The sequence below is a fragment of the Phaseolus vulgaris genome, chromosome 5 (assembly GCF_051622355.1).
Source record: "Phaseolus vulgaris cultivar YP4 chromosome 5, ASM5162235v1, whole genome shotgun sequence".
NCBI lineage: Eukaryota > Viridiplantae > Streptophyta > Magnoliopsida > Fabales > Fabaceae > Phaseolus > Phaseolus vulgaris.
The window spans coordinates 41,507,835-41,572,016 of NC_143502.1; the positions used below are offsets into that span (position 1 = coordinate 41,507,835).

The 64,182-nt window shown below is 30.6% G+C and overlaps 11 protein-coding genes across 22 annotated transcripts; 5 read left to right on the forward strand and 6 right to left on the reverse strand.

The window, feature by feature from the left end:
• Positions 1 to 6,306: 6,306 nt before the first annotated feature.
• Positions 6,307 to 8,257, reverse strand: LOC137835831 (transcription factor MYB53-like). Its single transcript, XM_090301981.1, has 3 exons — positions 7,824 to 8,257; positions 7,500 to 7,629; positions 6,307 to 7,355 (listed from the first exon to the last, which is right to left on the reverse strand). Exons 1-3 carry the CDS (start codon positions 7,954 to 7,956, stop codon positions 6,608 to 6,610), a joined length of 1,011 nt encoding a protein of 336 aa, XP_090158107.1. The 5' UTR covers positions 7,957 to 8,257; the 3' UTR covers positions 6,307 to 6,607.
• A 1,760-nt stretch (positions 8,258 to 10,017) lies between these two features.
• Positions 10,018 to 12,513, reverse strand: LOC137835832 (protein IQ-DOMAIN 6). Of its 2 annotated transcripts, none has more exons than XM_068644541.2 (5): positions 12,245 to 12,513; positions 11,944 to 12,150; positions 11,223 to 11,450; positions 11,020 to 11,133; positions 10,018 to 10,907 (listed from the first exon to the last, which is right to left on the reverse strand). In XM_068644541.2, the coding sequence occupies exons 1-5, from the start codon at positions 12,314 to 12,316 to the stop codon at positions 10,293 to 10,295; spliced, it is 1,236 nt and encodes a 411-aa protein (XP_068500642.2). In that variant the 5' UTR covers positions 12,317 to 12,513; the 3' UTR covers positions 10,018 to 10,292. The 2 variants fall into 2 exon arrangements, with proteins under 2 accessions (XP_068500642.2, XP_068500643.2); XM_068644542.2 differs by having other exon boundaries at positions 10,018 to 10,904; positions 12,245 to 12,505.
• A 2,756-nt stretch (positions 12,514 to 15,269) lies between these two features.
• LOC137835833 (IQ domain-containing protein IQM1) lies at positions 15,270 to 20,163 on the reverse strand. 8 transcript variants are annotated; one of them, XR_011085159.2, is made up of 12 exons: positions 20,066 to 20,160; positions 19,907 to 19,967; positions 19,053 to 19,141; positions 18,194 to 18,569; positions 17,776 to 17,887; positions 17,459 to 17,524; positions 17,233 to 17,321; positions 17,060 to 17,147; positions 16,394 to 16,624; positions 16,110 to 16,211; positions 15,506 to 16,011; positions 15,270 to 15,372 (listed from the first exon to the last, which is right to left on the reverse strand). XR_011085159.2 is itself a non-coding variant. In XM_090302697.1 (11 exons), exons 4-11 carry the CDS (start codon positions 18,553 to 18,555, stop codon positions 15,634 to 15,636), a joined length of 1,428 nt encoding a protein of 475 aa, XP_090158823.1. In that variant the 5' UTR covers positions 18,556 to 18,577; positions 19,053 to 19,141; positions 19,907 to 19,967; positions 20,066 to 20,146; the 3' UTR covers positions 15,270 to 15,633. The 8 variants fall into 8 exon arrangements, 6 of the variants coding, with proteins under 6 accessions (XP_090158823.1, XP_068500646.2, XP_068500647.2 ...); XR_011085158.2 differs by having other exon boundaries at positions 18,194 to 18,577; positions 19,907 to 20,160; XM_090302697.1 differs by having other exon boundaries at positions 15,270 to 16,011; positions 18,194 to 18,577; positions 20,066 to 20,146.
• A 2,578-nt stretch (positions 20,164 to 22,741) lies between these two features.
• Positions 22,742 to 24,095, forward strand: LOC137835840 (EPIDERMAL PATTERNING FACTOR-like protein 6). Its single transcript, XM_068644555.2, has 3 exons — positions 22,742 to 23,144; positions 23,412 to 23,470; positions 23,689 to 24,095. The coding sequence occupies exons 1-3, from the start codon at positions 23,039 to 23,041 to the stop codon at positions 23,923 to 23,925; spliced, it is 402 nt and encodes a 133-aa protein (XP_068500656.2). The 5' UTR covers positions 22,742 to 23,038; the 3' UTR covers positions 23,926 to 24,095.
• A 377-nt stretch (positions 24,096 to 24,472) lies between these two features.
• On the forward strand, positions 24,473 to 27,103 carry LOC137834421 (coatomer subunit zeta-2). Its single transcript, XM_090302965.1, has 7 exons — positions 24,473 to 24,484; positions 24,668 to 24,817; positions 25,212 to 25,371; positions 26,067 to 26,214; positions 26,316 to 26,393; positions 26,476 to 26,560; positions 26,831 to 27,103. The coding sequence occupies exons 1-7, from the start codon at positions 24,473 to 24,475 to the stop codon at positions 26,888 to 26,890; spliced, it is 693 nt and encodes a 230-aa protein (XP_090159091.1). The 3' UTR covers positions 26,891 to 27,103.
• Positions 27,104 to 27,900: 797 nt separating this feature from the next.
• On the reverse strand, positions 27,901 to 31,432 carry LOC137835839 (RNA-binding (RRM/RBD/RNP motifs) family protein). Of its 2 annotated transcripts, none has more exons than XM_068644553.2 (7): positions 31,355 to 31,432; positions 31,089 to 31,244; positions 30,888 to 30,928; positions 29,423 to 29,586; positions 29,234 to 29,336; positions 28,973 to 29,142; positions 27,901 to 28,870 (listed from the first exon to the last, which is right to left on the reverse strand). In XM_068644553.2, the coding sequence occupies exons 2-7, from the start codon at positions 31,205 to 31,207 to the stop codon at positions 28,406 to 28,408; spliced, it is 1,062 nt and encodes a 353-aa protein (XP_068500654.2). In that variant the 5' UTR covers positions 31,208 to 31,244; positions 31,355 to 31,432; the 3' UTR covers positions 27,901 to 28,405. The 2 variants fall into 2 exon arrangements, with proteins under 2 accessions (XP_068500654.2, XP_068500655.2); XM_068644554.2 differs by having other exon boundaries at positions 31,089 to 31,241; positions 31,355 to 31,424.
• Positions 31,433 to 32,392: 960 nt separating this feature from the next.
• On the reverse strand, positions 32,393 to 34,828 carry LOC137835841 (SMAD/FHA domain-containing protein). 2 transcript variants are annotated; one of them, XM_068644557.2, is made up of 3 exons: positions 34,299 to 34,828; positions 33,354 to 33,839; positions 32,393 to 33,011 (listed from the first exon to the last, which is right to left on the reverse strand). In XM_068644557.2, the coding sequence occupies exons 1-2, from the start codon at positions 34,693 to 34,695 to the stop codon at positions 33,361 to 33,363; spliced, it is 876 nt and encodes a 291-aa protein (XP_068500658.2). In that variant the 5' UTR covers positions 34,696 to 34,828; the 3' UTR covers positions 32,393 to 33,011; positions 33,354 to 33,360. The 2 variants fall into 2 exon arrangements, with proteins under 2 accessions (XP_068500658.2, XP_068500657.2); XM_068644556.2 differs by having other exon boundaries at positions 33,354 to 33,860; positions 34,299 to 34,790.
• A 654-nt stretch (positions 34,829 to 35,482) lies between these two features.
• Positions 35,483 to 38,687, forward strand: GLYR2 (glyoxylate reductase 2). Its single transcript, XM_068644558.2, has 12 exons — positions 35,483 to 35,756; positions 35,821 to 35,902; positions 35,984 to 36,049; positions 36,192 to 36,267; positions 36,342 to 36,397; positions 36,713 to 36,797; positions 36,973 to 37,033; positions 37,176 to 37,228; positions 37,322 to 37,392; positions 37,492 to 37,564; positions 38,167 to 38,271; positions 38,358 to 38,687. Exons 1-12 carry the CDS (start codon positions 35,642 to 35,644, stop codon positions 38,511 to 38,513), a joined length of 999 nt encoding a protein of 332 aa, XP_068500659.2. The 5' UTR covers positions 35,483 to 35,641; the 3' UTR covers positions 38,514 to 38,687.
• Positions 38,688 to 44,189: 5,502 nt separating this feature from the next.
• On the forward strand, positions 44,190 to 46,705 carry MEE21 (PIN domain-like family protein). Of its 2 annotated transcripts, none has more exons than XM_090302426.1 (7): positions 44,190 to 44,372; positions 44,591 to 44,783; positions 44,891 to 44,971; positions 45,055 to 45,175; positions 45,641 to 45,913; positions 46,035 to 46,097; positions 46,405 to 46,705. In XM_090302426.1, the coding sequence occupies exons 2-7, from the start codon at positions 44,593 to 44,595 to the stop codon at positions 46,498 to 46,500; spliced, it is 825 nt and encodes a 274-aa protein (XP_090158552.1). In that variant the 5' UTR covers positions 44,190 to 44,372; positions 44,591 to 44,592; the 3' UTR covers positions 46,501 to 46,705. The 2 variants fall into 2 exon arrangements, with proteins under 2 accessions (XP_090158552.1, XP_090158553.1); XM_090302427.1 differs by having other exon boundaries at positions 44,216 to 44,469.
• Positions 46,706 to 49,098: 2,393 nt separating this feature from the next.
• On the forward strand, positions 49,099 to 52,293 carry LOC137834423 (nucleosome assembly protein 1;3-like). The gene is made up of 11 exons (XM_068642478.2): positions 49,099 to 49,208; positions 49,321 to 49,364; positions 49,946 to 50,029; positions 50,461 to 50,553; positions 50,717 to 50,777; positions 50,856 to 50,917; positions 51,009 to 51,193; positions 51,285 to 51,483; positions 51,572 to 51,603; positions 51,865 to 52,004; positions 52,146 to 52,293. Exons 1-10 carry the CDS (start codon positions 49,169 to 49,171, stop codon positions 51,929 to 51,931), a joined length of 867 nt encoding a protein of 288 aa, XP_068498579.2. The 5' UTR covers positions 49,099 to 49,168; the 3' UTR covers positions 51,932 to 52,004; positions 52,146 to 52,293.
• A 2,717-nt stretch (positions 52,294 to 55,010) lies between these two features.
• Positions 55,011 to 57,865, reverse strand: LOC137835845 (beta-fructofuranosidase, cell wall isozyme). Its single transcript, XM_068644562.2, has 7 exons — positions 57,593 to 57,865; positions 57,439 to 57,447; positions 56,417 to 57,285; positions 56,084 to 56,242; positions 55,756 to 55,991; positions 55,555 to 55,645; positions 55,011 to 55,330 (listed from the first exon to the last, which is right to left on the reverse strand). The coding sequence occupies exons 1-7, from the start codon at positions 57,819 to 57,821 to the stop codon at positions 55,151 to 55,153; spliced, it is 1,773 nt and encodes a 590-aa protein (XP_068500663.2). The 5' UTR covers positions 57,822 to 57,865; the 3' UTR covers positions 55,011 to 55,150.
• Positions 57,866 to 64,182: the final 6,317 nt, after the last annotated feature.

The window sequence follows — 64,182 nt, forward strand, 5'->3', positions numbered from 1 at the left end:
TCTTTCTACAAAGTCACATTAATTTTAAATTGTATTATTTCATTAGTTATTCATTATAATAATAAAACGATATATATTTTAATATAATAAAAATGTAAATACATCCGCAAAAGTTTATTTACTTTCGTTTAGTTACTATAAAACACTTTCTATTACTCTCGAAAGAGTAACGTTATTAGTTTTATTTTTGGTTTATTTAATGTTTGAATTTCAGAAATATTATTTTGAAGATTGTAGATATCTCATCAACTAGAGATTATAATATTTTATATTATATAAATGAGTGTAAATTTCATCTTATTAGTTATTTTATAAATTTAAATTAAGTTTAAAATTTACTTGTATCAAAATTATATTCTAATAAAAGTTTGTTGGACTTATCAAACTTGTATCAGTGAAGGCCGTACGATGGATCACATGTCTCGATCTTGATCACTGAACCGATTGATATGTGAGTCCCTATCAGTGGGTCGACCGATAACACGAATCTAATTACGCTTAAGCAGAATTAGTAAAGTTAATCCACGATCAACAACTAGCTAAAATATAATGTATCTCTAAACATTGTGTAAAAGTAGTTAGGTGAAAAAGGGAAAATGGAGTATAATAGAAAAAGAAAATGTGGGAAAAATGGTAGGTTAGAGTGAAAACCTAGAGTTTATTTTGATAATTTTGTGAGCTAACTTTGTTGCTGAATTCCTGCGAAGAAAAGGTTGTGAGATTAATAAAATGAAATGATGGTGAAGAGAGTTGGCCCATAAGAAAGAACACTTTGTAAGATTCTGAGCCATGAAAAATTGATTAGAGTGAAAAAGAAGGCCCACCCATTGTGTCAAAATGGAGCAATGAGTCCTCTTCCATGGCTATGGGACCTTCAAATTATTGAACTAACGCGGTGCCGACTGTGATGAACACGAGATAATTCTGTATCTTCTCTTTTTCTATTGCAATTTGCAATTTCATGCTCATCCAAACATAGTTCATTATGAAGCCAGAGAAGAAGAAAAAGGCAAACGGGTAGGTATGCCACAATCATTCCATGATTGAAACCACCTTTGTCCCCCTAACTTAGATTCTTTCAGAAGATTCCATATCTCACCACAATCATGCTTTCTCAAGCACTCTCAAAATACTTTTTTTTCTTCATTTTTCTCAGCCCATCTTATCATTCATTTTTACTCATTTTCTCCATCTTTTTATCATAAAATCTTCTACCTTTTCCCACTTTCTCAATCATCAATGAAACTATATATTCTAAATTTGTTAATTTTGTTAATCTCTTATCATTCCAATGATTTCTGATATCATTTATTTTATATCCGTTAGAAGATCCCACATTGAATAAAGATAAAGATTAGAGTTTATAGTATATAAGTAAGTGCAAATCTCATCTTATAAGTTGGTTTTATGAGGTTGAGTTAGGTTTAAAGTTCACCTCATAATATGGTATCAGAGCTAAAATTTCATAGTCTCTAGTCGATGTGGGATCTCCAACAATACCAACTACTTGTATTATTATGGCAGCAAAACGTTGATCGTCGTGTTGATTGAGAGGTTCGTCTTATGTTCCTTTTGCTTGGCCTGACAGGTATGCGTTTTGTTTCTTGTTCATGCTTTGGTTTTTTGGTTTTCTTGTTTGAGAGGTGTAATTCTTCTTTGATGTGGAGTCGTTTAACATTTTTTGTTTTGCATGACACTATTTCGTGAGGGTAGGGGTTTGTTGTGCTTTGTTTTGACAAGTTTGCTTTTACCGTAGGGTAATTAGAAATGTTGTTCGATTTCTTTCATGTATAAGGATTAGAATATCCTTTTATGTTCTTTTTATATTTATATTTATATTTATTTATTGTTTGTTAATTAAAAAAAATTTAAAAAATTTATACTTAATTAGTAGTGAATGCTCATTTTTAAATATGAATCTCCAGTTTGAACAATAAAGGTAACTGCAAGAGAAGAAAAACCAGACCTAGTTATGTTATTTGGTTGTTAGCGTGGAGAATAAACATGTTTTACCATGTTGACTGTGCTTAGGTAACGGCAAACACAAGAAAAGGAAGTGGAAACAGGGACAACATGTAAGAGATAAACCAACAACACGACCAATGGAATCTCACAACCATTCTCAGTTTGGAACTTTATCATTTCTCTCTACCAACATGTTTTAACCTTTCTTTTTATTTACTGCTACTTTTATAATCTGAGGTTCAGAATAACAACCCCAATTTTTTCTTCATAAACTTGTTTATTTGCATTGTCCTTTTGTCATTGTGTTTGCACTTTACAATTATGTGTGAATACTGTTTTGATTGTTTGGGTTGAACTCCCAACTTCAAACTCAAAAATCACTCAAATTTAGGTGACTTGAATCATGGATATTCTGATTCATTCATTCACATTTTTTGGCGTATGATATAATGAACATGTTATATATATGTTAGACGTCTTAAACATAAACTGTATATAATTATACAAATTATAAGTAAAAAAAAGTTTTAATATGATCGTGGATCACTTTCAAGGTATCATCATGTTTTTTTCTTTTATTTTAACTGGTATTTTGAACATTTGATTTGTATAATGTTAATTTTTTGACGATTTTTTAAGTAGTGTTGGAATGTTTCTTTTTCGTTTGTTGGTATTAACAGGAGTTTGTGGGTATTTACGAGAGTTATGTTTTTTTTTTTGGTAAGAGGTATTTGATTTTGTTAAGAGGAGACTAAGGATTTTTTTTATTATGAGTTGGACCATCTATAAAGCAATTCTAATTTATTTATTTATTTTGATAAAAAGAATAAAAAAACAAGTTAAAAAAGTCCCTGCCTATACTTTAAATTATCTAATATGATTGGCTTAATATTTTAAGTGAAGAAAGCGAATGTTAAGGAACGTGGCAGAAAAATTGACAACGAGTTTCAATAGCAATTCTGAGAGAGAAAGAGAGAACAAACATTATTTTAGGGCAAGATACTTAATACATATATACCACTACTACAATAAAATCATCGAATAGAAATCAATTTTTAGAGATCAAAATAATTAGTTGTTATAATAATTAAATTAGAAACCATTTTAGAAACTAAAAAAAATAGTTTCTATTATTGTTAAATAGTTTTTAAATTGTTATTTAATTAGTTACAAAGGTTTTATCTTCCAATTATTTAGATTCTAAATTTAGTAGAAAAAACCTTAGTTGCTAATTAAATACCAATTTAGAAACTATTTAATAACAATAATATAAACTAATTTAGAAACAAAAAATTTATTTAGTCTCTAAAATGGTCTCTAATTTAGTCATTATAGCAACTAATTATTTTTGTCTCTAAAATTAATTTTTATTTCATGATTTTCTGGTAGTGATATAACCAGTTGTTTTTTTTTGTATGCAAGTAATAGTAATTGATTTACACATCCATTTGATTTGTATAAATTCCTACAAACTCAATTATTTTCTCTTTTAATATGAGAAAACCAAATAAGACTAATACAACATCGTTTGATCAACCTAGAATGAAATCTTCTTTGCTTCTTCAAAACATGATGATGATTCAATAGAGGAAAATATCCCTTTTTAATTGGCAATAACTTCTGTTACTTGACAACTATTTTAACTAGAGTATGCTAAAAGATATAAATTCTAAGTATAAAACTTGTGTTTTACACATAATAAGTTCGAAAAATGGAAGGGTAAAACTAGAAAATGAAGCAAATGCATGGAAAGTAGGAGTTGGGGAAGGCGAAATCTATGATTCTGTTTTAGTTTTGCTTTGGTTTTTATGGTAAATTGGAAAAGTGTATAAGCTGAGAAAATTATGAAGAGGAATTGTTTCATGTTATATGTTTTTGTATTTTTAAATTTTCAGAGACTTGTTCTTTTACTTTTGTTGATTGACTGTACTAAGTCAAATTGTGTAAGTTTGAAATTTTTTTAAATAAGAATTATTTGAGGTTATATGTTTTTTATTTTAAGGATTAGGACATTCTTAAAGTGTTCTCTATTTTTTTTTATGTTAAGCATCACTATGCTATTTGACATCTCAGACTGACACAAGTAACAACAATAATTTGTTATCACATGAAAAAGTATCATTAAAAAAAATATAAAAAATACAAAAATATGGGAGACTAGACCAAAATCCATATGTTAACAAAAATGATACATAGGTAGACTATACGTATTAATAAAGAATTATAAGAACAGACTAGATGAAAGTCTATTATACCAATGAAAGGAGTCTTTATGAATAAATCATAAATTAGCCAACTTATCAGCACACGCATTACCTTCACGAAAAATATGAGTAACCCTAAACCTGATTTTTCCACAGTAATTAAAACAAGTATTCCATCGATTACGAAGCATCCAAGGAACATTTGTCCTAGCAGTAAACACAACACAAACCAAGACAAATTCACATTCCAGCTAGGCATTAGTAAAACTCAACTTTTGAGCTTCCTCCAAAGCATATATAATTCCATAAAATTTAGCCACCAAAGCAGCCTGAACGTCAAGAAACGCAGAGAAAACTCTAATAAACTCTCCCGTACTTCCACGAAAAATACTTCCCGTTCTCTTTTTATTTAATTTATTTATTGTTGATAAAAAATATGTTTTTGATTTTTAAAGTTTTTACAGTTTTTCTTTTCCTTTTGTTGATTGTGTGTCCTAGACTAACTCAATACTCTATTTTATTTAATTATTCTTCACTGATAAAAATAATAATTTGTACTTGTGTTACTTGGATATGGAATAGGACCAACCATATTGTACTTTAGAAGCCAAAATTACTAATAATCCTCAAATATTAAAGATATTTTTATAACCAAATATTAAAGATATATCACTTAATAAACATGCATCATACAATAGAGGAAAAAACAAGTTTTATTTTATAATACTTTATAAAACAAGGATGGAAAATGGGACGTGATGTAAATCTACTTATGGACGGGTCTTAATAGATAATGTATTGCAAATAATGTATATATGATAAAGTTTGAAAGATATTGAATCATGATATCCTTTAAAGTGATTACGTAAGCTTTAAATATACTTTCTTCCGATAAAGCATATCAAGAAACTCTTATTATTAAGAAGAAAATATATGTAAATTTGAAATATAAAACATCATCGATCAAAGGGGGACTTTAATTTAATAATTCTTGCTATTTCTTATTAATGGGAGTTTAAATTTTACCTGAAAAAAAAAATGTTCTTTCTCTATGATATAGTCGTAGATAGATTCCCCTAAAACGTTGAGTTAATCAATCTTCCATTTTTCTCACTCTTCTTTCGTTTTTCAAAGCATGGAAGTGACGTTTTGTTCTTTACTCTTTTTCTAAAACTTTAGCCATAGTATAAGCAAGATCAAATTTTCTCCGGGTAATGCAAATCTAAAGACTCAAGAAAGGATGGTCCCTTACAAATATATATATATATATATATATATATATATATACGGTACCATGCAAAAGTAAAAGGACTTTTTTTTCCTTAATGGAAGAAGATAATAGACTTTGTTTCTATGGCTAAAGCTAAAGAAAACTTGTGGAAGATGCAAAAATAAGTATATGATGATATGATACTCATCTGGGTCATAGATGATTTAGAGTTGTAAAATTGTTCTCTTCAATTCCTCTGATCCAACCCTAGTACAATTTACTAAAAGTAGTGAATCAACAAAATACTAACTAAACTACTATAAAATAAGAATCCCCAAAACCAACAAGCTAAAACCAGAAATAAATCGAGTTTAGACAAATTATAGGTTCAAGACACCAATCTGAATAAGAAAAACAAACAGATGAAATTTTGAAAAAAATCTAATATCAAACCTTAAATTGAGTTAAAGAAAGAATTTCTGAATGGTCTGTCACTCCACCTTTAAAAATGACTTTGTCCCTAGTACACCAGATCTCACTAACAACCGCAATTAGACATTCTCCATCACAATTTAGTTCGTATTAACTGTTTTGATATTATGAGTTCATATTGGTTGTTGCTGGTTTAAACGATCACATCATAACATGGTATGTCATATAACAGACAGAACACCCTAGCCTAGCTAGGTCACATGTAAGGGCACTTTGGCCTCAAGTGCCAACAAGTTGACTATGGTGTTTGTTTGTACGGTTTTTGTCTTTGTTATTACGTTGTCAGAGAGAGAGAGAGAGAGAGAGAGGGAAACAAAGGGCACTGAGTCAACTTAAAGTGCACATAACTATGCATATGATTGTTATACAACATCCAGCACTTCACAAGAGAAATAAAAATCATACATGGATACGTACTTTTAGTTGACAAACATGTGAAAGAACCTACATACATTTATGGAACATAAGCCAACATCGTTTAATGGAAGAGAGCCAGAACTAGCATGGCTCTGAGGTTTGCCAATACGAGATCGTTCCACTTACCCTCTTATTCCAAAATTCAAGACAAAATTAAATGCATATTACCCCCCCTCTTAGAATGCATGGAATTAATTTACCTCATCACAAGACTCCCACTACTCAATTATATATACACATAAAATTAACCTATTATATAATAGTAATCAATGCTTATGATGATGACACCAAACTTCAAAAGGAATGATAGGTTTTATGCCTATTTTTCTGCTTGATAGAGTGATATTGATGAAGATGATGTTGACGACATGATGATGGCATCAATGTACTCCACTTGATTGGGTACAACAATTTGATCTTGTGCACGAATGCCTGGTGTGTAACACGCAACAGCATCCTCATGTCTGTGTAGTGAATTGGCAGAAGAAGAAAATGGGATGCTGCAGACATAATCCTCGATGCTCTCACACACTTTTGGCAGAATATCAATGGTTGGTTCCACCCATGTAGTTGGATTGATGAATTTCTCAACGATGGTATCACTTTTGGTGATGATTGTTTGAGTTTCTTGATTTGGATCAAGATGAATGGGTTCACACCCCAAGGAGGACCATGTATCTAATTCATACAAAGATGGAATGATGTTGTTGGATGGTGGCACTGTTTCTGGCATTGGATTCTGAAAATGAAGGAAATTGTTGGCATTATTATTATTATAGTTGTTGTTTATGTGAATCTTGATATCATTGTTGAGATGATCAAAGGCTTGTAGGATTGGGGCTGGGATGATGGGAAGGTATTGATGATGGGAGTTTAGGATAGTGTTGTTGTCAGTTAAAGGGAAGAAACTTTCCATGGAAGCATTGGCAAGAGTGTGAATATCAGAAAATGTGGCTAAAGAAGGAACAACATCATGAGAAAGCAGCTTCTTCTTTATGCTTGAATTCCAAAAGTTCTTCACCTCATTATCTGTTCTTCCAGGTAGGTGCTTGGCTATCTGAGCCCACCTGTCCAAAACAATGCCCTCTTGCTAAGAAAAGTGAACAAACAAAACTTTTTCATATAATAATGCTCACTTTGATCATCATCAAAAAGAGCAATTAACGGGGAAATCATTACTAAGGAGATTTCTCAAAAATAAAATAAAAAACCTGTTGCCAAGAATACTATGAAGTTCTATAATGAGTGCTGCTTCTTGAGGAGAAAAGCTTCCCCGTTTCAAATCAGGTCTCAGATAATTTATCCATCTCAATCTGCAGCTCTTTCCACACCTCTGCAGGCCTGCACTTCACAAAATAATTCACCATATAGGTAATTAAGAACTTCATCAGTTTTTTTTATCACAACAACTTTACTTTGGTATATGTATATCACTCCTTAATTGATATATATTTATTTTGTTGAACAAAAAAGTTTATATAAAGTACTGAATGAAGAAATGAGAGTTTGGTGACAGTAGTGAGAAATGAAATTACCTGCAAGTTTTGGGACTGAACTCCAGCAACCGTGTCCATAAGTTGTGATGTAGTTGATGAGTTTTTCATCTTCTTCAGGTGACCACAGTCCCCTTTTGACCTTCTGCTTGTTGCAGCAAGAGTGATGCCCCATATGTTCAATTTGAATCCTATTCCTCAGATTCAAATTAAACCAGTAGTGCAAAGAGCCAATGGGCAAAGAAAGATGAGTTTTGGTATTATGTTTGAATTTGAATGATATATGAAAGATGAGTTATGTATATAAGGCTTAGAGTGAGGGAGCACAAAGAAGGGAAGTTGTAGGTAGTAGGTTTAGCCCTAGGTTTGAAGAGGTTATATGGAAATGTGAAAGGAATGGTGAGAGGGGAGTGAACAGAAAATGGATGATATGGTGAAGGTGTACATTAGTATTGATGAGTATGGCCAGTGCAAATAATGGGAAAAAAAGAAAGAAAAAGAGAACAGAGGTTATATTCTTCATAAAGCAAGGAAACAAGACTAGAAATGCCCTACAGAAAAAGGGATATCCAAGAAAATAGGCCTCCTATAAGGCCCCACTGCCCCCACTTCGTCTTCCTTCTATTCATGGCAATCCCCCATGAAAGGAAGCTTGCACACTTACTCCAAATTGAAGAAAGCGTCACACACTTTTTCTTTCCCTCACTTGAGAGAATCCCATCAAATGACATTCAAAAAAATTTACAACTTTTGGCGGCATCCTCATTTCTTGCCTTTGTTAGCGCATATTCTCACGTGGAAAGCCTATATAGCACCCTCGTCTTCTGCACCTACACCATGCAATATACTCTCCAAACCCTTTTCACTATACACCATTCTTTGGTCTCTCTTGCACTCAAAATGTTTCATTTGTATTTTTTGTGTCTACCAATCTTTTCTTAGCAGTTAAATGATGCACAGATTCTTCAATTGTGACATAATAATCTGTGGTCCTTGCATGATTGGCTGCAACTGGACCATACTGCATGTTGCATCATTACATATTATGAATTGGACCACGTGATTTCACTAACTATTATACTATTCTTGTTGCTTAAGTGGAGATAAGCTTTGTCAAATAAAGCTTACACATCTCTAATCTTGAATTGATGTTTTTTGCATCCTTCACATCGTATTGACAGTTACTGCCCTGCAGTTTTGAGCTACTGGTGCAGAAAAAACAAACATGATTTTTATTTTGGTCCACAAGTAATAAAAGAGCTGTTTCTGATAGATTCAGTTCAAGATATTAAATAGCAAAGTGAAATGATTAAGGGGTTTATTGAAAATTTATTAGATAGTTTAAGACTAAACCTTCAACATGGTCCCAACTCTCGATGAATCTTTATGTGACATTTACATTTTCCAACTTATAAAAAAATAGTACTACTTTATTAGATTTCATGTGAAGATTAGTAAAGACTGTGGTAGCTTTAACTTTTGATTAATCTTTATGTGACATTTATTTATTTTTTTATTTGTAAAAACTTTAATAATACTTAATTAGACATCACAAGTTAAATAAATGTTAATTTGTAGTACTGCAGAATGGGACACCCTCACCAGCTGCGTAGTATTATTTAACTAGAGCAAGGTAGCTAATTTATTAAGGAAGTCTAGGTTAATTAGTTAATAGAATTTTTTTGTTCAAAAATAAGGTTCCCAATTGAAGCCCAGCAACTAAAACATGTAGGGTGTTCAGATGAGAACTGATCCCAATTGAAGCCCAGCAACCAAGCCTGCAACTGACAATGTTACAGGCTGCAACATATTATTGTCCTTTTTATTTGGAACAAAAAATTCAAATTCATGAAGGGGGAAGGAGTTAAAAGAGTACTTTAATTTTATCATCATTATTTTCTCTTACTGAACAGAACCTTAAATATCAAGTCAAACTTACAAGGTTGGTATAATTGTAAATGTCACGGCAAAATAATTCAGTAGTTAGACAAGAATCAAGAACAGGTTTTAGACTGATTAGACCAGAATCAGTAGTTAAATGATGCACACACAAGCTTCTGTAATTCTTCCACAGAAGAGCGTACTATGATGCAAGCACATGTACAGATGCATCAGTTCAATCGAATTTTCGTGGTCCTTGTGTATACTTCACACAACAATTATGACTTAAGCGCATAAGAAGTCTAGTTTATTGAGTTAATGGAATTCACAAAATTGTGGGAAACAAAAATAATGCATAAATAGTTTCCAAAAGGTGAATAATACAATCTTCATATTAAGCTCAATTTCTATTAGAGTTAGAATTCACACGGAGAGCCACTTATGCATATATCAGTGTGTAAAAAACACCATACAGATTAAAATAGTGTACTAGTTTGCTATTTCATTCTTCACACAGAACAAAGCCATATCTACACTCTCAACTAGCCCTTTATCCTAACTTGGACGCATTTTCATCTCAAATAGTCAAGGTGGCAATGGACAACAAGCTGTTGCCACTGTTACAGAAACTCATACCCCAATTTGTCGTTTTTGGTAACTTGCCCTCAGAGGGGTTGCACAAGAATCCTTCCATAAGTTAACTGAAGGGTCAGAATTAGAACTGCTTCTAGAATCTCCATTTATCAAACCTGAGGTTGTGCTGTGAGACACACACTCCTCCATTACGAGACTCTTTGAATTATGTGAAGAACTCCTGCAAGTTTTCAGTTTAGCCCTGGTTGATTCTGTCAAATTCATGTAGCTTGGTTGATGAACATCTCTTTCCTCTGTTGCTTCCATTAAAACAGTATTGGTGGATGGAAAAGATGGAGATCCAGCTGTATAAGAAGTTGACACATCATCACACATGCATTCAGAGCTTATGGCCGAAGATGATGGAGTGGATTGGCTGGTTATTGGAGGTTTAAGTGCTGAAATCCTGGATGTCACACCATTCTTTCTTGATTGAAAAACAGGAACAAGGTCTTCACTCTTCTTGTAGATTGGACTCTCCCAAGGCTTGGTCTCCATCCAGCGTTCTAACAAGCTACATCCTAAGCTGTTATTGTTTAGATTGTGATGCTTGAGAGGAGTCAACGCCTTTGTGGTGGCTTTAGGATTTGGACTGGCGACCAGTCTTGACTGCTATATGCAAGCAAAACATATATTTCAACCACATTTTTTAAGTTGTTAGCTACTAAATCTTACCAAAGAAACAACCTTATAGATAAGCAAATCTTCCCAATAACTTCATTACCTGTGTGGAGAGAGAGTATGCCATTGCTCTATCCCTCTTCACAGCTCCTTCTTGCCTCATTCGTAGCTTTGCTTTAACTTCATCCATGGTTCCAGGAATATCACACCATCCTTGCTGATAACAGTTACAACAAAAATGCTACATGTTAGCATCTCCGAATCATGATTAGAGAATGTTACATAATCTTGACGCAATTTATTAACCTCAATTTCCTTAGAAGGATCAGCTAGGTTGCGATATTCATCAAGTAATTTCTGCACTGCTTTCCCTTCAGGAGAATTCCTCACATTCCTTGCCCTGACATGCGCCTGAACTCTAAGAAGAGCCTGCATACACCTCAGAGTGACAGCTGCTTGCTTTCTGACTAGCCTGCCTCGAAAAATAGCTTGCAGCCTTACCACTGCCCTCAGGGCCCTCAAAGCTCGTCTAGCCTGCAAAACGTATCAACAGACTTAAGTTAAATATGAAAAATAAAATAAAGAAGGTAAGAACACAAACATGCAACAAAATTTAGACACATTCATAAATTACTAATCACAAGAGACACTTGAAAATCGGACTAGGAATATGAAAATTCATTTTCACTTGGGTTGAGATAAGCTCTGAGCTTATTTGAAATCATAAAAAACACAGGCACTCCATTGTTTTCTAATTTCGATCTATTGGTGGATCTTGTACAAAATCAAACTTCATAGGTGATGAGATCATGCTAAGCTCAGGAGGTCCCAACTTCCAACTTCTAAATCTTAATTCTTCTTTATCCTAAGTTGGAAATTTTCAAATTTCCAAAGTCCCATCTATCATAAATATGGATCTAATTTGAGATTCAAGTAAATCATTCAAGATATATTAGAAAGCATACACTCAGAACACAACTAACAATCTTAAATTGTAGGTTAATGCATCCATGAGCGTGAAAGTTACCAAGAAGGCTCGAAACACAGCCTGAATGCGGATGGCAGCCCATTCCTGCTTGATGAGCTTGAAATCTTTGGGAACCATCACAGCCACCGCATAAGTAAAGGAAGAATCAGGTACAGCAGCATCACCAACTTTCTTCACGTTGGACCCTTCTGAAGAAGCTCTCCATAGCTTCCATTTCTTCTTGCTCTTGTTTTCACCACCCTTCTCCTGATTACACATTACAGATAAGCTCTGTAAATAGTGAATGACAGAAAAAGACCAAATAGAAACGCATACAAAAATAGTTGGTTACTTCACTCACTTGATCAGTTGTTGAAGTTGAGGTCTTTCGAAAAGGAATGAGTGACTTGAACCACTTTCCCGAAGCACCCATTGGAGAAAAGCAACCGTTTTTGCAGAGGAAACGGAACGGGTAGGAGAAGTATAGGTTCTTGTGGTGTGGAGCAGTGTGAAAGAGAGAGAATTTTGCAGTGTGTAAGAGAGAGTATGGAGCGTTGTGTTGTGGTGTTGGGTTAATTAAGGGAAGGTTGAGAGAGAATGAAGTTTTGAAATTTGAATGTGTATTGGTGGAAGAAAAAGCTCATCAAAACACATTATAACGGTAACTAGACACTGATACTCAAAAATCAAAAACTCGCTTTTTCCTCATTTCCCACGCGCGCTGATTTGACCCTCATCACTACCAATCCGCGGATTCTTGACATGGCCTCACCCCTACACAGCCCATTAGAATAAGGCCCAATATAACAGTCATTAGAATAAGGCCCAATATAACAAAGCCCAAACTCATTTTTACATGTTCCTTCAATAATGGTTGTTTCTCCGTACAACTCCATGGCTTCTCACCTCCATAATCAAAAAGATTATTTGTCATTAAAACAATACATTCTACATTGTATAAATTGAAAATGTATTTTTTTTATTTACACTTCTCGAATGGTAGAATTTAAAAGGTATTTTGGATCCAAAAATATCAGAAATACCTTATGAATTCTACAATTTGAAATATTTTTTTTTAAAAAAAAATACATTATGATTTAATAAATATCTTCTGGATTGTACAATCTAAAAATACATATTATAGTAAGAGGTGTTACGGATTTTACAATCCAGTATACACACAAAGAATGAAAAAAAAAAAAACAGAAAACGAAGAGTAAAAAATACCACAAAATTTATCTCAACCACCAACCACCACCGACCGTCACAAACAACAACCACAAGTAACCAAAACCACTTGAAAATGAAGAAGAAGTCGTCAAACTTTCCACCAAAACAAAATCTCAGGTAGAGTTGGAATTAAAAAAATATAGAGATGTATGAAGAAGATATAGAGGTATAGGAAGAATTTGACTCAATAATTAGTTCTAAGAATCTTTCAATTAATTCGATCTTTCAATAATAATATAGTATATAATCAATTATTATCATTATTCATGTAAAATAATTTTTAATTACTTATAATACGGCACTAAAAACAATTATGTGAAAAGAAGATAAAATCTTCAAAGTAGAAAAGTAACATTTTTAAGATTTTTATATTTATGATAATCAATAATTTACAAGGTAAATATCTTTAAAAAAAATCATGAACTCAAGACCTATGTCTATAAAAAAAGTGTTAAGAATCTTGAAGTAAGAAATTTTTCATTCAACATTTGTTATTCTTATATCTTATTTGTCTAATAGGTATCAAAATGTTTATTATAAGAATATTTTATTTTATCAAGAGAGAACACAATTTGTATCAACTTTTAAGTGTAACAAAAAAATAAGTTTACACATTAGTAAGTACATTTTGGTACTCACCATAGTATTCAATAAACACCACCTATTATAAAAAAAAAATTAAAACAAGAATAAGCTAGACATTGAATTAGGTATATAATGTGTCATTATAAAATGTATTTATAGGGTTTTTAAGCTTATGGATGCCCAAATAATTTGATAAACCTCAACTCTCAAATAGCTTTAGATTTAATATTATATCAAATAACAATCTTCTTCCTACATTCACAAAGGTCAAGTCAAACATTTAATGATATGAGAAAAAAAAAAATCTTCCCAACTCATTAACACCATCGGATTGTCAAATAGTGTTGGTCCCATAAATCGATCTAAAAACTAGAAAAAAAAGTTAATTTACATATAAAAAAAATATGACTTAAGTTTAATATAGATTGAATTCACTAAAAAAAACATAAAATAGAAACCAATTTTTAGAGACTAAAATAATTAGTTGTAATAGTAACTAAATTAGAGACTATTTTAGAAATTAAAAAAAAAATTGGTTTCTAAATTAGTTTTTATTATTGTTAAATAGTTTATAAATTGGTATCTAATTAGCAACCAAGTTTTTAACTACCAATTATTTAGTTTCTAAATTTGGTTTTTGAAACCTTGGTGGCTAATTAAATACCAATTTAGAAACTATTTAACAATAATATAAAGTAATATAGAAACCATTTTTTTTTAGTTTCTAAAATGGTATCTGATTTAGTTACTATTACAACTAATTATTTTGGTATAATTATTTAGATTCTATTTCATGATTTTCTTGTAGTGATTGTTTCATAAAATAATAATTATATTTTTAAAAGTAAGAGAAACATTATCTTATTAAAATATACACACATCTATTATAATTTAAATATCAAATTATTATATATGAAACTAAATTTAGTTTTATTAATATGATTTAATTTTTAAAAATACTTATTTTATTTTTTATTTTAGATTTAGAAATTATTTTTTATTTTATAAATGGAACCAGAAAGGTTTGTTGGCCTAAAAATATAGTTGAATCTAAAAATCACATTTTATTTCAAACATCGATCAAGTCAAACCAATACTATATTTTTAAATGATATTTATAAGTAAGATCAGATCAAACCAAATCTTTTATTTTGACACTTAAGAACTAAACTTTAAATTTAACTCAAAGTGAGAATTTTGAGAACATTGATTATTAACGTCAAATATAACTTTGTAAACTTAAAATCAAACTCCATCATATTATATCATTGTGATATTTTATATATATATATATATTTATAATTTGTTGGTTCAAAAAAGGAATATAAGTATTTGTCATGGGTAAAAAAAAAAAGCCTTGATTCACATAAATATCATTTTGGTTAGTTTTAAATATTCTTGAACACTTTCTAAAATCTAAATTAATTAAAATAACTAACAAACAAACAAAATATAAAAGCTATAATGGAGGTTACAAAGTAGCTTTTTATCTTTTTCATGAGAATATAACTTACACACCCTCAACATAGAAATAAAAATTAAAAAGGGGTAACTTTCCTGAAAAGAAACCATACTGAACAATATTTTTTATAAATAAAAGGTTTAACAGCACCAGTGAACATCCTCAGTGTCTTACTTTATAAACAAGGAGCAGGACCTGCTGAACACCAAGTGCTTGATGAAATCCACATCAAGAAGCAGGGAAGAGAAGTTAATAAAAAATAGCTGTATTTGCAAATGTGATTTGACTACACAAGAATGGACTATTAAGGCATAATGAATAATAATTTAACAGAAACTAACTCACCCTATGAATTGGCCAATGAAAACCCAAAGAAAAAAAAGAAGCTTTTGGGTTAGTTCCTTTGTGACCTTACTGTAATATGTACCAATGGTCCAAATTAAAATGCTTAAACTGAAGCAGTGTCCTGCACTTCAATGTCTATGTAGCATTGGACTAGGATGTCCCATGTTCACAAGCTTAGGTGACAGATGTTTAGTTCTTGGTCTTGGAGAAGGAATAGGTGCTTTGCCTGCAAATGTTCCCTGGTTGACTCTAGGTGAAAGATTGAGCTGTTCAAGTGCTTGAACTTGGAATTTTGTTGGATATTCTCTCACACAACCAATCCTAGGACCTACTCCAGTAGTCCATTTGCTTGACATTGGCTTGTTCTCAAGTACTGAACCTTCCACATTGCTTTTACCATTATTATTGGCATTGGCAGAGTCACTACCATCCACATTGCCTTCAAAGGGCAGCTCCTCATCATTGGCAGGTTGAGAAGGTGGGACATCTTCATCCGTTGAATCTTTCTGCAGCAGACAAAATGGTTCAAGAAATTTTCAGCAAATTGATGCTTAGTGATTTTATATTGAAGGCCAATTTGAGATGCTTTTAAACTGTGTTTTACCTTTACATTTGTCATATCCACTTTGTGCTCCTCCAAGAAGCTAATGAATTCCATAAAATTCTTCTCTGTTGGACGGTAATGACCACTGTAGGGCCATATAGCCTGAGTAAGATGTAAAATGCAGATCAATTTAGTTACAACATTAGTGCAAAAAATGAAAATAAGATACACTATTAGAACAACAATATCAATTTTTAGTTATCACATTCTTTTCTTCAATTTCTTTCTTTGGAATCTTGCATTTTTCAAAAGGGTGTATGCGTATAAAACAGATTGTAGCATACGTGAAGAACTCCATGTTGAGCAACCAATCTTCCAGATGCAATGGTTGCACCACCAGCAAGAAAACTGGAGTGCTGAAATTGGCCTTTCTTCTTCTGCCCAACGTACAAAATTCTTGATGAGCTAAGGACAAAAATCCACTTGGATTCCTCGGTAGTGTGTACAAGGTCCTTGCTCTCTCTATAAACAAGCCTCCCTCCCTCTACAATCACTTCATATGCTTCCCTTTCTTTCTACAAAATTCATGGAACAACATTGAAACTTTTAATATAAAGTCATCATAACTTCATAAGTGAAGTCTACAGTGCATTGAATGCACTATGTTACCACTGTCACTTAATAAGATGCAATTGTTGCATTATAGAATTACTATAGTATATGCATTATACAAATATTCCTTTTCATATATTTTGTCTTTCTTTTTCTCATTTATTCATCTCTGTTCAATTTTATAATATGGTATAGGAGTAATTTCGAACCTATTCTTAACGATTGTTTATTGGACTTATCAGACCACCTGCTATCGGGCCGTTATCGGACCACTCATAACATATATTTATCGGCGTGAGGGGTGGTGCAAACCTCACCTTATAAGTCGGTTTTATGAGATTGAGTTAAACTTAAAGTTCACTTCTTCACAATATGCCATATTTAGTGAAAGAACTTACTGGTCCAAGGTATTTTATGCACTGGTGCTGCAAATGCCATCTAGGACATGCTTCTAGATTCACTTCTTTGCCATCTCCAACATCCAACCTTCATTCACCAAGATACAATTAATAAATAGAAAATAAGGATTAAAGTTTTTTCCATACTAGCCCTTGCACCATTAACAATTTACCAGTAGAAGAAAGGCTGACAGCTCTGGCTACGAAACCAGTCTTCATAGTAGAAATAAAGATTGTGACCATAACGATGACGGGGATCAATCTGAAAAATACAAGGAAACCATAGCCTCTATTAATTGGCTTCTTTGGATTGACTCACAGAATATATGACCAAACAAAAGAAAAATTATTATCTTTAAAAAAATGAATTTAGTTACAAGTCAAGATGTAGAAGCTTACAGCTTCAAGCCAGTGTCTTAGTGCAAGTTTCTGTGCCTTGTCATCTTTGGACAAACCTTTTCCCACCTAACAGAGAAAAAAAAGTAAGTGGTTGTCATTCAATAAGATCCTAAAGGAAATTTTTTTAGAAAGGAGATGGTAAACTTTGAATACGTCTCTTTGGTCCTAGTCAAATTATGTTAAGTGCATCATCTTTCGGACAATGAAAATGGTTCAAAGAAGACTAATATGGGCCCAAATATTGAAGCAAAGTGCATAAAAAGATATTCCTTAGTCAAAGTAGACTAAAGTTTATGGCTTCTAATATTAAAAAATACCTTAGCAGCCATCATTCTAGCTCTTGCCCATTTTGAAATAGTTGTTTCTGATTTATCAGAGTCAAAATGGGATATAGAGCTCCTGTTAGCAGTAATCACTGAGTCCTTCCACCTGGACCAGAGAAAAAATCGTTTTTAAAGTTCACAGAGCACTAATCATTGATTTTGTATGCTAATATAAACTTTATAAACATGCTTAATGCACTATTTTTTTCTCAATAGTTATATACTTTTTAAAAATTTATTCATTTTATTCTTTATTTTTAACCAAAAGCGTTCTTTAATGCTTAGAAGAGGCTAAAATAACACAGTTTTTTCAAATTTTTACATGATTGGCAAGAAGTAGTATTTTGTAGTACTAAATGCAAATATAAGCTAAAAAGAAGAAGACAGTAATAGAGTTGGATATTGGGCAAACCACAGCTCCTCGCAAACTACTGCACAATCAGCCAGATTTCTTCTGATCCTGTAACTCTTGTAGACTTTCTGAAGCTTAATTGCTGCTAATTCAAGCTGGGCAGAGGATGTTGGAGAAAACATTTGTGCTGGTTTTTGTTTGTTGAATGAATCCTCTTGTGAACGACAGTTCTGTGAAAGCATATAGTCGAACGAGAATGCTGTTTGGAGCTTCAGATCTCCAACCTTCCTTCTCTTCAAACTTGTAGATTGTTCAGCCCTGGCATCAGCTATCTGATCAGGCTTATAGAAATCATTTAAATTTATGTCGTTCTTGAAGCTCACTGTGACTTCTCCTTCCTTGTTTACCGCAAATATTCCCATTCCTATGCAAAAATCTGCAACACTGTGCTTTACATTTTCCAGTATTCTTATTATATAAAACTTTCATGTTCGGCATTATAATAACCAGTAACGCAACAACTTGTTTGAGATATGTATACGTGAAAGTTGCAATCAGGAAGAACAACAGTTAAATGATGAACATACACTTCTCAGAACAGAAACCAACACACATATATCTTTCATTTCCTTAAGACATGTAACCGTAGAGATCAAAGACTAAACCAGTCTCCAAATTAATGCTATTCAAACCAATGTTCAAAATTGAAAACAATTCACAATTTGACAATGATCTACTTGATTTATTACTGGAGGGAACATGTGGTTTTACACTGTAAAAGAAGAATCATAAAAAGCATTTCAAAACTGAATATTATGTAGAGTGCATGGAATAGCTATAAAATACACATAGCAAAAGCATAAGCACAAAGCAACAAATATTGAGAGAGTTTAAATAGAAGGACGAGACAATAACTAACCTGGTATTAAAAAGTGAGGTTGTTTTATAGTTTCATGTATACAGCAAGAGTTTAGTCTCTGAAATGGCACTTCCGAGAGTCTTTATATACTGCACAAGTTTGGAAGAGGCAAAGCATATGTCTTAGAAAAATGTGGACATTTGGAAATTTGGTTGCCAATGAACTGGTTCTGTTTGAATAGAAAATTATGTGACTTTCTGGTTCCATAAAATTTGAGTTATTTTGAATAGTGAATAAAAAAAAAAAAGGATTTTGCGACTTCATGAACCCACGAGGTGTTTGAATGGGTTCATTCAAATATTCACACAGTATACTAAATATATATATGATAGTGAAGAATAGTAGGTGTCTTACATGTGTATATTTATACCATATATGTAACAAAAAAGGTATACCATACAGTAGATGGTTTTGTAGGTTCTGGAAGCAGAAGAAGTGAAAAAGCAAAGGTTTGGGTACACGCGGAGAGTGGAAAGAAAGAGAATCAATCCAAAGCTACAAAGAACTGGTCCAAATTAAGATGTTGATTTATAATAAACGTGTCATTTGTGCATGTTTTTTCAATCCATTATTACTAGTTCCAAGGATTTTCTTTTGTTAATAAGAGTTAATACCATTACTAATACAGGTATGATCGATTTTATTTTTTTTATAACAGAATTTTTTTTTAGTCTAATTTAAAATTATTTGTTCTTTATTTGTATAATAGACATATTTTTAAAAAATGAATGTATTTACTATTTTTAAAAGTCAGACACTCAACAAATATTTATTGAACACTTCATTCATTTATGTGTGTTAGTGTCGGATATTACATACCATTTAAGAGAAGCTTAATGGAGTAGAGGGAAAACCTTCAGATGGTGAAACCAGTGTGCCCAATGAGTGTGACTGGGAGAGAGGCAATGAGAAAATCTGGAAGTTTTGATCTGAATGTTTAATAGCTAATTCTTGGGTAAAAAGAAGTTTGCTAAATAGCTACCTAAAACCTAGTAAAAGAAGGTAAAAGGTACCTCGGTTATGTTTATGGTGATGAGTAGGGTGACAGCACAGAGGATACACTGGTAACTGCTTCTATGAATGTCACCAAATGGAACACTCTGGCCGTGGCTCATGGTGTTCCCAGGTAGTTACATTTATAGTAACAAAAATAGATTAGTTTATGATGCATGTTTCATTGGTTCCAAACCTTAATTTGAATTAATTAAGGTTATTAAATTGTTTGATTTGGTTGATTGAGTTTGAAGAGAAGGAGCAGAAGTTGACCAAAATGGCTTTTGCATTTTGCAACTGGTCATTAATTGCAGTGTAATTGCAGTGACGCAATAGAGATGGAATATTTGTGCTTGAGATTTTGAGATGAAACAAAAATGGCTCTTGCTTCTTAAAAGTGGTCACAGTGACATGAATGACCCTTGCATAATGGAATATCTGTGATCAATAACAACACGCAATGCACAACACAATTGATGTCACAACATTAGAAAAATGGATTAGCGTGCGTTGCATTCAGATCTGCTCAAAAATGGGGTAATATACAATTTTTTTATAATAAATAATACATATGAAATGATGAAGATGAAGAGATGAGAAAAGTATTAAAAATTATTATAAGAGAAATTTGATGAATGAAATAATTTTAAAAGCATTAGTTTCTGATTTGGAAGTTTAAGACCAATGGATGGTTGAATGATCATGAAAAGACACATTCTTTTATAATTTCAGTTTTTTTTTTAATTTGGTTCAATTTAAAGTTAAATTTCATTTTTTTTAAATTTTAGAATTATATAAATTGTATATTTAATTTTAAAAAAATGAATTACCTGTACGAGTTTGCAAAATTATACAAAAACTACATTTAATATATACAGAGTTAAAATTATTTATGTAGAAATCTTATATTAAAAAACGATTTTAATTACAATATCATATAAATTCAAAAACAATCTTTAAAAATTAAATTTAAAATAAATCGAATATTCAAAAAAATGGTTATAAATTAAAACTCTTGATGTAAGTTTTTTTTAAAAATTGTTTTTCTATAATATAATGAGATTGTTATACTGGCTTATTTTATTTTGTTTTATTTTTGTTAGATTCTCATACATTTATATATAGAGAATATAAATATACAGTTAATGTTTGCTTTCATATGTGGTAAGTAAGCTAGAGTTATTTATTAGAGTAAAAGACCAATGCATTTTTTATTTAACTCAATTGTCCATACTTTTCATTGGTATTACCTGAAGACCCGTATACTATGGTATTTAATTAGGTTTGAAATTAATTACAAATATCAAAATTTTGAAAAGTATACAAAATATTAAAATTTTAGATAATATATTTCACTATTAATTAAATTATAAAAACGACAAGTAATTAATTTTTTTAATTTAAAAAATATTTAGTGATAATCTTATAAAATGTTATTTAAGCTATAAATTGTGAACATCTCATTATAGTTCATATTGATTTAAGAATGGAATGATGATAAACACATTTAAAGAGGTTATATTTTATTAAATAACTAATAAAACGGAAATAAAAGCTACTAAGTTTTTATCTCATTAATGATTGAAAACACACAATAATTTGATTTAATATAAAGATTCATAAAAGATGTTTCAGAAAATGAGAAAAAAAAAACTATATGAAAATTATTTCATTTTCAAAAATAAAATCTCAAACTTGCATTGTATATCTGCTATGGTTTTGTTATTCTTTCTGAGATAGATAAGTTTTAAATATAAGACGTGACTTTTGGATTAACTAGGATTACATTTTTGAATGGTTTAAAATTTGTCTAATGCCACACAAAATTTTAAAATGTAATTATTGAATAGTCAATGATCAATGACACTATATTAAAAACATTTATTTATATAAATTCTAGATATAGAAAACAAACATTTATAATGTTCATTAAACAAGCTAAAATATTAATATTTTAAACCCAAATTCATAAAATCTATAATGTAAAATGATTTTTTTTTTAAATAATATATAACTTAACTTGATTTTATTCTTAATACTCCTAAATTGAATAAAATAAATCAAGAGTTTTGAGGTAAAAGTTTCATTTTTTCAGATTCAACACCAAAGACATTCAAACTAAAACCTGTTGTGTGGAAAAAATAGGAAGCAGAAAATGAGGAACACCCAAATTTAATGTGGTCTAAACAAATTGTCAAAATTGTGGATATTGGTGAAGAGATTTGTCTGTTTCCCAACAACTAACTCCTGCAAAGTTGACTCTAAAACCAGAGTAGTACAACATTAATATATCCATTTAACTAACTCAATAAATACTGCAGCTACACAGTTATTATATTTGCTGCTGCAGAGGCCAATGCTTATTTTTGTATATTTTTTTTCTTCTGCTCCAGCTTTATATGAATAATAACTGCCACCCTGCCATTGATTTCTTTCTTCTGTATATGGCAATGAAATTAAAGCATCACTAAAAGACAATGGCTCTGCAGTCTAGATGTAAAAATTGATATTTTAATATGAAATGTCAGAAAAATTATGAGGGTGTTGCAGGTGTTTTCAGACCCAAAATGGGTGCTGTCATTCTGCAGCAGTGGATCACCATATATTGTGCATTACTTTTAGATTGATTTGAGAGAGATGGGAGAAAGACAAGGTTTGGCTTGGCTTAAGGGTGGAAAACAGACTAGTCTTAGAGCACCTAGTGAGGTGTCAAAAGAAGGTGAAACTTGTGCTAGTGAAGCAAAATCACTTGCTTCTCAAGCAAAATCTCTCACTGTTCAAGAATGACCTGATAAAAAGTTTGAAGTTTATTCTGATCTTTTTGGGAATTGCAAAAAATTCTTAGCTACCCTTTCTCCCCCTACTTATATTCCACAATTCACCAAATCAATCATCATCATGCCTTGCCTCTTGCTGTGAAGGGAGAAGCAAGATTCACAACAACATCACCATCATCATCACATTCATCATTTGGTGTTTTGAAAATAGAAAAAATGAAAGTAGCATGTTGTTTTCTGCTAGCTCTACAAATAATGAGTTGGGAATTTGCAGTTGTGGCAAGAAGATCTTTTCTTCCTACTGATACCATGTCCCATCCAGGTTAGTTAAACTACACACACCCTTTTGATGTTTGACTTCTTAACATTAAGTGCTAATTATAATTAGCAATTATATCTTCATAAAATTCATACCTGCTTCAAATTTTCTGTCAGTGTCCATTTTCTTTCCATATATTTTCAGACAGATATAAAATAGCTTGATCATATATATGTCTTCCCCTTTCAGCCTTTTCAAATGTGAACAATGCTCTTTGATAACTAACTATTTCATTCTTTTTGTACTATGTTGTTGTCTCTGCTCCATCAGGCCCTGAAGAGGCACCAGGACCAATGTCTTCACCGTGGAATACTGTAGAGTCAGAAAAGGTATGTGATCCTTCTCCCATGTTGGAGTTGCATTTCTGATGCTAATTTCTGGTATCCTAGAGTTAACATGTCATGTGAGAAATGATTAAGTGGTAGTAGATCATCACCACGTGTAGCAATTGCTGCAAAATAATACTGTATTGCAGATCAAGCTTAGTTGAGATCATTATGGTTTCTGACCTCCTAATACTGAGTGTGATGATTTTGCTTTGTTAAAGGGTTTAATGGAGAAGGAAGTTATGTCAGATGCTATGGAAAAAACATACAACAGAGGAGTGAGGAAAATAGGGTCAATTCCACCAAGTTGTGAGCACAAGTGTTATGGTTGCACGCCATGTGAAGCTATTCAAGTGCCCAGCACCAGCAGCAGAAGTAGTCATTTGGGTGTGCAGTATGCAAATTATGAGCCAGAGAGTTGGAAATGCAAGTGTGGTCCTTTCATCTACGGCCCCTGATCAATTTATGTTGTTCTTCTTCTTGTTCATAATCATTCAATATGAATATACTACTTCATATGTATTCAATCATCCTTTAGAAAAATGTGATTATTTCAATCCCAAATCAGAAAGATAGCATGTTAGATATGGATGGACGAGAAAGAAATGAAAATATAAATTGTCATTAATCTCGACTAATAATCTCGAATGATATGAGATTCAAAATTAAGTAAAATAATAAGTTTGAAGTGAGTTAACTTTTAACCAATATGGTAATTAATTATTATTATTGTCTTTTAAGTTTATTTAATTTCATTTTTATTTAATAAACTTAATTATTAGTCTAAAAATAAATCAATTTGTGTGTAATATTTTTTAAGTTTTCAGTACATTAATTTAACATATATATATATATATATATATATAAACACTATATCAATTTTATTAACTTTTCATAGATTATAATATTACCAACATTTTTATTTAACAAGTTTTTATCTCAAATAAAATCTCAATTATATATATATATAGTCCCGCATTCTTTAACTGATTCTGTTTCTCCGAAATGGCTTCCCAGGCAAGTTTCTCTCTTTTTCATTTCACACAAATCTTAATCACAATGCAATACCAGAAAATTACTGATACATCAATCTGCTACTTAATAGTATTCTCAACTATTTCACATTATTTATTTGTATTGATTCGTCAAGGTTGAATCAAAATTCGATATCTCTTTGTTTTTTTTCCCTTTTTTCATTAGTTATATGAATCCAAAAGAGATCCACAATTTTGGAGATTCGAGATTTTATGCCTGTTTCAGTTTCAGATTCATATTATTCAGTACTATTTTCTAATAAACTTTATCGATATAGCATCAATTGATAAATCTATATCTGCAATAGTGGAAACAGTACTGACAGAATAGATTAAACAAGAAAGAGATTCGTTTTTCTCTTGTTCAGTCACAATTGAATACTGAAAGGCTTAATTTGATTCTCCGAGATAATGAGAACTCTGTATATAAGTTATGGCTACCTGCATTCTTCCATTCCAATCGGCATGTTTTTTATTATACGGATTTTGTACTGTTCGATTCCACAACCATGCGCTGGTAGCACAAGTTGTTGAGAACTGGTATCGGAAATAGTGTGTTGAGAAAAGTGTGAATGAATGAGAACGATTATCGAAAAAAAAATGTGCGTATCTTCCTTGATGAATGGAATGACGTGATAAAAAAAATGGTGAAATCTGATTTGTGTGATATAACTCTGCTTTCATGAATTGTTGGTACATTCTATGTGTAGGCCTCATGTCCGTTGATAAAGAATATTCTTCTTCTCGACTCAGAGGGAAAGCGTGTGGCAGTCAGGTATTTTTCAGACGACTGGCCTACTAACAGCTCAAGGATTGGTTTTGAGAAGTTTGTGTTCAGTAAGACAGTTAAGACAAATGCTCGAACAGAAGGTAGGCATCAGAGTTTGACAAACACTCATCACAAAACCAAATCATGATTTTATATGGGATGCTGATATGCTGGTATTTCGTAGGTATTGCTGGTTATAATGTTACGCAGATATAGGCCTTTAAAAGTCTTTTGTTGTTTATGTAATTTTTGGAGCATAGATAGTAATCTTGGAGCTCACAATAATCAACTAAGAGCTTTTGGCTTCTTTTCTATATCTTTTACCTGGAACCCAACATTTTTTACAGAACATTTTATGAAACATTCTAAATAGCCAGCATGTCTTGTTTCGTGCTTTTGCTCTTAATTCCTCTGATGATGCCCACCATTTCTATCAAGTCTCCAAATTAGTTCCAACACTAAGCTTGATTTTTCCTCTTTCTCTTTTTGGGCATATCAACATGCATCCAAAATCATTATTTTCTATATACCAGACTATAAGTACTGGTATTTGTTGTTATCATTGAATTAAAGAAAGAACTTTGTCAGAATGTTGGACTGATCAATTTGTCAGTGAAATTTGAGATATATAAAATATTGGTTATTCTTCCCTGTGTGGCTTTAAAAAGATTTCTACTAAGTTCTTTAGTGGGAGCATTATTTTATATTGCCATTTACCACCAAGTGGAAGCCTTTACTCGTTTTTATTCTGTTTTTTTTTTTGGTAACTGTGTATATTGTTTCACATTATCTTTAGCTGAGATCACATTACTCGACAACAATATCATTATTTACAAATTTGTACAAGATCTCCATTTCTTTGTCACTGGCGGCGATGATGAAAATGAGATCATTTTAGCTTCAGTTCTTCAGGGTTTCTTTGATTCAATCACGCTTCTCTTAAGGTATTCAAGATTATTTTTTTTATCTAGATTTTAAATACAGATGCATTTTACTCATCGTGCTTCTGTCTTCTCTTGTATATTACTTCTTGTGCCATTTACAGGAACAATGTTGACAAAAGAGAGGCGCTTGAAAACTTGGATCTTATTCTTTTATGCCTTGATGAGATTGTTGATGGAGGGTATGCATGTGTTATTAGTCACATTTCTTTCTTTGTATTGCAACTATTTTATTTACTTTCTAATTTTGGTTCTTCCTTGAAGGATGATACTAGAAACAAATGGACCGCTTATTGCTGAAAAAGTGACCTCTCACAGCATGGATGCCGAGTCCCCCCTGTCTGAGCAGGTAATGCAGCACTCTTTCTGTTTTGTTTCTTGCACTAATGTATGCTTACTGTTTTTACATTAGAGTCACATGACTTGCCATTTAGACCTGAGGTTGCTTCATTTATTCCTCATACTAAACTTACTTTTGAAGGCTATCATGTAACACTTTTTTCTTAAAGTTAATTTTGTTGTGAGAACTGAAAAAATCAATTTTGGTGGACAAGTTTTAGGTTAAGATCAGCTTATTGCTTTGACCTTGGATCTGATGATTTTAAATTTCTGATTGCAGACACTAAGTCAAGCCTGGACTACAGCTAGAGAACATTTGACAAGAACCCTTCTAAAATGATTTTGGCATTCACAGGATTTTATATTCATTCTAGAGTTTTTTATTATCTAGACAGTTGTCTTATCTTCTTATGTGGTGAGCTACGGTGATGAGTTTTATATCATGCAGTTGTTATTTTGAAAACACTGAAAAGGTTTTATTTATCCTAAATAACCATTAAACCATAAAAATATGGGATTGTTTAATGTCACTTCTATGGCTGTTTAATTTTACTTCTTCCCAGTCAAATCTTTTCGCAGTTTTCTTGTGTTCCCCACACTATCAAACTAATAAATTATTCACAATCAAATTATCTATTTCGTATTAAAAGTTAAAAATTTACTATACTATTTTTTTAATTATGTGGTAAAACAATTTATCTATTTTGTATTAAAAGTTATAAATCTTTTTACTATACTATTTTTTTAATTATGTGATGTTATTAAATTTTGTAACAATTTATATAAAATGACATTTGGAATTTTTTACCAGTTAATTGTCAATATAAAAATCTTTACTCTAACCATGCAAACTAAATTTTAACCAATCATCCAATTTTCTAAATCATTACAATTAAGTTTCCTTCATCAATTGCAAAAAATCCCTAAATCTTTAACCTTAAGCAATGTTGAAAAGGTTGAAAACAAAAGGTACAGGAAACTAAAAGTAATACAAAGTAGCTAAAGCATTGGTAAGATTTAAAAGGTACTTGAAACAAATTGTGAATCTCAATGCATACACATTTAGTCATTGACAATTCATTCGTGACTTCACGAGTGAGATACACAAATTGGAACGGTTAATGATAAATTGACAACCCACATTTTTATACAAACATATTTTTTTTTTCATATCATTTAATACCAAATTTATCTTTTATTGTATATATTTATTTCTAAAGGCATCACAACATCATGAGTTTTATACAAGTTGTCAAAATATGGTTTTCCAATTGGAACTAACTTACACGGCCTTGTTAATAAAATATGCAGACATATGTTACAACAGATAAGTAAAGAACAGGCTGTGGATGAAAAAAAGTGTAAATATTTCAGCCAGAATATAGAAAAAGTTCAAAAATAATATTTCAACATGTACAAAAATATAAGTTTACTCCTAAATTATGTCAGATCAAACAAATTCCCTTTAAACCTAGTTAGAACCAACGATGTTCAGCTAGTCTTAGCCCAGTATACCCATGTCCACCGAGAGGATTTTGAATAAACCTGATACTTAACATTGTTGTAGCGAGAAATCTAAGTGTCTGTGTGTGTGTGATTTTGGACTTCTAGTGGTTAATTTTCACCAGCTTCTAGGGATCTTTCATACATGACGCTTCTAGAAATTAGCCTAGTCCTTATCAAAGAAACTCCAAGAAAGTTCTGCAAAATCCATTAGATACAATAACATATACACCTTTTGTTTCCTAACTTCTCATCTGAATGAATGATATCTGTATCAAACCTGGGGGTGCTACTGCTGTCGCAGCCATACCTTTTGGGGGCACTGTCCAGTCTGCAGACTCTGGATATCCATTCATTTCCAGTAAGGATGGTACCTTCCAGTCGTAGGACCATCTTCCTTCTCAGCTCCTTTCCCACTGTCATAGCCACTGGTGCGGTTGAAACTACCATTTCTTCCATATGCATTACCATCTACATGGGGAATAGCACCACCACCATAAGCCCCAGGATTACCAAAAGAATTGAGTCCATATCCGCCATAGCAATACATTGGCCCACCATATCCAAAGCCATAACCATATCCACAATAACCACCATAAACAGTGGCAGCACTTCCACCAAAGCTTCCCTCAAAATAGCCATATGCTCCGTTCATTCCAGAATCTGTATAATGTCCACCTCTTTTTCCATGATTACGATTTCTAGAACTATTCCCACCATATCCATCCATTTCATTGCCAAAACCACCATATGACTTTCGTGAGGTACTGCTGTGATCAACTCCAGATCTTTTGGGCTCAGCTCTCTTAATTTCAACCTATATTTATTGTCAGAAAAGGGTATCCCAAAAAATAAATAACATCAGGTTATGTGCAGTAGAATAATAATATCCTATTCTGATTTCAACAGTTTCACTAACCTGCTTGCCTCCAATTTCATGTATTTTTCCCACTGAAAAAACCTTTTCGACTGAATCTTCGTTGTCAAAAGTGACAAATCCAAAGCCTCTAGATCGCCCAGTATTGTGATCTACCATGATTTGGCACTCAATAACATTGCCATAAGGTAAAAAGTATCCCCTCAACTCATCTACAATGTACTCACACAATCCAGTAGTCAAAGACAGAATAAACAAATTCCAATATAACCTAGAAGATTAAAGGCATCTGGTTCACTATACCGTCACTGAAAAGTTGGGGTATTCCCCCTACAAATATCTTCTTTGTTTTTAGTACTCCAATACCTTCCATGTCCTCCCTAGGGACTGTCCTCTTCACTTCAACCTGATCAAACAAAATTGAATGTCATCAGGGGCAAGAATGTGCACTACTACAATGTTTGAGCTGACATGTTCCCAACAAGAAGTTACCACTCTGCCATCAATGGTATGTTCCTGGGCCAAAACTTCATCTGCTACAGCTGAATCGGCAAATGTAACAAAGCCAAATCCACGTGGCCTTCCGGAAAGTTTATTTGTCATTATCACTGAATCTGTTACTTCTCCATATTTGCTGAAGTAATTAAAAAATGATTCTGACAAACAAAAAGAAAACACATGCTAGAATGAGAAAATATATACATAAAGCAATATAGGTTTCATCTTCCACTACCTTTGAATGGTACCTTTCACTTCAGTAAGGACATATAAATAACAAGTACACAGAAAAATCAATGAATGAATAAACATAATAACACAGTATTTTGCATCAAAGATACTGTGCTTAAGTTGAGTTGCATACATGGCATAAATCAAGGATGAGGGGGAAAACACTACACAAACATTCTGATCCACATTTTAATTGTAATGCTTAATAACATTTCTCACCAAACAACAACCTACAAAATATATTAAAACAAACAAGATAAATGAGACCAGGGCCATGTTCAGGTTCAACTAAGTACTCTTAATCGGTACTTCAGACTCTCTTCAAAAGTCCTAAAAAAATCACCATAAAACAATCAGCACAAGAAATCAATGTTCAAGAAAAACTGAGACAGACTGAAAACTACCAAACAGACTACAGACAATAATGGACAAGCGACTTTCTCTAATCATTGAACTAGTACTGATAGCCTTCTGTAGGTAAGACTATAGCAGTGAACGGGTGTGCAAAGCAGCGCATTTTTCAATAGCAGCCACTGAAGCCGTAATTGCGGCCACTATAGTGCCAACTTCTGGCACTGTAGCAGCACAACAGGAAGCCCTGTCAAAAACTCATTTCCCTAGAAGCTGTGCCATTCACCTCATCCTGGTAATATTTTTCAACTGATAACCAGACTGTGACTCATGTATGTGTATGTTTTAATAGTCAACCTAATTTTTTAATCAAGAATCATAATGTGTATCAAATAGTAAGATTCAGAGGCACTGAAAATAACTTCAGAATATACCTTATACATGATAGATAGTGTTCAGTGCAATCATTTTAAACAAGGAATAACAACTTAACCATAAGTCTCATTAAAACAAATTATGAGTTATGTTTGAGTTTGTGAAGCCTTTTTCTTGGTCTGCCATGGGTCCCCAGCTCACTGGACCAGAGGCTGGCCCAAATAGTTTTTACACAAGATGGAAATGGAACCCACAAAGTGTGAGCACCGTAGTTTTTGAAGCCTGTACGCTCGAAGAACGAAAACTAGGCAACAAAACATGGAAGTATGGAGCAGGAATTGAATGAATGAGTGACAAATATAGTAGTAGATCAGAAGTGCTCCTCCTTCTCCTTTTCATTTAATAATTTAAGAACAGCCATGCATTGATTGACGAGAGAAAAAACAAATAAATCCCTTAAAATAAATTCTCTACTCCAACAATGGAGAACAAGTGAGGATACCTTGAGAAGTCTCCCACGAAATGCCCCCAACGAACAGTTTCCTAAGCAAGAGAAAAACCAAAACCAAATCGTCAAATTACCCACAAAAGAGTGTGATTGGGAGGAATTGTGGCGCGAAGAACATGCAAGAAAAAACTGAAGATTCAAAACCCCTTTCTCCTCAAAACCCAAGTACCACCACCCACTGCAGAAGTAACTAACCCTGAAGACGGATCACGAGGATTGGAAGAGGGTTTTACGAGCTCATCATTGAAATCACCATGGTAGACGCCAGGTTCAGATTCGAATTGCAAGTGATGTTGAGAAGGATAATAATCCATTGAAGCTTTTTCAGTGTTAAATTGCTCTCTAACCCTACTACAACAACGCCCAAAAAATTGCAATTTCAGAAGATAAAAAATTGCACATGCTATGGAGTTAAAAACCCTAGAAGAAGAACTGTTCAGAAACCTCTCTTTTTCCCTTACCCACTACAGAGCCTTTATCAACACAAAGTTCCACACTGAAAGCCCTGTGGAATTGAATGATAGGTTCTGTAATGTAACTAACAAATATAAAAAGAGTGCAAAAATATATAAACAAACAAACACTTTTTAATTCTATTTATTTGCCACTTAAAATTTTGGTCAATTTATTATTTACATTTCCAAACAAATACACTTTACATTTTTTTTAGGAAATGTTGCCTGTTCAAATTACTGCATACAAAACAAGTGTTTATTTATGTAACAAAAAATTATAATAAATAAATACTTTTTAATTTCTGAATTATGTTAAAATTATGATAAATAACTTATGCAGGATTTTGGTGTATACTTAAAATTGAAACAAGTATTACATACTAATTTTAAATAATAATAATAATAAATTTGTGATCGTGGTTTTAAATTTTAGATTCTTGCAAAGTACATATTTTTTTTTTCTTTTTGAATCTTTATTATTGTTAACCAATTTTTTACGTCACATAATTTTAATAAAAAAAACTACTTATAATAGCGTAGTTTTATTTAAAATCATAATAACTAATAAAAATCAAAATATTTTTAATTACTTTTATATATGTTTTATTATAATTTTACTTCTTATTTTGATAGGAAATATAAGTGTTTTTATCATATAACTATAACACTGCAAAAAATTAATAAAAAAATTTACTTTTATACTACCATTTTTTAAATTTTAATAACATTCTTTTAAGTATTATAATAATTAATTTTTGATTATATTTCTATTTAAAAAATTGGAATAAAATGATTTTTTTACACTACTAATGATAAAGACAAATAATAAGATACATGTACCTGTGGTACCCGCAATTTATAATTTAGATGTATTTAATAGTATATTAAATAACTTGTTTAATTTATTTTCAATATAATTATATATTTTGAAGTTACTTAATTTCAATATAAATATGTGTTTATATTTTTATTCTTTTACTTTCATTTGACTTTACTTGACTTACTGAAAATATCATTACCAGTATAAAAAGAACAAAAAATAAGTGAATGGATAACCCATAGATGACTTCTGATTCTCTTAAATAAGAAAATAGGTACAATCCTACACTACACTAAACTCAAAGGGTGCACTTTTCTTTAACTTACTATTAAAGATTCACCTAACTTTAAACAGGTTAAGTAATTGTGTTTTGACTCACATTACTACAATTTCAATATGATAAAACAGAAAAACAAAAACCCCACTGCTGAAGAGAAAATGTTTGTTCCAAACTGAACCTTCTTCTTCTGGATATGTACTTTTGGAGGTAGATCAAACATGAATTTAGTTCAGTCACCTTCTTCTTTCTTTTGATACCCACTTCCACCTTGTTCTATCAAGATATCCAGCTTGGCAGGACCTATCATGGCAAGAAATAGTAGTGAAGGTGAATCATACACTCTCTTCAGGGCAGCTTTGGTGTTGAATTTGGCCACTGATGGCTTCAGAAGGCTCCAATTGCAGTCCTTCAGGGAAAATTTTACTTTCATAGCTCTGTGGGCTTTCATAGCTCTGTGAGGTTGGATCAGGTGCTATTTGATGGAAGAGATCGAGATTTAGCATGGCACACGATGGTATCATGACACAGCTTCATGTTTTGGTGTGAATTTGTTTCATTGATACCTATATAAACACACAAATAAAAGATAAGAACTTAATCTTAAACAATAACAAAGACCCTTAAACATAAATTATGATTCTTCAAGACCAAATTCATAAATTAATGTTTTTTTCTTACTCAGATGCCTGTTTAACAAGTTCCAACCTAACTTGTTTGTCTTTTGGCAGACCGTAGGTTTAAATTAGAAGGGTGATGTGCTATGCACCATTTGGCAGAAAATATAAATTTTATGCTTAAAATGAAGAAATGAAAAATATTTATATTCATAGAAGAAGTTTAGTTTAGATTATAAAATAAAATTTAGAAAATGAATATGCTGAAGTTGCTATATATAAAATGCTAACCTTGGCTTTAATCATCCAATTCATCGTCATCATCTTCAAACTCTTCCTCTTCTTCTTCATCATCTTCCTCCTCCTTATGATCATCTTCATCAGCAACAATGAATCCTCTTAGTGTCTCAACATCATCATCATCATCTTCTTCTTCATCAGTAGCTCTTTCCTTTCCTTTAGAATTTTCACTAGTTTTGGTATCTTTGTTGCCTCCTTTACTATCTTTTGCTCTTGTGGAATACCTGGGCAGCTTACTTTTACGCATACCAACAACAGCCTCCTTATCATCTTCACTTTCACCAGTCCACTCGTCATCTTCATAGATCTTACCCATTTTTCGTTTTCCCTTCATTCTCCTCCTCTCCTTCTCACTATCTTCTTCATCTTGGCTATCCTTTCTATGTTCCTCAAGGAACCACTCCCAATTCTTCGCATTCCGGATCATCCCCTTGGGATAGTTGTCAAACTCGTGCCCCATCACAAGAAAACCAAACTCTGCATTTTCAAAATCACCAACTTGACAAGTATAGTTTAGATCATAGTTACTGAAAAAGTCTACAAAATTACCATAGATATCAATTTGCATACATTGTAAAAACACTTTATACCGTTCGTATGTACAGTATTTACTCAGGATAATACCTTCAAAAATACCAGCCACCGTGAAATGAAAAAACCAACTTGTTCATGAAAACCACTCTCTCCAATACCCTTTTCTCTAACATGGCTAAAATTTAGTGAAAATTAGAGACCCATTAAAAAAGATGTTTTCTTTAACAAAATTCGACCAGCAAGACTCGTATATTCAGAATAATGCTCAAGAGGGACACAGGACATTACACAACCTTCCACCGAAAAAAAGTATAAACATTCACAGCACAAGCAACCAACCAAATTCACATTGGAAATGAAGCCGAAAGCAACAGAGTTAAGAACAAGGAAAGGCAGTGATACCTTTAACGGGATCGATTTCCGAAATTTGAATTTCGTCAAGGTTAAGCTGAGGGAGAGGTTGGTTGTTGCTGAGGGTGAAAGAGTACCAGAGGGGTGCGTTGGGAGAGAAGCAGAAACGATCTCCGGGTTGCAACTGACCCTTCTCGAACTTTCTGAAGAACCGAAGCGCTTCTCCGTCGTACACCCAAAAGGGGTTCTTCCCCATCACTTCGAACGAAACCCTAGCATTAGCATCATCAGCAACATCTGAGTCTGAATGGTGGAGTTTGAAAGACACGTGGCGACGAGAAACCGTGCGGTCGTGGGTGCTGAATCCACAACCTCGTCCAAACACAGTTTTCTCATCATTCACCAGTGCCAATTTGGAACCATCTTCACCCTCCACTTCCACCTCCATGCTTTGATCTTCTTCAGCTCACAAAAATCTTCTCTTTTCTTTATGCTTTCAGTTAACAGTACAAAATTAAACACCAAACAGCTACCATTCGAAATTCCATGTATACCCCTCCTCCCTTTCCTTTGTATTATTCACTCAATTAATCAAATGGACATGTATTTATTAAAATTAAATTGTAATGTGTAAGGATGAAATTTGTATTTTTTTTTATTTACAATGACAAATTACAACATGGTATACACTTTCTCATTCCACAATGAAAGTTGATATTCTTTTATTTTTCAACAAAGTTTTTTTTTTTATAATTTTCCTCTAAATAGTAATTATTTTTTGATAATTTCTCCTTGCACCCAACACAAATTTCAATGTCCTTGGTTTCATTTTTTTATGGATGCAAAAATCTAGAAATCATTGTTATATACTCTGGATTTTGATATATGAAATATTATTTTCGTACTTTATTTAAGCTTCTGAATGACTATATCCGAAAGTTAGTTATGAGTTCCAAATTTACATATCCAGAATGATATGCTGATTAAGATGCAGAACTCATTTATGTTTACTTATAGATCTTGACATCTGAAAGATCATTTATATTGTTCGATTAAGCTTTTGGATAACGAAATCCATAAGTGACATATTAGTTCTGGACTTATATCCATGAAATAAAATTAAATTATTAAAGACAAGATCAAAATTTGAATTGAAATGATGTTTGAGAATCAGCCTTAATTTTTCCGACCAAAATCATGCATTTATTAAAGGATGGAATTATTTGAAAAAAGTTATCTGGAAAAATAATGTAAAAGAATGAGGAGAGAGAGGGTAAAAGGGAGAAAAGAACAATCACAGGCTCTCCCTCTTATCTATAGTGGCAGTGTTGAGAGAGAGTTAGCATAAGGTGTTGGGTGTGGTGTGGGATAAAGTGCAGTCTCTGCGTGTGTTCATGTGTTCCACGTTTTGCTCTCAGATTCCCCATCACTTGAACCTTACACCCATGATGATCATGAAGCGATTCTCTGCACCCATTTCACCATACGTTTCCCCACGAGCTCAAGCTAGTAAGTGCTGTAGTATCATCGTTATTCCTTTCAATTTCTAGTGTCCCTAATCATACTCTTTCAGTAACGGAACCACCGTCGCGGGTTGGCTTTCTGGGCATCGGAATCATGGGGTCCCCAATGGCCCATAATCTCCTTAAAGCTGGGTATGTTACTCTCTCAATGCAATTCTCATCCTTGTATGTTTTGTCGCACTTCTAGTTAATTAGCATTTCTTCTTGTTGTAGGATTGATCTCACTGTCTGGAATAGGACCAAGAGCAAGTGCGACCCTTTAATCAGCCTTGGAGCAAAGTGAGTTCTTTCATATTCAGATACAGGATTTTGTGTTTGTGGTCTGTGGATGACACTTGCATTTTTTAAGAGACTCGTAAAGAGAAGAACTAAATTTTCAAATTCAATGGGTTTTGAAAGCCTTTGTATTTGTTTTCTGCAGATATAAACCCACTCCTGAGGAAGTAGCAGCATCTTGCGATGTCACCTTTGCCATGCTTGCTGATCCTCAAAGTGCAGTGCGTATAATTTGCTGTAGTTTGTTAAAGATTACATTTTAGTGTCTAAGCTGGTTAACTCTGTTTCATATCAGTTGGATGTTGCTTGTGGGAAGCATGGAGCTGCGAATGGAATGGGTCCAGGGAAAGGGTGCTATATTTAAACTCAATTTTAATTTGCTTCTTGTATATTGCTTCAATTTGACAGATATTAATGGCATTTGAAATCAATGTTGACTCTTTTCTGCGCTACACACAGAATGTTCCCCCCTCATTCCTTAATCTTATCATTGAAATGTTTTATCTCTAGTTTCATTATAGAGTAACCATATTCCATAGTTATCAAGACATTGCATACTTTGGTTCACCATATGCCTGTTTAGTTCTTTACTTATTTAAAAATGACAGAATGAGAGATAGATCCTCCTCAAAAGGCAAGCTTAATACCTTACCTATTTTCATTCAGATACGTGGATGTTTCAACTGTTGATGGGGACACTTCTAAATTGATAAGTGGGCACATAAAATCCTCTGGAGCATTATTTTTGGAGGTGAAGTTTTTTATAGTTTTTAATCCTTACCTATTCTTTATGGCACATTCAGGGTGCTATGTAATCGGGATATGCTTAAATGCATTGCTTGCTTTAGTTGGATAGTTAGATATAAAATTTTGTAAGTTGTGTTGTAAGTTGTAACACCTATGATGCCATTTCTTTGTACCCACAGGCTCCAGTTTCAGGTTCAAAAAAGCCAGCAGAAGATGGGCAATTGATATTTCTTACAGCAGGTCATACTCAAGATTTTTTCCCCGTTATAGCTCTCATTTGCATAATTAACACTGCTTACCGTTGTGAATGCATTTAGGCTCTATTCTAACGAGAATACTGAGAACTTAGGGAATCTGAGGCTGTGTATATAATATATTTCAGGGGACAAAAATCTTTATGAAACAGTTGCTTCTCTCTTGGACATCATGGGGAAAGTAAATACATCTAATTTTCAGTTAAAATAAAAATCTCTAACCTTTCTGGCAAAACAAATAATCTATTCATGTGTGTTTTATACTTCTATACAGTCTAAATTTTATCTTGGCAATGTTGGAAATGGAGCTGCGATGAAACTCGTTGTCAATATGATCATGGGCAGGTCTCTTACAAATTTTTCCTGCTTATGCTGTTACTTATCCTTTTTCACTAGTGGTTAAGTGACACTATTTTTCTTTCTATATTTTCCAATTATCCATAGTATGATGGCATCCTTTTCTGAAGGCTTACTCCTCAGCGAGAAAGTTGGCCTTGATCCAGATGTATTAGTGCAGGTATTTGGCCATTTCTATGTTCATGAAACATAACCCACCTGGTATGGTCAACAATAACCTTCTATTGGCAGGAGAATGTTCTATTTGTTTCTAATTTAGATCCAAATGTTTATCCTACAGTTGGATTGGAACAATAATTTGGGGATGCAGTAAATTTGGTAGTTGAGGAACATGATGATAAGTGAGAATAATAGTATAGAATTTGAGAAATCATGATGTGAATAAAACATGTGTGATAGTCTGGAGTCATGATAATCATCCACCTCAAAATGGTGTTAATTGAAGTGGTAATAGGAGAGACAGGAAGAGAAGAGAAAAGGTAGAAAATGTGTCGAATAATCTGATGAGAAAAGAAAGAGAGAAATATGAAGAAAATACCATGAAAATGAGTTGAAAGAGAAAATAAATAGATGATTACATAGACAAGGTGAGACTTGTTGATTTTTATTTTTCTTTTCGCAGTATTTCTACCAGGTTATCTATGTTTATATTCCTAGAGGAACTACTTGCCTAGAATCTGTCTTCCTTTGATGTTAAGATTCATCTTCATTGTTCTTTATTGGGAAGTAGTGATGAACCTTTATGAAATGGCAATTTTGCAGGTAGTTTCACAGGGTGCCATTAGTGCTCCAATGTACTCAACCAAAGGTCCATCCATGATAGAGTCTCTTTACCCAACTGCATTCCCCCTAAAGCATCAGCAGAAGGTGTGTGAATGTTGACATTCCTGTTCTATAACTTTCAGACTTATGATTAATATTTTTTCTTTCTCATACAAAACTAATGATGACAGGATCTAAGACTAGCCCTGGGGTTAGCAGAGTCTGTTTCCCAACCCACTCCTATTGCAGCAGCTGCTAATGAGTTATATAAAGTTGCAAAATCACATGGCCTTAGTGATCACGACTTTTCAGCTGTCATTGAAGCATTAAAATCCAAACTCAAGTGACTTTCTTATGAACATGTTGAAGTTCAAAAGTGTAGTTGGTTAGGCAAATTGAATCAGTGTAGACTTCCATTGTGAGGCTTCTCCATTTAAATTGATTCCCCAAATGTATAATATATATTTGAATATTTCAATCTCCTAAATTTTTTGGTTAAAAATGTCCCAATTATATATTTAGTAATTTTTGTTATCTGTGTATAAAAGTAGGTTTCGTTTATTTCAAAATGGTGCAAGAAGACATAAAGTTGAAAGAATACAAGAATCCTGTATAACCTGCACTTCAAACCTTATTTAACTTTATAACCTGCAACTCAAACCTGTATAAGGTTCCTTACTCCCTTCATACTGTAATATAAATAAATAAAAATTTGATTTGTAATGTTATTTAACCGTGTTTATGTATTGTTCAGGTTATATTGGTAAAATGATCCATATGATATTTATTGAATATAAACTCGATGTGAAGTAATCTCGAAAATAATTGTTACGTTTTAGCATATATTAGATAGTCTTTATCTTTAAGTTACATGGAGGTAAGGAGAAACTAATAAAAATATTAATTAATAAAGATTTTTTATTCAGATAATTTTTATTCCTTATAAACTCAAATTTATACTTGAAGATAAAATATATAATTGTTATTACTTAAATCTATTGTGATATTATTTTTAAGATAAAAGATATAATTGTTATTTTTAAATTTCTAGTGATATTATTGTGATGAAAAACTTTATAAATAATTGATTATCCCAAAAAGCAAAAATAAGTATTATTCTGGACAATACATGTTACACTGATATTTTTATACTCTAACAGACTTGATCAATCGTCATAATATAATATTGCCAACGAATGGAGTTCCTCTCATTTTAATGTGACCTCCAAACACTCAAACCTTGTAATTAAAAGAGAATCATCTTGGAGACCACTTTCAAATGTCTGATCTCAAATTTGGATGATAATAGTTTATTTTCTTAATAGTATTCTTTAAGTCCTAGGTTGTGCTTGCAAATAGGGAAAACGAGAGAAAAAAAAAAGACATTAACATCACCCTCTTATGTTAATAATGTTAATGGATGGAATACTCAATATCATTAGAACTTTTAAATAGAATATTAATATTATTTTCTTTTCTTTAGTGTGAAGACCGTATGATTGATATTATGAAAATCAAAGAATAATTGATGATAAGATACAAATGAAATAAAATACAGTATTTTTAAATGATTATCAAGAAAAGTTCATATAATAATTTTAAAATGATTATTCTAATAATTTTGCATGAAAAAAAGTCACATTCTTGATAGAGTAGGTCTAGCTCGTTTTTTCAAAATAAAAAATAAAAACAAAAAAATATATTTATTATAATATTTATTATTATATTTTAAAAAATAAAAATATATAATAGTATTATAATTTAAATTATTAATCTTCATAAATTCAGTTTTAATTATTAATTATAATAAATTGATTTAAAATATAAAGATAATAATTAATTTAATTTATATAATTAAAAATATTAATTGATTAATTAAAAATATTATAAATATTTATATATAATAAAAAGTAAAAATTAAAATTAAAAAGAGAACAAAACTGTTTGATTGATATGATTAACAAAGTTTTGAGTCTGTCTGGACTAAAAAATATAGTTTTAAAATTTTTACTATACATTTTGAAAAATTAATTTCCAAAATGCTAGATTTCATAAAACTATTCTATGTAATGTTTCTGTATATTGCAAAAATCATTTTTATATAAAAATAAAATCATAAGAGGGTTTTAAAGAAATAAATAAGTGCAAATAGAAAGAGGCCCAAGAACGGGGCCCAAAACAACATGAACCTTAAAACAACCCTAATCGCGAAACTAAGTCACTGAAAAGCCATTCCGCCGCCGTCGCGCCTCCGCCACTCGCACTGTCAGCCTCTCCGCCGCTTCGCGCGCACTGCTTGCCTTAGCAGTCGCGCCTCCCGCCGCCGCGCCGCCGTCGTGACAACTTGTCCCATTATAGCCTAACAGTAAACGGAAGGTGACAATAGAGAGAAGAGAAGAAGAAAATGTTACACTCTTTCTATTCCTACTTCTCTTCACCCCATTGTCTCCTCTCGTTTCCTGCATAGGAGCTATGTGATCTTCATTTTCACCATATGAGTACTATATATTAACATACTAACACACTTCATACTATAATAAATTAATATTTTATTTTATTTTTTAATTTAAATGTATTATTATATTATTATAAATCAAAATGTATGTTTTCTGATTTCAAAAAAACTTTGATCTTTCAAGAATTGTGATACAGCAACACAAATTTAATATGTATATGTAATTTGAAGTAACTACAGATCTTTTTTTAGTCAATTTATTTCAAGAATGTGATTTATTTTCATGCAAATTCATTAGAATAATCATTTAAAAATATTACATTTTATTTCATTTGTATCTTATTATCAGTTATCCTTTGATTCTCATAATATAATCACATGGTCTTCACAAAAAAAAATAAAAAAATATTAATATTCTATTTAAAACAAGTTCCAATTATATTGAGTATTCCATCAATTAACACAGGAGGGTGGTCTTAATGTCTTCTTCTTCTCATTTAGAAAAAAAGTTATTCCTTTTATCTCATAATAAATTATTATTGTTATTATTATTTTCTTTTAGAGTGTTTTTACACAAATAAGAAAAAATAACCAATAAAAAAATTATTAAAAATAATTTTATCATCATTAATTTAATTAATTTGGTATTCCATAAATTGACTATTGTCGCTTGTCCTTTAGGGGGATAGAGGCAAACAGACTTGAAGAGGTTCTGATGGTGGTTCTTACAGTTTATTAAATATTATGACTATTTGTATTAGTGTAGTAATGAATAGTAAGAATTAAATTTCAAAATTTGTTAATAATAAAAGTTAACTTTGTGAATTAATAGTATTGTTTTGAAAAAATTAACTAAATTGTTTTTATTGGTACATGTAATATGTTAGAAATACATTATAAGATAAAACATACATGAAAAAATAATTTTTGTATGATTATTGTGAAATAGAAAGTATTTTATTTTAACTAGCGGAAATACAGTCACTCACGTCTGTGTATCCGCATTTTTTATTTTTATATAATTATGTTTAATAGTAAAATTGAATAAATAATATTATTATTTACACATTATTAGTAAAAGTGAAAACAAAATACAAAACAATTCAGAGCAAACATCATTCACCTTTTTCACCCTCTCTTTCAACATTACTGTTAATTTTATTACTTCCATTCTCATTGCTAACATGAACCAATATTTTAGAATGAAGTTCCATTTAACCAAAAGTTTGGTCTTCTCATCTTCTTCATTATTTCCAATGGACAAATGCACATTCATCACCATGTGATTGTAAAATAATAATCCCAAAATATATAGGAACACACAATTCTCCAAAGGAGACTCAAGGCAAAACCCCTTTAATGGAAAAAAACAATGCCCAAAGAATCATTATTGTTGTTGCTTTGTTGAGTTTCTTTACACCACAAACTCCTAAAAGTATCTACCTTTTTCGACCGTGTAACTCTTGCACCCTGTGAAGGCAAAATGGGAGCACTTCAATTCTGAAAACACAAACATCCTCATCTAGAGTAAAGTGTCACCATTCATTGGTTTATGATTTTTCCACATTCCCATGAGTCTTTGACCTTGGTCTTTGTAACATGGATAGGAAAAGTTGACTCTGGGGAGATAAGAGAGTGAAACACCAAAATCGCCCAAAATTTAAATCCAAAACTACCCTTTTTGTGGGTCTGACACACCATCTGCCGCGGTTTATATGCTTCGCCACCCTCATTCTTGATGATATTCCATAACAGGTTGACTTTTAATGTAACAAAACAAAATTATACATGTACCATCAATTTTCAATTTCAATTGGATGAATGACTTACCTTCTTCTGCATTTAGATGCTTCCGTGTCGTGCAAATCTTGTGATTATTCATCTACTTTGTTTGATAGTTTGAGTTATTTGACATTTTTATGAGGGATAGGTTGGAAACATGAAATGATGGGATGAGGGTTGTTATGAACATGAGGGTATAAAGGTTTGTAAATCTTTTCCAATTCATTAAGCACCGTTTTGGTTTATGAGAATTTCTGAGAATCACAAAGTAGGTCATCTTGTTCAGCACAAAAACCTTGAGAAAGAATGAGATTCGGGTTGTCCATAGTGGTGGCTAGGGCAATGGTGCATCCCACAATAGCTTGCAAATCTCAGGCCATAACGCGTGAAAGTTCTTCAAACTGCAAATGGTAATGAGAGAAAAGGTAATGAGACCAAAAGATTAATTTGAGAGAGTTATAAATGTTCACGAAACAAAAAATGGAGAATCTTGTTAATGGAATGGTTTTGGTAATTATTATAAGAAACACAAAACAATAATTATATACATACTTACGAATTTGCAAGAGTCAACTGTGTAGAAGCCATTGAAAAATACTACTTACTGGTTGATTTGATTTCGTGGTTCTTGAAACAAAAATACGACTAATATTTTGAATAAGAAAATAGAAAACGAAAAAGATATTTGATGGGTTTATAAAGCCTTCAGTTTAGATTTAAATTTAAAATTTTGAAAATTTAAAAAATTTTAAAATTCAAAATTTTGAAATTTAAAGATTTTTTGGGTTTAAAAAATTTAAATTTTTTGAAAATTTAAGAATTTTTAAAATTTAAATTTTTTGAAGTGTTTACTGTAGGATTTGAAATTTTGAAAAATTGAAATTTTTTGAAATTTAAAAATTTCGCAAATTTAAAATTTAAAAATTTTGAAAATTTAAAATTTAAAATTTTGAAAAGTTTCAAATTTAAAAAGTTTGAAAAAATTTGAAACCTGAAGGATTTTACACCGTGGCAGCAGTTTCTAAATGGAATCCTTGTAATTGAAAACCAACTACCATTACTGCCACAATTCTACACCGGTGACCCATCGAACAACTCTCTCCTTGCCTATGTCTGTGGTGAGTCAATACTACCGTCATCCGTCGGAATCCATTACCGCCATGGCACTCAACCTGACAATTGTAGCGATACGTTCTTTCCCTTTCAATGTTTTATGTATTAGCACAATAAGAATAATATTATTATCAATAAATAAAACATAAAAAATAAAAAATAAAAGTAAATTCATACAATGTAATTTCATCTTCTATTTTATAATTGAAATACAACACTTACTGGTTGGGTTTCTGGGTTCGTGAACGTAAGAATGACTTCTCATATTTTGAATATGAATTTAAATATGAAGACGAAAAGATAGTTTGATGAGAGAAAATAATGGAGAAAAAGATATGTTTAGTTTTGATTTTTAAAAATAATGTTATCTCTTCTGTTATACATTTAAAACATTTAAAAAAATGAAATAATATATTTTTAAATTTTTAAAATAATAAAATAAAATATAAATCTAAGAATAAAATTGAAATAATATTATATGGCAGTTAGAAGGAGAATCCCCTTTATATATAGGTATGACAGTTAGAAGGGGAATCCCCTTTATATATAGGTATAGATTATATGTAGGTATAGATAAATAAAAGATTGCCTCTGTGTTCCGTTAGTAATATTTTTGTATATTGCAAAAGTTTGTTTTGGAAAAAGATATTTTTAAATAAAAATAAAAGCATAAGAGGGTTTTAAAGAAATAAAATGAGTGCAATAGAATGAGATGTACCAAAAAGAAAACAGTTATCTGAATCCTAATAAAAGAACCCTAATCGCAAAACTCAGTCACTGAAAAGCTATTCCGCCGCCGTCGCGCCTTAGCCGTTCGCAGTTCCGCCGCTCGCACCGTCAGTCTCTCAGCCCAACAGTAACATCTCTTACTCTTTTCTCCCAAGTGCAGTTGCTTCTCTTCTCTCTCAAGTTTTTTCATTGAACTTTGTTCTTCGCATTTTTTCCTTAATCCCGTAAGCCAATTTGTTGAGAAGTTTGTTTATCTTCACATTAATTTCGTCCTCACAATTTTGATTTTCTTTTTGTTTCTTTCTTTCTTCAATCAAACTTGTTAATCATTGTTTGTTTTTGCAGAGATGAAGGTGAAAAAACAGAGGAGACATAGAAAAGCTTTGATATTTTACACTGCTTGCTGTGGTTTTCATAAGCCTTTCAAGATTTTATGTGACGGGACATTTGTATATCATCTTCTTGACAACAAAATAACCCCAGCTGACACCGCACTTGGCAACATTCTCAGGGCTGACGTCAAACTCTACACTACCAGGTCTCCTTCTCCCCTTCTCTTTTATTCTCCCCTTCTCTTTTATATGTTTAAACTATATATTTATTTTCATTTGATGAATTATTTTTGATGTCTTGTTTTTGATGCAGCTGTGTTGTGGCTGAGGTTAAGAGACTTGGCCGCTCACATATTGAGACTTTGGAGGCGGCAAGTCGACTTATAGTTGCTAGGTAAACTATGTGAAATGTATTGTTTTATAAGCGACTGTGTGAAAATTGTCATTACTCTCACCACAATTTGCTCAACTTTGCAGGTGTGAGCATGATAAATGCGTGAATGCAGTTGATTGTATCAAGGAGGTTGTTGGGGAAAACAATTCTGAACATTTCTTTGTTGCTAGTCAGGACACTGAGCTCCGTAGAGAGTTGCAAAAGGTTTGATATTAGGTATTAGATATACAGAGTTGCAAGATAACTGTGTGGATTATCCAGTTATGATTCAATTATAGAGATTTGTTTCTCCTATATTCTGATCCAGTTATATCATTCCTATTTCTAATCCCATTCAATCAATCCATTGTGGTTGCATGTGAAGCATATCTTACTGTTACTGTCATTTGGAAGCATTTTCCTATTTGGTGTTACTGATTGAGTCATTTGGAGTAGCCATTTCTAATTAGAATGATTGAATAAAATTTTCTTTAACATCTTTGCCTTAGCATCTATACTGTTCCTATATGTCTTATAATTGATATATGATAATGTATTCTTTCTATGCACTCCTCTTCCTGTGTGATCTTCTCAGCAAAATAAAATTTGAATGCTATGCTTTTATAATTCTGCAATAGGTGTAGAAATATACACTCTGACATACTATTCTTTTTAATATACTTGTATCAGGTACCTGGTGTGCCTCTCATATATGCTCTCAGAAATGCTCTTTTTCTTGAATCCCCATCTGCATTTCAACGGCAATATGTCAAAACTTCTGAAAAAGAACGGTCTCATGTGACTGAGAAAGAGTACAAGATATTGAATGATATGGTGATGAATAAACGGACTAACGAGGAAGCTAACAATTCCATTACTGAAATAGTGGAAAAAGTGGATTCAGGGGATGGGACCATAAATGTTCCGGCAGTACAAAAGAAGAACAAGAGAAAAAGAGCTAAGGTTAACTATGACAAATTAGTTATTTATTAATAACTAGAAAAGATTCTTATATATTAATTAGCAGTTTACTATTTCCATTGTGTTATAGTTTTTTCTATAATAGTGCTTTTCAACTCTGCAGGGTCCAAATCCACTCTCATGTAAGAAGAAGAAAATTAAAACCCAAAATATTGGTGTTTCGAAGGTATAAGTTTAACAATTTCTATTTATTTTTTAATTTCAGCACATGAACACTTTGCTTCTAACTCTCGTAAAGTTTTTCCATAGATGAGTTTGAGTTTAAATTTGTGTTGGTGTATCACATCCATTCAGATTAAAATTATATAATTTATGCTGTTGTTTTTGTACATTGAAAATATAGAACAATTTAGTAACTATAGTTTCTATTTAAGTGTGTTTTGGTTCTGCAAGCAATTTTTAGCAATTTCTGAAAATGAACATGTTTTCCCCCATAGATTTGTTAATGTTCATTAAATTTTGCTTCTATGCAGGAATCGAAAGGAGACAGTGCAGTGAAGAAGAGGCCTAGGAATAGGAAGATGAAGAGCTCACATAAAAAGGAAATGCCAGCACAAGGAGGCAGTTAGGTCCATTTATTTTATTTTTAGTAAAGGAGAGCTCCGTCATGGAAGGTTTTAGGGTTTACGCAAAGAAAAATGATTTTTTGACACCCCATTACGGACTGTCTAATTTTGCATTGGCTGTTTGACTCGCAAAATGTGGTTGGTCCTGGACAAGGAATATGAAATTTAAAAATTATCCTTGTTTCCAACAAAGGGAAACATTTGGCAATAATTGTATTTATAACACACTTTAAAACGACCCATTTCATTAATTCATTTTTGAAACATTTTCATCCTTAAAATTACCACGTTTCACAAATAAAAATTTAAAAAATAAATTATTATTAATATATATTACGAAATTAAGAACTAAAAGCACTTTGCTTGGGGTATGGATTAGCACACATTAATAACTGCATTATAGAATAAAACTCAAGTGTTCAAACGGCAAAGTCAGTGTTTGTATGAAATCTAATCTATAAGAGTGGAAACACACCAACATGGAAAATGAACAAAAATTATAATTAAATGGAAAATTTATTTCCTTCCACCATGAAAGCAACCAAAATCATGTTAAACGATTCAAATACAGAAATGGCATTAAAATCCTATAATAAAAACATTACAAGATGAACAAATCACAATAACAAATACAACCAAAATAAAAGTTTAAAATCACAATAACAAATACAACCAAAATAAAAGTTTAAACAATCAAATACAAAAATGGCGTTAAAAGCCTGTAATACAAAGTGAACATAAATGAGATGAACAAATTACAATAACATATGCAACCAAAATAAAATTTCAAACAATAAGATACAAACATGGTGTTTAAAAGTTGTAATAAAGAATGAACATAAATGAGATGAACAAATCACAATAACATATGCAACAAAAATAAAAATTCAAACAATAAGATACAAATATGTCATTAAAAACCTGTAATAAATAGTGAACGTAAATGAGATGAACAAGTTACAATAACATATGCAACAAAAATAAAAATTCAAATAATAAGATACAAATATGTTGTTAAAAACTTCTAATAAAGAGTAAACATAAATTAGATGAACAAATCACAATAACATATGCAACAAAAATAAAAGTTCAAACAATAAGATACAAATATGTCGTTAAAAACCTCTAATACAGAGTGAACATAAATAAGATGAACAAATCACAATAACAAATGCAATCAAAATCATGTTCGATGATTAAAATACATTAGTGGTAATACAAATTGAAAAATCGATAATACATATTGAATAAAAATGACATGAACAAATAAAAATATGCAACCAAAATCACATTTCAAAAACTAAGATACAAAAATGGCTTTAAAAAAGTTGTACACAATTTGCTGCCAAGTAAAAATGAAAAAATGGTTTAAAACACCATTGAGCCATGCAAAAGGGGTTTAAAAAAGGGAAAAAGTGAGAATAAAATACTGGAACATAATAATATCATACAAAATTTCTATCACACGCATGGTGTTCAAAGATTACATGTTCATGCTTATGTAACCAACTCCATGGAGAACAAAAATGAAATGAATGAATGATTGAATACAACCGCCTATATATAGTGTAAATATCATCGCCATTATCATTCAAAATTCAAAACTGCGCGCCAATCAAACAAATTCTTAATGTAATTATTAGAAAAAATATCTTTAGTATTCAGTATATGCATAGTTGCCAAACTTGTGAATTTTTTTTTCTAAGTAAAGTTGATGACTTTAAAATACTTTTAGAAAAACAATTAAGGTCCTGTGGTAGAGACAAAAGAATGACATTGGAGAAAAAAGAAGATAAAGATAGTATCACTATTATGAAGTGGACTTTGAGCCTAACTCAACCCCATAAAACCGACTCATGAGATGAGGTTTGCACCCACTTATATACAATGAAATGTCCTAATCTCTAGTCGAGTGACAAGTGGCCTGATAAACCCAATAAACACTCGCTAGGATAAGCTCGAACCTGGCTTTGATACCATATTACCAAGTGAATTTTAAGCCTAACTCAACCCCATAAAACCGGCTCATGGGGTGAGATTTACACCCACTTATATACAATGAAATATTCGCATCTCTAGTCGATGTAGGATCTCCAACAATCATTGTTTGGATAAAACTTGTTGCAGAAGATCATCAGCTCGTCCTTTGAAAGACTTACAAAAATAAAACAAAGATCGTACCTTGCAATGACTTTGTAGAGACATAACTTCATAGAGAACTATAAGTCAAGATCCAACTCATATAGGTGCATGAATAACCTACATTATGAAATTATTTTTAACTAATAATAAACTTTTAAGAAAGTTCTATTAAATTTTAATTTTTAAAAAATAAAATATTTAATATAGAAACATGTTATTTTAATCATTTCTTATTTATAAACTGTTTTAATGAATAGATTATTGAAGTTTGATAATTTAATAGATTGGTATAACAAAAAAATTAGTTGTCACTAGGAACTTTCAACTACTTATAACTAACTAATCATTATTTAACTAATTTTTCTAACTAAACAGAAATCTGATTCAACTTCCACAGCTCTTCCTCTGAAGAGCCAAAGAGCACTTTTCTTCTGGCTATATATACAGAGATTTTAGAAAATATTCATTGTTTTGGTTCCTTCTATCTTCTTTCTTTCTTCGCAGGTTTCTCAAACACCGATCATTCACCATGTCCGATCATAGTTCCCATCTTTCTCCTCACTTCGACGGTATCTTCAAACTTTTTTCACACTCATTTTTCTCTTACTTATAGTTGTTTTATTATTCTACTCTATTTTTTTGTTCGGAAGTAATTTTGTGAACTGTTGAATTTATGTGCAGCTCTTACTCCTGATAGTGTTGGGGACAGTGTTGATATGATTGACGTAAGTTTATAGTGTAAGCATAAATATAACATTGTGAGATTAGAAAATTTCCCTACATTAAGTTTTTAACTATGTTTCTTGAAACATTTTATCTTCTCTCGTCTTTTTTCTTGATATCTGTGATAATCTATAAACCTTTATCAACTTTTTTCTGTGTTGTTCTTTATTGTTTAGTTGATCAAGAATTGTGAAGGTAAATAACAAGAAAGAAAGAAGTTATCTTTTTGTTGACTATCGAAATGAAAGACTATTACTTAATTACAATAGTTACCTTTTCTCACATCTGGGATGCTGAACCTGTTTTCAAACGTAAGAAAAAACTATGATTTCAAAGTCATAATTACAGATGTTTTCCTTTTCCTTTTATGTGCTAATCTTGTGTTAATGTGACTATTTTTCAGTAAGAATCTTTAACTTTGTACAAGCAAATTTTGTTCATAGCTATGGAAACTTTGCCTAAATTTTGTCTATAAATCTTCATGGAAACAGTTTAAGTTTGTGCAAATTTGTTTAAGTGAAAAAATTGTAAAAAATAAATCAAGGATTTAGCTAATCCATTTGACACTCTAAATAATTTTCAGCTTTCAGGTGAGCAGTATCTAGAAATCCTGGACACATTCTCACCAAGAGTCAGGAGCCGTGTGGAATTTCTCATAGAACTGCAGGTTTGATGTTGTTGCCATTTATTCAATTCTTGTGTGATCACTTAGATGACAGTGGACTTATTATTGTAATTATTATTTACAGTGATAGAATACTCTCATTTTCTTCAAAATTTTTGTTTTGTGTCAAGAGTTGAAATGGTGGAAGTATCTACTGGAACTCCAAAGAAACGGGAGACACTTAAGAGAAAATGCCAGAGATGTAGCAAGTATTTGGTTAAATAGTATCTTGAACTCTCAAAGAATGTCATAGAATTGCACCAGTCATTTTAGATAATACACCTCTTTGCTTCTATTCAATTTCAAAACTCTGTAGGTTAATTTTTAGATGTAACAGAGAGTTTACTTCCATTCCTCTCACTTCATATTAGAAATTTCATTTTTTACACAGACAAGGGGCTGAAGTGAGGTTCTGATTTTGTTTCAATATGCAGAAACAACATGATAAGGTGCAGGCTAAGTATTTTGAGGAGCGATCAAAGTTGGAGGCTAGATACTTGAAACTCTACGAGCCAATCTACAAAAAAGTATGTACATTGTTTATTATGGAACTTGTTTATTGGTAAGATATCTTATTGATTTATGAGATTTTGTGCTCAAAGATGGAATAATGATCTTATTGACAGAATCACTCACCACCTTATCATGGTAACAAATTATCTTTTTTTGAATTGTTTTTGTTCATTACAGAGGCATGATGTTGTCAATGGCCTCTTAGAGGTAGAAGCTACAGATGAAGCAGACAGAGAGGGTAAGTTATTTACTTTTGTTTACCAATGTAGTCTTGTGCATTTTCTTCTGATAGCATCTGGACTCTCCTTTAATTCAGAGAAAGGAATACCTAACTTCTGGCTAACTGCGATGAAGACTAATGACACACTGGCTGAATTGGTAAGGGAATTTATGTACATATGTTTTCTACAGTTTCCATTGTTAAAAGGATTGTATAATAGTTATGTACTTTCATTTTCCCTCTTATTAGATCACTGAAGCTGATGAGGGGCCTCTCGAATATCTTAGAGATATCAAGTGGTGTAGAGTTGAAGCTTCCAAGAGCTTCAAACTGAAGTTTTTCTTTCATCCTAATCCTTATTTCAGAAATACTGTGCTAGCAAAAACATATCATATGATTGATGAGGATGAACCAATGGTAATGGAAGCAACAGGGTAAGAAATATTTGTTAACTTGCAATTGTTTATATCCATGTTTTCATTTTCTGCAAATATATCTTTAATATTTAAACATTAAACATCACAGGATGGAGATTTCGTGGCATAAAGGAAAGTGCCTGACACGAAAGGTTCTTGTGAAGATGCCAAAGAAAAAATCAAACAGTGATATGCCACTCACAAACACAGAAAAATGCAAAAGTTTCTTCAACTTTTTCAATCCTCCCCGTGTTCCTGAGAGGGATGAGGATCATGATGATGGTGGTACTTCCAGTAATAGTGTACCTGTAGGTCTCTGATTTTAACTATCTATGATCTAATTGAAAGTTATCAAACATTTTCACTGACCATTGCTTTTGATGCTTTCTTGGATAGGTGGAAGAGATCCAGAAGGATTTTGACTATGCGTAAGTTAATTAAGTGACATTTCTTATTCTACTTTTGATCCTAGTGATCAACACTCTAGGTGTATCCATTGGTCTTGATGGTATTAGATGAATTCACTTCAATAAAACTATAATTTCTAACAGATATTAACCTCTGGAAGAAAATGTTAGACATTTATGGAATCTAGTAATGATAGATGTGGCAAGATGAATGTTTATGGTGCTGTTTGCTACCATTTTTGGTTTATTGAGATGCATTTTTGTTGATGTCTGGAAGTACAGCTGTGTAATTCGGGATCAAATCATTCCTCGTGCTGTTTCATGGTTCACGGGGGAGGCTACACTGTGATTTTTGGGATATAGATGAAGATGAAGATTATGAGGGATGAGCATGATCAAGATGAAAAGCAAAAAAGAACATGGTATGAAAAGAGTCCATAATTTTGGCACATTCTGCTTCATTCTTAAACCAGATTGATTTATTCTTAAACCAGACTACATTCATTGATCTATTTTCTTTATAATTGTTATTGGTAACAGTGTTTTGTTGGTCTAAATTGCAGATTGGTGATAAGGAATGCCCTATTGAATGGAAGTAGCAGTGTTTTGCCTTGTATAAATACTGTAGATATGTAGGGCTATTTTTGGTCATTTTACTGTTTGAGTTTCCTATTGAGAACATCTAATAAAACTCAAAAATCATAATCAATCTCATTCGGCTTCTCATTTCTAATATTTTCACAAGTATTAATTATTTTTTTAAATTATTTATTCTAAATATTAATAAAATAATGGTACTATTCTTTAAAAAATAATAGTAAAAAATAAAAACAGTACATTCTATAAGTCTTTTTTACATTCAAAATACAAAAAAGCAAATATTTAATAATAAATTTTGAAAATAGCGAATTTCTTTAAAACAAATGACGTAAGCTTTACTTTCTCCATTTTTAAGAAAAAATAAAATGACATTTTTTTATATTATTTACTTTCTAGGAAAATGTTGTTTTTCGTTAAACACGGGAAGTGATTTTTAATTGATTTATATAATTCTTTCAAAGTATCCAACTCAATTCCAGTTTTTACAACACAAAAAAAATGAAAAATTCAATTCAATTAAAATAAATGACATAAACTTTACTTTCTCCATTTTTAAGAAAAATTAAAAGGACATTTCGATATTATTTACTTTCTAAGAAAATGTTGTTTAATTGATTTATATAATTCTTTAAAAGTATCCAACTCAATTCCAGTTTGAGAAATGAAAAATTAAATTTAATTAAAACTATCTTTACATTGTACTGATAATAGTTTTTTTTTTTAAATTGCAGGATATTATTTATTTATGAACTATTATTAATATATTAATAAATAAATAAATTAGTGTAATTTGTTCTATTTTTTTATCATTTAAAGAATTTTGGCCCTTTTTTCCAATAAACACGTAGGAAGAGTTTTATAGCGCCACGTGTAAAAGTTTTGTTTTTAGTAAAATATTTTTTTTTCTTAAAAAAATTGTGGAAGTGAGACGTGTCAAAACCTTCAGTTTCTGTTTCCTTAAAATGTACCAAGCATAAATTCGTTTTAGGACTAGTTGAAGAATTTGGGTCCCTTTTATAAAAACACTCGAAAAGAGAGGAATGCAAGATATTAATTATTTACGAAGTATTATTAATCTATTAATAAATAAATAAATTATAAAATAAATAATAATATATAAAAATAAAAATTAGTATACATATAAAAAAATAAAAATAAACATACTAAAATTAATATAAACAATAAATAAAAAAATAATAAATAAATAAAATGAAAATTTCAATTAAATTAATTTTTTCTCACGTCTTCTCCCTAATTGAGATAACTGTATTTTTTTTATTTTTTATTTTGACAAAAAAAATTAAGGAGATTCTTCCTTATAACAGTTTCTTTTAAACAAATTTTTCTGATTTTATTATTTAATATATCTTATTTTATTAGTACAATAGAATATTTGTTCATTATAATTACTTGAAAAATAAAATTAATTTTTAATTTTTAAATTAATATTAGTGTACAGTTTTTCACACTAAATCTCACATATTTGATAAAATAACTTCTATTATCACTCTTCACTCCATTTCAAACAACTATAATTTTTGGTAAAACTATTATTCTTTTGTATTTACCATCAAGTCAATCATAACTTTAACGTCAAAAGCATCACACTCTCCGATCCCAAAACTACCAATGAAAAAAGAAAAAAAAAACTTGAAGAAGAGCTCGAACGGGAGAAGAAGAAAAAGTTGTTTAATTAATTCATCATTTTTCTTGTACATGTTATTTTTTGTTTTTTAATTTTGACTTATCCAAAAAAAAAATTGTATGTATGTATATTAAATTTCTATCATCATGAAAGTTGAGTAAAATGCAGATACACATGCACACCAACGCCTGTGTTTCCACTAATTTGAATAACTAAACGGATTTTTTTTTATTTAAAATTTTTTTTTTATCATTAAAAAACTATTCTATTAGTATTGAAAACATTTTTTAGTTGTCATGAGAAAACATTTGGTTTAACTTAGTCATCTAAATTTGGTTTCATATCTTCAGAAATAGTTTTTAAATTTTTTTATATCATGACAAATAATTGTGTTACAACAAGGTTTGTGGATAATTTTCTCTCCCATATCTTCTATTTTCGAATTATCTTGAGATGAAGGTGTTTCATGTTGAAAAATATTTGCATATCCATAAGTATCCTATTGAATTTAATGATAATGTTTATAGAGTTTGAGTCGGGCACACTATCTCTTATCAATCTAGCAGCACTGAATAATATTAATAATCTTATATAATGTTTCTTCTCCCTTTCTTCCTTCATCTATGTAGATAGTGTAGTTTTAGTATATAATTTATCAGATTATCTTAATTACTATATCAAGGCATAGTTAAGAACTCTTAAAGTTGTTTTATTTAGGTTGAAAAGATTTACTGTTTATGAAAATAGAAAAAGTGTTACCAACTTCACATGGTTTCAATTATGTCTGCTTATATAACGTGTCTTTCACTTTTCTTTAGAAATTAGAATTTGACCAAAACACTAGTTTATCACCCAATATATTTAACTATACTTATCATGAAAAAACCATTGTTCCAATCATGTATTTGTTAAATCATGTAAAAAGACTTTTTTATCCACAAATACTAGTTGTAAAGATTAGTTTTTTTTTCCTTTTATTTTCCCTACTAAACCAACTTTAATTACAGTCATGAGTTAAAAGTTTATATAAATAAATGATAAAAAAAAAGCACTTGATAGACATAGACATGTAGAATGTGTTTACATTACATATTTTTTCTATATTTCTTGTTAAATATGGTAAGAGACTAATAACACAATACTTGCTACAGCACTGTAATGAAAATCTTGAACACTAATAAAATGACAGATATTAATGATTATTATTATTATGAAGTTTTAAAACACTTCTTATGTCTTGAAGTCAAAAGTTACTCTTACAATGAATTGACTTTTCAATGGAATAGAACTAATTTAAACACACTTTTAGTCTTTATTTATATTTCAGTTGATTTTTGCCTTCTTCATGCTCCAAGCACTCAATTTTGTGATCTTGACAGAGGCAGTTCCATTGTTGAAAGCATATAACTGTGCCTTGTCATTGATTGCTATTGTGGGATACACTCTTGCTGTGATGCAGGCCCTTCCTTCTCCTTCAAAACTTTCTACTATGGAGTGATCAATCTGTGTGAATGTGAAAAACAAATGTCAGTTAGTTTATTGGTTTCAAATATGAATAACCAATAATACATGATTCATTTCCTCTTATGATCTCTTATGCAATATTCATTGAAGAAAATCTAACAACTATATGTCAAGCAATCCATGATGGGTCACTACAATCCACAAACTTACTTTTCATGATAAACATTTCTTGTAAGCTTTCATGAATTACATCATCAACTTACCAAAGTTCTTAGAGAGAGCTTCTCACGAAGAGGGTCCACGTCCACAAAAGTTCCATAGGTTGTCTTGTCGTTATCCTTATTCAAAGAAGACCTGTCAAAGTATTACATCAGAGAGAGAGAGAAAGGTTTGACAAATAACAAAGTTTGATGAAAGGAAAGAAAAAACATGTGCAGGGAAAGGGACAGAGAACAAGGACAAACCTGCTTTGGTCGCTACACATGAGAACCAAATTTTTACTTTGGTATCTAAATATTCTAAAGAACACTGCTGTATACTCTTGCAAGCCACCAGAAGCAAAAACTAACAAACCAAAGGGTCCCAAACCACCTTTTACAGCTGCACCCTTTCGACCACACAGAATTTGAGGATCTTCCCAATGGTCCAATACTTCGGCCTTTCCAATCTTATTCACTTCAAATGAAACTTCAACATCAGCCTGCAATATAAATGCAAGATTTAACATATATTGCAGATATAGTAATAGTATATTTCTCTGAAAAGATTGTTCTAACATGTAGTAAAAACTACCTGTGTAGCAGTAACACCAGTGACTTGAAGAATTTCACCACCATTGACCACTTTGGAGGGCCAGTGGACAGGGTTCACACGCAAGCTTTCAATTTCAACCACCGGCCATTGCACCAGCTGTTTCCCCGATTTATGAAGCCAAATGGTCCTTGGAATAGTCTGCAAAATATTATATTTTTCCCTTCATTCAAATATTTTGATCAACATAATTTTTTTTGTTTTGTGTGGCTCTCCATGTATTGGTGTATGCAATATTAAACTGTTTATCATTAACCAATCTAATTAACCATAGATCAAGAAAAACAACAAATGAAGAGATTAAGTCCAACTTACATGGATTCCAGACCATCCTTTCTTGATATCATCAGCAACACTTGAGGATTCGTTAACCCAACCGAATAAGACCCTTCTGTTCTTTCCATCTTCAAAAATGGTTTTTGAGGCATAATATTTTCCATAGTCGTGTCTTAAAACGTGTTGAGTATCCTCAAATCCTGTATCCGGAGTGAAGATATCCTTGGTGTAGTCATAAGTCCCAATCAGATAATGATCATGTTTGGTATCATCCAAGCTAACCTTGAGCACATGCCTAACATTATCACCATTCACTGATGTGTCAAGGCCAGTAGTTAATGGGCTCTTGTTCAGAACTGGATAGAAATCAGGGCACTCCCACATTCCAGTGCCTTCTGCTGAATGAAGAGGGTGTTCTGCTTGGACCCAATTAACAAAGTTCTTGCTCTTGTACAAAATTGCCACACCCCTTCTGTGTACTTTGCTTCCAATCACCACCCTCCAGTACCCATCTTTGCCTTGCCAAGCAGTGGTGGGGTCCCTAAAGGAGCTAGAATTGATCTGGTTAGCTTCAGTTGGGGCCATTAGTGGATTTTTGGGTGACTTAACCCATTCCAAGAGTAATGGGTCAGAGAAGTTTTTGGGTATGGCTAAGTTTTGAACTTGGTGATTGTTAGGGTCAATTCCTGTGTATAAAATGGCTGGTTTGCCCCCAGGAAGGATAGTGGCTGAGCCTGACCAACAACCGTTGATATCAGACTGCTGAGAAGGGTATATGGCATGATCCAGTGGAGTCCAATTCACTAGATCCTTTGATACTGAGTGGGCCCACACAATATTGCCCCAAACAGCACCTTTTGGATTGTATTGGTAGAACAGATGGTAAAGTCCTTTGTACCTCATTGGTGCTGCACAAAAAGCCACAAACAACCTTATCTTCAGCTAACAATAAACATAATATTTTGTCTGTAATTATGCATGTTTTATACATACATATGTATACACACATACACACAAAAGTATAGAACATAAATGAAGGTGTGACAGAGAATAGAACTAACCATTAGGATCTGCAAGATATTCCCAGCATAGCATCAGATGACAAAAAAAAAAGAAGCAAAATGAAAAGTGGTTAGAGATATAAAATATTTCCCATAGAAAATTGCCTTAAGGAAAGAAGATTTTAGACTATTTGGTGTTGTAGGAATATTGTACCATTTATCCAATTCTGGGGAGGTTGAAAATGATAAGCAGTTCTATAAGGTTGATGATCAGAGGAGTGAGAAGAAAGAGTCTGAAGATTTCTGTAAACATGGTGAGTAGCTTCAGTGGGAAGAACACCATTGCCATAGATGAGAAAGAATACAGCAAAGAAGAAGATTGGAGAGAGGGCCATGGTGGCTTTCAATGGAAGGAAGTGAGGTGCTGAGAAATTGTGTTTCATGTGTCTACTTATAGATTGGGATCTTCTGCAACAATTTGGTAAACAGTGTTGCAGTTTTGACTATTAGAAGTTTATTGTCTTCAAACAAAAATAGTACATTATCCATTATGAACACAAATAAAAAAAGTGAACACAAGTCATCAAGATTTTTTAGCACAGTTCCTCTTTTCATGGAAAAAAACTGCTGGCTATTGTTGAATTTGCAGATGGGGTATGACAGAAATCAAAGTAATTGTTAGTTTTCTTTGCAAATATTTAGAAAAATCAAAGATTTGAGTCAGAGAAGCATATCTATGAAAATAAGTATATTGATTTTTAGTTTTCTTACTATTAAATTAATGTTGGAAGTCAACTAAAAGCAGGTGTAGTTTTTTATTATTTCCATTTTCGTTGGAAAATATGATTTCTACGTCATTGGATTCATATGGGTCAACAAAACACAATTATACTATTATTATTTTTTTCTCCTAACTTCCCAGAGATGATTTGCAACTAGCTCACGTATATTTTAATATTTTAAAATTAAGAATCTTTTCACAGACAAAGAAATCAGGCTAATGAAAATAATATAAAAAAACAAAGAAAAACAAATAGTTAAGAAAAATCATATGAAATATTTTTTGTTCTAATAAACAAAAGGAGAAATAAAATAGAAATAAAAGATCGGTTTCTCTGTACAAACACTTTAACGACTTTTGGAACTTGTTTTCCAACATCGTTTTCACATGTGAGAGAATAATCACAAATTATATAGTGATAAAAAATTCTTAAAATAAAATTTATTTATGCCTCTTAAAGTGAATAATAATACAAAATATTGAAAAAATAATAACAATAAATCACTTATGAAATATTATTCAAAGGAGGAAGAGAATTAAAAAAATTTAAATAAATGATTTATTCATTTTATAACTACTAAAAATATATTTACCTAATAAAATTTAGAGTATTTTTAGGGTAAGATCTTATATTTTGCATACTTTTTATAGGTATCTTATGTAACGTTAAGTATGATATACAATTTCTTAAGATTTCTTTCAGTTTTTACTCTAATGGTATATTTTGCTTTAAGATCTTAAATAACTTTATGTCTTATAGTATTATTTTTTTTAGTTGAAAAGAATTTAAGGTATGAACTTTTTCATTATTTTGGAGATTTAGAAAGTTATATAATTCCTTTTTTCATATTAATGTTATTTTTCCTTTTAAGACGAAATGTATATAATAGATCTTATATTTAAGAATTTTAGTGAAGATGTACAACTAACGATGTTTTAATAGTTTTTTTTTGTATATATTTAGTATGATATTTTTTTAATTTCATTCATTATCTACAATGTTTTTAATTTGATTTCATTAAAAAAAATGAGATAATATAATCTTTTGCATTACATGCAGATGCCCTATATCAATCATTATTATGAAGTTGTTACCATCCATTTATGTTGATCTGTAAAAAAAACTAAAATCAATTTAAAATATTTGAAATAGTAAAATAAAATTTAAAAAATTATCAGGATAATAAAAAATAGTAAAACAAATATAAGTTAAAAAAGCAAATTGACAAACTGAAAAACTAGAGGGAAAATTATATGCTTATAAGAAAATCATTAAATAAAAATTAATTTTAGATACCTTAGTTACTATATTTACTAAATTAGAGATTATTTTATAAACTAAAAAATTATTGATATCTAAAATAGTTTTTATTATTAATAAAATTTTATAAAATAGTTTCTACATTAGTATCTAACTATCAGCTACCAAAGTTTTAACTACTAACTACTTATGTTCTAAATTAGTCTCTATTAGCCTTTTAGACACTAATTTAGAATCTAAAATATTAGTAACTAAAACTTTGATAATTAATTTAAAAATCATTTTATAATATTTTATTAATAATAGAAACTACTTTAAATATCAATAATTTTGTAGTCTCTAAATTACTATCTAATTTAATCAATATAGTGACTAATTATTTTTTAATAATTTTTTTAGTGTATTTCCACACTCAATAAAAATTTTATACTCATCTTATATTTATTATTTTTTCCTTTATTTTTTTCAATTTACAATAAAAATATATATTTTTAATAACAATATTAGCCTTGAAAAGTAGATTATTAAATGGTTGGTGATGACATACCTCAAACAGAAAGATTTCATGAGCCTAAACCCTAAATTTTGTGAGGTGTGTAGATTTTAGGCTTTATTTGGTGATATTTAATGATAATGTTGGCAAGTTGAAAGAAAAAGAGGAAATTGAAGTTATCCATGGTAGGATTAAAGGGTATGAACACATGAAGTGCAACACTAGCAGAAGATAATTTCAATCTTCTTCTTCTTCTTCTTTTCATCAACTGCTCGTGCTTAATCACTTTTGACATTATCTAAAACTGTGGAGAATTCAGCATGTCCAACTCAGAATAATCCTGTGCTTATCCACACTTTCTGTTTCCACCATAAGTTTTAAGTTTTAAGTTTTAGGTTTTTCTTCAACCATGACTTCAATCCATCTATATCCATTTCAACATTCATATTTCATTTCTCGTGATTGCATTCAAATTCATTCAAAAGTTATAAACTACTGAAGTGGGTTAGTTTTTTTATTTATTATTATTTAAAGAATTATAATTTTATTTATGGTTGGAGTTTAACAAAAAGTCTCCATTCAAATAACCTTTTTTATATAAAAATCAACAAATTGACTTGTTATTGGATAATCGTGTAAAAAAATAAAATCAATGCATAATTTTTATTTTTCACTTGCACACTTAACCATACAAAAAAATCATTAAATAAAAATTAATTTTAGAGACTAAAATAATTAGTTACTATTTGATTAAATTAGAGATCATCTTATAAAATGGTTTCTAAATTGGTGTCTAACCAGCTACCAAATTTTTAACAACTTGCTACTTTGTATTCTAAACTCTAATAGTCTTTTACACACTAATTTAGAATATAAAATATTAGTCGTTAAACCTTAGGTAGTTAATTTAGATGTAAAATTAGAAACTATTTTATAGATTTTTATTAATAATATAAAGCACTTTAGATATGAACAATTTTTTAGTCTCTAAATTAGTATCTAATTTAGTTAATATAGTGATTAATTATTTTTTGTTTCTAAATTTGGTTACTATTTAATGATTTTTTAAGTGTAATTTTAATATTTTATTGTTTTCTAATATTTTATTGTTTTCTGGTAAAATTATTGTTTTTTTTTATTTCACAAATTTTTCTAACATGAAGTAGTATCTATCCTATACTAAATTAAAAATAGCAATAAATTTAATGTCAATTGTGTCAAAGTTTTAATATTTCATTATTCTTTTATTTTATTTTTGAAAAAAAATTAAGACATGGGAAAATTTTAAAAACTTCTTTACATTTTTCCTAACTTTCAAAATTTCGAAAATTTTGGGCATGAAGCTTATCTTTTTTAGATTTTCACCTTTCACTTTCATAATTTATTGAAATCCATACTACCTGCAATTTAAGTCTTTAAAAATGGTAAAACATCTTAAGTGTAATTTGAATTGATTTATCTTTTCCATTTTTACAACCACCAAATCACCTAATCATTTTACTAATTCAATTTATTTATAGAAATATATTTTCTATTACTTTTATATTTTTAATTATAGTTTTGATATTTTTTAAATATATTTTTATGTTTATTGTATGAAAAATAGTAAAAGTTAAGATAATATTTTTTTGATGTTGATGATGATATGTAGAATTTGAAATATATATGAATTAGGTTTGAATGTATATAAGTAATATATATTAAGTATGTTGTGATATACATCACTGAAATACATGAAATTGATTTAACTAATATGACATTATATGCTAGTCATAATTTGAATTGTGTACTAAATATTATGATTTATATATCATATACATATGATTTTACTAATGATATAAGTCATGTAGATTAAGATATTAAGTGATGTAAAAAATTGAAAGTGAATTTATTGAATATCGATGAATTCTGGGTTTTAGATGTCTTAAACTTATTATTTTTCTATAAAAACTAAAGTATGCAATGTTTATAAAAAAAAAAGTGTATCTAATTGAACTTGATACTTATTTTTCGAAATACATCATTGAATAATTTTTAATAAATATCGTTGTTATATGAATTCATGTATAATCTATATATGGTTAGTATATTTCATGCCAAAATACGTGAAGATTAAAAATAAAAAGACAGAAGCTACAATTAATTATTTTTAAAACAATATGTAAGTATAAACTTTGGGAGCAACTCTACAGTTAACTGATGAGGTACTATTTTATTAATTTTAAACCCTAATTTAAGTAGTTAATATATTTCTATAAACTAATAAAAAAATAGGAATGAATGTAGGGACAGATTTGGAGACAAAATGTTTTCCTTTTTCCAGCCACTTGGTCATACTTAAATTCAAAGCATGCAATTACAATAATGTTTTCAATTGTTTATCTAAATACTAATTAAAGGGTGTGTTCTTCATTTTTTATTTTATTTTTTATTTCTCTACTAAACGTTGCAAACCATCTTTTTATAACTAATTTTTTTAAATAAAAGTTGTAAATTCTCTCTGACTATTATTGCTTTAACTTTTGTTGACCAAGTTTCAAAGTTTTTATCAGTGCACCTTTACATGAGTCGTAAAACATGAATCTACCAGTAAAATAAATATTAATAATTCTTGTAAAAATTATTTTAAAACTGAAAATCTGGAACAGATCCAAAACATGGAAAATTACGTGTAAATTTTCAAATAATTTTGTTCCCACTAAAAGCAAACCATTAAATAACAATTAAAATTAGAAAAAAAATAACTAATTATTTTATTAACTAAATTAAATACTATTTTAAAAATTAAAAAATTATTTATAGTCAAAGTAGTTTTTATTATTAATAAACTTTATAAAATAATTTTTAAGTTAATATTTAAATTAGCTACTAGATTTTTAACTACTATTTTAGAAACTAATTTAGAATCTAATAAATATTAATAACTAATAATTAGATACTAATTTTAAAAAAATTACAATTTTATATTAATAATAAACTACGTTAAATATTAATAATTTTTTTAATATTTAAAATCATCTCTAATTTAGTATAATAATGACTAAATATTTTGATTTTTAAAATTATTTGGAGTGGAAAAAAATAACCATAAATCCTAATAATAATTTAAATTTTCCCCACATGGTTCATGCAAACTACTCTATGAAAAAAAGGAAAAAGAAAAGGTCGTGGTAATGAGATATATAAAGTGTTATTTTTTTCACCACGTTTTTAGTATTAACTTTTTTATGGCTTTATAAGGTGCACTTAATTTTTTTTAACAACCATTCATCTCATGTGCCATTTAATTTAATGGACCTACTTGTATATAATAAAAAATTAAATTGATCACATTAAATTTGTATTACTTTTATATATAAAGAAATTATTATATAAGATATTCATAATGATAATTAATAGTTAGTTTTTTTATTCTTAAATTAAATTATTTATTTTAACCATTATACTATTTACAATATTTATTTTGATATTTTGACATTAAACTTGAAGATATTTGTTGATAGAATACAATATAGTTTTTTTTATATTAAACTCTATTAATTATCATAATAAAAGTAAGATGTCTACTTACAACTTAAAAGCATAATATCTTACTTTATTTTAAATTTAATTGAAAAGTATTAATATAATATAACTATTTAAAATGAAAACGATTTATTTAACAATAATTTTTGTTCACATGTTTAAAATTAATTTATCTATTTCAATCATTTTATATTTATTAGTTACTTTTAACAAAAAAAATTATCAAAAAGTTTTTAGAAAATAAAATTTAAATTAGTAACTATGAATTATTTCAGTTTTTATTATCGATCATTTTATTATACCTTGACTTTGAAATGCATCAATACAACTAATTCGTAATTAATTTATAGCACATCAATCTAATCTGGACCAAGTTAGTTATCAATGTTAAATCTCATTATTTCATTCCAAATTAATTTAGGTAATTGTCATTTTCATTATTTCATCTACCTACCCTATGGAAAAAAAAATCGTAATTACTTTCATAATTTTCCTTTACCTAAAAGAGAGAAAAAAAAAGAAAAAAATTATTTTCTTCTTCTTGACTTTTAATCATATTGAATACTACAAAAAGTAAAATATTTTTTTTCTTCAATTTTATTTTTATTTTAGTGCCCACCTTGTGCATACGGAATTTTGAAAAGGGATTTTTTAATTAGTTACGCCGTTTACTATTTTGACTTCTTAATGTGTAAGCTTTTAAAACGGAATGCTTTTAGACTCACAAATTTATGGCATTTTTAA

Excerpts from the sequence above, each read along its gene's own strand:
- LOC137835840 (XM_068644555.2), top strand. The coding sequence starts at position 23,039 with ATGAAAGTAGCATGTTGTTTTCTGCTAGCTCTACAAATAATGAGTTGG. Across the intron at positions 23,145-23,411 it reads TGATACCATGTCCCATCCAG|GCCCTGAAGAGGCACCAGGA; the intron begins GTTAGTTAAACT and ends CTGCTCCATCAG. Across the intron at positions 23,471-23,688 it reads ATACTGTAGAGTCAGAAAAG|GGTTTAATGGAGAAGGAAGT; the intron begins GTATGTGATCCT and ends GCTTTGTTAAAG.
- LOC137834421 (XM_090302965.1), top strand. Across the intron at positions 24,818-25,211 it reads TATCTGCAATAGTGGAAACA|GCCTCATGTCCGTTGATAAA; the intron begins GTACTGACAGAA and ends TTCTATGTGTAG. Across the intron at positions 26,215-26,315 it reads TCAATCACGCTTCTCTTAAG|GAACAATGTTGACAAAAGAG; the intron begins GTATTCAAGATT and ends TGCCATTTACAG.
- LOC137835845 (XM_068644562.2), bottom strand. The coding sequence starts at position 57,821 with ATGAAACACAATTTCTCAGCACCTCACTTCCTTCCATTGAAAGCCACC. Across the intron at positions 55,646-55,755 it reads ATGTGTAGCGACCAAAGCAG|GTCTTCTTTGAATAAGGATA; the intron begins GTTTGTCCTTGT and ends ATACTTTGACAG. Across the intron at positions 55,331-55,554 it reads AGCTCTCTCTAAGAACTTTG|ATTGATCACTCCATAGTAGA; the intron begins GTAAGTTGATGA and ends ACATTCACACAG.
- MEE21 (XM_090302426.1), top strand. The coding sequence starts at position 44,593 with ATGAAGGTGAAAAAACAGAGGAGACATAGAAAAGCTTTGATATTTTAC. Across the intron at positions 44,784-44,890 it reads GTCAAACTCTACACTACCAG|CTGTGTTGTGGCTGAGGTTA; the intron begins GTCTCCTTCTCC and ends TTTTTGATGCAG. Across the intron at positions 44,972-45,054 it reads AGTCGACTTATAGTTGCTAG|GTGTGAGCATGATAAATGCG; the intron begins GTAAACTATGTG and ends TCAACTTTGCAG.
- LOC137834423 (XM_068642478.2), top strand. The coding sequence starts at position 49,169 with ATGTCCGATCATAGTTCCCATCTTTCTCCTCACTTCGACG. Across the intron at positions 49,209-49,320 it reads TCTTTCTCCTCACTTCGACG|CTCTTACTCCTGATAGTGTT; the intron begins GTATCTTCAAAC and ends ATTTATGTGCAG. Across the intron at positions 50,918-51,008 it reads ATGACACACTGGCTGAATTG|ATCACTGAAGCTGATGAGGG; the intron begins GTAAGGGAATTT and ends CCCTCTTATTAG.
- LOC137835832 (XM_068644541.2), bottom strand. The coding sequence starts at position 12,316 with ATGGGTGCTTCGGGAAAGTGGTTCAAGTCACTCATTCCTTTTCGAAAG. Across the intron at positions 12,151-12,244 it reads CAACTTCAACAACTGATCAA|GAGAAGGGTGGTGAAAACAA; the intron begins GTGAGTGAAGTA and ends ATGTGTAATCAG. Across the intron at positions 11,134-11,222 it reads ATCCTTCTAAGGAAATTGAG|CAAGGATGGTGTGATATTCC; the intron begins GTTAATAAATTG and ends AACTGTTATCAG.
- LOC137835841 (XM_068644556.2), bottom strand. The coding sequence starts at position 34,695 with ATGGAGGTGGAAGTGGAGGGTGAAGATGGTTCCAAATTGGCACTGGTG. Across the intron at positions 33,861-34,298 it reads GGAAATCGATCCCGTTAAAG|TTGGTGATTTTGAAAATGCA; the intron begins GTATCACTGCCT and ends ATACTTGTCAAG.
- GLYR2 (XM_068644558.2), top strand. The coding sequence starts at position 35,642 with ATGTGTTCCACGTTTTGCTCTCAGATTCCCCATCACTTGAACCTTACA. Across the intron at positions 36,268-36,341 it reads TTGCTGATCCTCAAAGTGCA|TTGGATGTTGCTTGTGGGAA; the intron begins GTGCGTATAATT and ends GTTTCATATCAG. Across the intron at positions 37,034-37,175 it reads ATTGATATTTCTTACAGCAG|GGGACAAAAATCTTTATGAA; the intron begins GTCATACTCAAG and ends AATATATTTCAG.
- LOC137835833 (XM_068644545.2), bottom strand. The coding sequence starts at position 18,555 with ATGGGAATATTTGCGGTAAACAAGGAAGGAGAAGTCACAGTGAGCTTC. Across the intron at positions 17,888-18,193 it reads GTAGTTTGCGAGGAGCTGTG|GTGGAAGGACTCAGTGATTA; the intron begins GTTTGCCCAATA and ends TCTCTGGTCCAG. Across the intron at positions 17,148-17,232 it reads TGTCAGCCTTTCTTCTACTG|GTTGGATGTTGGAGATGGCA; the intron begins GTAAATTGTTAA and ends TGGTGAATGAAG.
- LOC137835831 (XM_090301981.1), bottom strand. The coding sequence starts at position 7,956 with ATGGGGCATCACTCTTGCTGCAACAAGCAGAAGGTCAAAAGGGGACTG. Across the intron at positions 7,630-7,823 it reads TTCAGTCCCAAAACTTGCAG|GCCTGCAGAGGTGTGGAAAG; the intron begins GTAATTTCATTT and ends TGTGAAGTGCAG. Across the intron at positions 7,356-7,499 it reads CATAGTATTCTTGGCAACAG|GTGGGCTCAGATAGCCAAGC; the intron begins GTTTTTTATTTT and ends TGTTTTGGACAG.
- LOC137835839 (XM_068644553.2), bottom strand. The coding sequence starts at position 31,207 with ATGGATTATTATCCTTCTCAACATCACTTGCAATTCGAATCTGAACCT. Across the intron at positions 30,929-31,088 it reads CCTCGTGATCCGTCTTCAGG|GAAACTGTTCGTTGGGGGCA; the intron begins GTTAGTTACTTC and ends TCTCTTGCTTAG. Across the intron at positions 29,143-29,233 it reads ACCCCAACTTTTCAGTGACG|ATGAGTTGAGGGGATACTTT; the intron begins GTATAGTGAACC and ends AGTACATTGTAG.